This window comes from Mirounga leonina, unplaced genomic scaffold, assembly GCF_011800145.1.
Source record: "Mirounga leonina isolate KUSES-001 unplaced genomic scaffold, KU_Mleo_1.0 Mir_101595, whole genome shotgun sequence".
Taxonomy (NCBI): Eukaryota; Metazoa; Chordata; class Mammalia; order Carnivora; family Phocidae; genus Mirounga; species Mirounga leonina.
Window position 1 is genome coordinate 15,574,902 of NW_023270158.1, and position 72,089 is coordinate 15,646,990.

Below are 72,089 nucleotides of genomic sequence, written 5' to 3' on the forward strand. Positions count from 1 at the left end.
TTGAGACTTAAAACAACCACCATTGATTTAGTTCTCAGTTCTGCGCAAGGCTTCTTCGGGTCTGGGCAAGGCTGGGCTGATCTCAGCCGGGGTTGTTGAAGTGTCTGGTCAGTAGAATCAGATGGCAGCCCCAGGTGGCCTTGGCAACATGTCTAGTGGTTGGTTAGGGCACCGAGTATGAATGGGCTTTTGTCTCTCATCAACAAGCTGCACAATGAGAAGGGCACCAAAGCACAGGCCCCAGTGAACCAGTGGTTTTTAAGCTTCTGCTTGTGGCACAGTTGCTAACATCCCATTGATCAAAGCAAATCACAGGGCCAACCCATATTCAAAAGACAGTATGGGTATGTCTTGATGGAAGAGAATTGTCAGCATTCCAACCAAGGCCAATTGTAGATAATAGTGAAGTTGGACCTTTGCAGAGGGTTGGGGTTGAGGGCGAGAAAGGAGTCTCCAAGGTCCCTTCAAGGGCTCCGCTTGTATGATTATGTAATTCAAAATGTCAATGTGTCATTTAAAAAAAGTCTATAAACTAGCTACCCATGGTTAAAAATACGTAATGGTAGAGAGCTATAAAAAAAAGTCTCCTCCCCTAGCCCCTTCATTGGCACTCCCCAGAGGGAAATACTCTTTTCAGCCTTATGGTTATCTTTTCTGGCAGTACTAAGTTTTTCTTAGGGGTTTTTGCCAATATGCAGTGTGAGCTTTGTTGAACACAAGTTAAAGAAATGTTCTGTATAGAATTATTAATATTTTTGTATCTTTTTGGCATTGAGCTCTAGACAGGTGATCACTACTGTTACTGAACATTTATTATGAGAGCCAGGCATTAGTCATTTAGCACATGAAAACGACCAAGGCTCAATTTCTACCTCCGCTCACTCAGAGTGGAGTGATTTCTATGTCTCTGTGACCAGGAAAAAGAATGAACTCTGGTGGCGCAGACAGGAAATTACTATTCAATACTGTCAGTGCCTTCTTCCTGTTTTACCCAAAGATAAAAAGTAGGAATTTGAGGACGTGTTCTCTTGAGGCAAGTTTCACTTCTCCACAGTAATTCCCATAAACCACTCTCCAGTCTGCGCTCCGAGGTAATCCATTTGAACCCCTCTCTCGATCTGTTTGCCTCCTTAAAATTCATGAGGAAATGACATTGTTGTATTGACAAAGCTTTTATCCCAGGTACAAGACAATCAAATCAAGAAAAACTGGTTCTTGCCAGTCCTCTTACACAGGCCCCCTCCACACACTAGGGCTGAGGCGTCAGCGCTGTGTGCGGAATTCACTCACCCAACCCAAATTGGGAAGTACTTCCCACAGAACTGGGTGAAACTGGAGTGACCTGGGAGAAAAGTCCCTCCATACAAGAATAGTACCTTGTCAAATAATTAACTACTCTGTCTTTATACTTTTAAATTCTAAAGTCATTTTTGCATGCAACACCTCACATTAGAAGGTAATTTCCCAGGGGAAGTTTTAAGGTGTGTACTCCAAACTTGGCAGGTTGAACTTAGTCAAGTAATGCCTTCGTTAACAACTCGGGCCTTAGCTAGCCTGCCAATAAGAATGAGGAGGGTGGGAAGAGAACAGTGGGATGTTTTCCAAAGTTGTCTCATTTTTAAAGTCATCTGAGATGGGGCGCCTGGGTGGCTCAGTCGGTTAAGCATCTGACTCTTGATTTGGGCTCAGGTTATGATCTCAGGGTCTGGAGATGGAGTCCACATAGGGCTCCATGCTCAGCAGGGAGTCTGCTTGAGAATCCCTCTCTCTCCCTCCGCCTGTCATCCTGCTTGCACGCGCTCTTTCTCTCAAATAAATAAATCTAAAAAAAAAAAAAAAAAAAGCGTCAACTGAGGTTCTTACAAAACAGGCAGATTTCCCAGCCACTTCCCCCAGAGATACGGTTCATGAAATTTAGAAAGGGACCTGGGACTGCTGCATTTAACACCAGTCTCAGATGAATTTTATATCTGGACAAGTTGGGAAAAGACTAGGGCAATAGTTTTCAACTATTTTCTGATTTAATTTATCTAGGGGTGGGGCCAGGCACTGGTGTATCTGAAAAGTTTCTCAGGTGATTCTAGTATACAGCTATTCCAGTGTTCAGAAATGATAGTCCAAAGCAGTAGTTGTCAAATGTTTTGGTGTCAGCATTCCTTTGTACACCTAAAAAGGAGTGAGGATACCAAAGAGCTTTCGTTTAGGTGGTTTATATTGATATTTCTCGCAATAGAAATTAAAACTAAGGAAAATTCTTAGTATGTATTCATTTAAGAATGATGATTATGAAAAAGAATCATAATAGACTCATTAAGTAGTAATACAATATAAATAACATGATTTTAAAGAAAAATTTATTTTCCAAAACCATTGAGAGGAGTAGAATCATTTTCTATTTTTGTCCATCTCCTTAATGTTGGCTTATAGAGGACAGCTAGATTCTGGATTTAATCGGACTATGTTGTTTTGTTTAAAGACTTCAAATTGAAGTATATGAAGGAAATCCAGCCTCTTGGAAATAAGCAGTTGAAAAAGGAAAGAGTATTTTAATAGGCTTTTCAGATAATTGCGGAGATCCTTCTTAGACAAACACCATAATTCATTAAGTGCTAACTTTGTAAAGGTTTTTTGTTATGTGAAGTCTGAAAGTGTATCAGTGAACTTTTCATGCCCTGTTCCATTAAAATCCATTAGTGTATCTTATACTTTGAATATATCTTTTACTCAGGCATGATTTTGTAATATGCGTTGGTCATTTGAAAAACTACTGTGAGTTTTGTGGTTCTTCCTAATGCTTGCACATTTCATATTGTATAATGTCAAAAAATCACATTTATTAATATCACAGTCTCAACAGAAAGACCTTAAGTATTGAGAAGCTGGCTAGATGATAATGGTGGATCAAATTTTCTAAAATTTTAATTTCCATTTGAAAACTTGAATTTTTATCATAGGCAACATATACGATCAGTTGTTTTCCTCGAAGTGACAGACTCTATTCATTTTCCAGAAAATGTCTGCCAAAATTCCAAGTCTGAATAGCCATAGTTTGTCCATTGTTCTTTCACGTAAAAATGGTGTTTCATGAGAAAAGCTGCTAGTTCAGCTTGCAACTCACTCACGGACTTTTCCTGAAAGCATCAATTCTCCTTCAGTACGCAGCAAAGGTGCTTTATGTGTGCTTCATGTTTCATTCCAGGTAATTTTTTTAAATCTACTCAAGCGTCAAGACTTAATAAAATTAATCTTTTGTGCAGCTTCATCAAGGACGTTCTTGAATTCAACAGCTTTTTTTTTTTTTAACTGTCATCGTGTGGTGGGGAAGAATAAAATGACTACTAATAGAGAGCGGGGTGCCCCTGCCTCGATTTGTACTAAGGAGCCAGAATTCTTTTTATTGCTATTGCATATTCAGTGCAAATGTCAATTCAGTGAAAAAGGCAGATAGCCTCTTAGTAGTATTATAAAAAATGGTTTCGACCTCCTGGTCTCCCTGGAAGGGTCTTGGGGACTGTACTTTGAGAACTGCTGACCTAGAAGACCAGAGAGCAGTGTTAATAGGGGATTTGGGTAGGGCAGGTTGAGCATTCATTTACATTTATATTTCTGAGACTAGAATATCTACCACACATAGTTATTTCATTATTTTATTTAAGCCTCACAGTAACATTCACACAGTAGATAGCATTATTCCCATTTCACAAATAAGGAAATTGAAGCTCAGAATGGTTCAGCAATTTTCTGGATGAAACAAGGACCAGGAATTTAGATGAAAATCTAGATCTTGGTGATTTTAAGCTTGTTCTCTTGCCCTTCCTTCTATTGAACTATTCTGGGCTTGAATGGCAGGTATAAGACTTAATGAACACTTACTAGGCTCTAAAAACTATTCTCAGAAAAAAATATAAGTAAAAACCATTCTCAAAATTTGAAATGTATTAGCTTATTTCATCCTCCCAACAGGGTCCAGATTAGCCTTATTTTAAATGTGAGGAAACAGAGGCCCAGGGAAGTTCCTTAGGTTTTCCAGAGACACAGAGCTAATAACTACGGAGCTAGGATTTTAACCCAAGAAGACTGACTTCCAGAACCATTTTGCTGGGGCACCTGAGTGGCTCAGTCAGTTAAGCATCCGACTCTTGGTTTTGGCTCAGGTCATGATCTCAGGGTGGTGAAACTGAGGCCCGAGTTGGGCTCTGTGCTCGAGCTCAACAAGGTGTCTGCTTGAAGATTCCCTCCCTCTGCCCCTCACCCCACTCTCTCTCTCTCTCTCTCTCTCTCTAAATCTTTAAAAAAAAAAAAAACATTTTGCTAAAATATCCCCTAATTAAAAACACTGAGAAACCTAAAATTATATATATGAAACAAATTAAATCATGAAACAAATATTTTGCCTCTTGACATATAAAATAGCATATGATCAACAAATCTTGGTGTATATGTTTCATTTCCTCAAGGCGAGGCAAAAGCATGTGTAGAAAAACCTTCAGTGTATGGAAATTTAGGCAAGAAGTTAATTCACATAAATCACTTTGAGTCCTAAAAGGAGCATAGTTCAGTTTACATTTCAGCTTTTCAAGATCAGGATGTGGTGACCCAGGGTGCAGATGGGAAAATTATGTGGTCTATGTCATACTGAGCATATGACAGACACCCGTTGAAGAGCGCACCTGTTCCTGGAGAAGACCAGGGCACTGGAACCCTCATGGGTATAACAAGAGAACCATTTCCTTTACCATTTACCACCTCAAGAATTAGTCCTCTTGGGGTTTATTTCCTTTTTCTAAAAATAACGGCAGCAGTATTGTTACTCAATCCACTAAAATGGCTTTCTGTGTTAACTTCCAAGACAAGAGCTCTTTTTCTGAAGTGGGATTCCACTTCTCCAGCCAATGGGAGACCCCTCACCTAGAAAGAAAGGTTATTTACTTTTATCTATGAAAAAGCATAAAAATGCAGACAGGCTGCCCCCCACTTGCTCCTCCTGTCCCTGTGTGCTCAAGAAAATGCCTCCCTCGGGAACAGGTCTTCTACCAACCTTGCCTTCCCACATCAGAGCAGGGCAGGGCAGAGGGTCTCTATAGAGCAGGAAGGGCCTGTGGGGGCAGGAAAGCCTCCTGGAGTGGGCGCCATCTACCTGCCAGAAAGCAAGGAAGAGAAAATCTTGTTCAGTAACTAAGAACCAACTTTTCCACTGATGCTCTTCCTCTCCTCCTACTTGCCCTCCTCCCCATGAGGTTTCAGTCTCTGCTTATCACCCACAGGAATTGCCCAGTAATAGGGAGGAGAAAGGAAGAGATGACCGACCTGTCTTCTGTACACGAACTTTTCTTCCCCCAGGCTCATCCCTTCCCTCCTGCCCACTGCGGCCCCTCAGCTCCAAACCTGATGCAGGCTTCTCCTTCCTAAAGCTTTCCCACTTCCCATTAGGGTCTTTATTCCCCAACCCTAGAATTCCCGTCCCTGCCCAGAGGGACTCCACCTGAAGCTGGGAACCTGAAGGATCTACTCTCCCATTTAGAGCTGCCTCGAGGGGTCAGAAAGCTCTTTATCCTACAAGTATTGCTACACCTAGTGGTTCTGATCTGTATTTTCTTCACATCGCCTCCACTTCCATTCTGCAGAAATGAGCTGTTTTGGCTGAGGTCAAAGAGGTTGCTGCCTGTGTTCTCCTTTAGGATTTTGATGGACTCCTGTCTCACATTGAGGTCTTTCAACCATTTGGAGTCTATTTTTGTGTGTGGTGTAAGGAAATGGTACAGTTTGATTCTTCTGCATGTGGCTATCCAATTTTCCCAACACCATTTGTTGAAGAGACTGTCTTTGTTCCATTGGACATTCTTTCCTGCTTTGTCGAAGATTAGTTGACCATAGAGTTGAGGGTCCATTTCTGGGCTCTCTATTCTGTTCCATTGATCTATGTGTCTGTTTTTGTGCCAGTACCATGCTGTCTTGATGATGACAGCTTTGTAATAGAGCTGGAAGTCCGGAATTGTGGTGCCGCCAGCTTTGCTTTTCTTTTTCAATATTCCTCTGGCTATGCGGGGTCTTTTCTGGTTCCATACAAATTTTAGGATTATTTGTTCCATTTCTTTGAAAAAAGTGGATGGTATTTTGATGGGGATTGCATTGAATGTGTAGATTGCTCTAGGTAGCATTGACATCTTCACAATATTTGTTCTTCCAATCCATGAGCATGGAACGTTTTTCCATTTCTTTGTGTCTTCCTCTATTTCTTTCATGAGTATTTTATAGTTTTCTGAGTACAGATCCTTTGTCTCTTTGGTTAGATTTATTCCTAGGTATCTTATGGTTTTGGGTGCAATTGTAAATGGGATCGACTCCTTAATTTCTCTTTCTTCTGTCTTGTTGGTGGTGTATAGGAATGCCACTGACTTCTGTGCATTGATTTTATATCCTGCCACTTTACTGAATTCCTGTATGAGTTCTAGCAGTTTTGGGGTGGAGTCTTTGGGGTTTTCCACATAAAGTATCATATCATCTGCAAAGAGTGAGAGTTTGACTTCTTCTTTGCCAATTTGGATGCCTTTGATTTCTTTTTGTTGTCTGATTGCTGTGGCTAGGACTTCCAATACTATGTTGAATAGCAGGGGTGATAGTGGACATCCCTGCCGCGTTCCTGACCTTAGGGGGAAAGCTCTCAGTTTTTCCCCATTGAGAATGATATTCGCTGTAGGTTTTTCATAGATGGCTTTTATGATATTGAGGTATGTACCCTCTATGCCTATACTCTGAAGAGTTTTGATCAAGAAAGGATGCTGTACTTTGTCAAAAGCTTTTTCTGCATCTATTGAGAGGATCATATGATTCTTGTTCTTTCTTTTGTTAATGTATTGTATCACATTGATTGATTTGCGGATGTTGAACCAACCTTGCAGCCCAGGGATAAATCCCACTTGGTCATGGTGAATAATCCTTTTAATGTACTGTTGGATCCTATTGGCTAGTATTTTGGTGAGAATTTTTGCATCCATGTTCCGAAGCAACTTCTTCCTAGAAACATCGCCAAAGGCAAGGGAAGCAAGGGCAAAAATGAACTATTGGGACTTCATCAAGATAAAAAGCTTTTGCAAAGCAAAGGAAACAGTCAACAAAACCAAAAGACAACCGACAGAATGGGAGAAGATATTTGCAAATGACATATCAGATAAAGGGCTAGTATCCAAAATCTATAAAGAACTCATCAAACTCAACACCCAAAGAACAAAGAATCCAATCAAGAAATGGGCAGAAGACATGAACAGACATTTTTCCAAAGAAGACATCCAAATGGCCAACAGACACATGAAAAAGTGCTCAATATCGCTCAGCATCAGGGAAATCCAAATCAAAACCTCAATGAGATACCACCTCACACCAGTCAGAATGGCTAAAATTAACAAGTCAGGAAACGACAGATGTTGGCGGGGATGCGGAGAAAGGGGAACCCTCCTACACTGTTGGTGGGAATGCAAGCTGGTGCAGCCACTCTGGAAAACTGTATGGAGGTTCCTCAAAAAGTTGAAAATAGAGCTACCATATGATCCAGCAATTGCACTACTGGGTATTTACCCCAAAGATACAAAAGTAGGGATCCGAAGGGGTACGTGCACCCCGATGTTTATAGCAGCAATGTCCACAATAGCCAAACTTTGGAAAGAGCCGAGATGTCCATCGACAGATGAATGGATAAAGAAGAGGTGGTATATATATACAATGGAATATTATGCAGCCATCAAAAGGAATGAGATCTTGCCATTTGCAACGACGTGGATGGAACTGGAGGGTATTATGTTGAGTGAAATAAGTCAAACAGAGAAAGACATGTATCATATGATCTCACTGATATGAGGAATTCTTAATCGCAGGAAACAAACTGAGTGTTGTTGGAGTGGGGGGGGGGGTGGGAGGGATGGGGTGACTGGGTGATAGACACTGGGGAGGGTATGTGCTCTGGTAAGCGTTGTGAATTGTGCAAGACTGTTGAATCTCAGATCTGTACCTCTGAAACAAATAATGCAATATATGTTAAGAAAAAAAAAAAAGAAGAAGAAGAAGAAGGTAGCGGGAGGGGAAGAATGAAGCGGGGGAAATCGGAGGGGTAGACGAACCATGAAAGACGATAGACTCTGAAAAACAAACTGAGGGTTCTAGAGGGAAGGGGGGTGGGAGGATGGGTTAGCCTGGTGGTGGGTATTGAGGAGGGCACATTCTGCATGGAGCACAGGGTGTTGTGCACAAACAATGAATCATGGAACACTTCATCTAAAACTAATGATGTAATGTATGGGGATTAACATAAGAATAAAAAAAAAAAGAAAAAAAAAAAGAAATGAGCTGTTTTTCCTAGCCTGGGAACCTAACCACATTTCTATCTTCTCATTTATTTTTTCTCATTAATTCTATTCAGTATCTTTTTTAAAGGGCTATCCTGGGGCATATGCAGAAATCCTTGCCCCAACCCAAGAATTTTAACACAAGGTATAGCCTAGGCCCCTTAGAGGGTTGGCAGAAGACTTGCTCCCTTAGATAACATGGAGCAGGCATTAATTCTCCCAGTCTTCTCACCTCTCGGCAAAGAACAGAATCTGTGAAAAGTGGGAGGTGTAGCCCTGTGCTACGAAGCGTACTGAGTAAGGGTCCTGGATCCCTGGGAGAACAGGAAAAGAGTCTCAGGAGAGGGGAGGTTGATTGCCTCCTGGCTTGTGTTCCAGCATGATAAAGAAGGCAGCTCAAGCAGGGCCTCACAAAACAGGCACAGACTGACCTTGAGAGTCCCCTCACATCAGGGCGGCCCTGTTTTGGAAGACAGGATAGCAAGAGGCAGGAGAACCAACTTAGGACAGCAACTGGAATAGACGGGCCATGAGGATGCATTATGAAGCCTAAATTGGGGGTTGCAGCTATGTAGGAATTTGCCCTTTCCATAGCCATAGAAGAACAAAACCACCAATTCCTCAGGATTTCAGTAGTTCTTGCTCATTCTTCTCCCGAAATTTCTCTTTCCCTTCCTATCTCTAGTACCACACCCATTCTCCCCAGCCTCCTCTCTTCCCAGCTAGAAAGGGGCAGCTCCTTCCCCACCATTTCCCAGCCTCTGGTCAGGTCTTACCACCCACTCCGTAGTTCTCATTCTTTCACCATTCTCTGTGCCTCTTGGTATTAGCAGTTCTCAGTATCATTCAACAGGCATTAGCTTCTCTTAAGTTTTTTTTTTTAATTTTTTATTTATTTATTGAGAGAGAGCGCACGTGTGCAGGGGAAAGAGCAGAGGGAGAGAGACAAGCAGACCACATTGAACACAGAGCCTGATGCGGGGCTTGATCTCACAATCCTGAGATCATGGCCTGAGCCGAAATCAAGAGTCAGAGGTTTAACCGACTGAGCCACCCAGGCATCCCTCTCTTAATTTGTTTAATTGTCTTAATTAGTCTTACTCGAAAAGAGATATCCTCAACTTTATTAGTTCTTGCCACCTAGCCAAAACATTGAAAATTTCAGTGAATTGAAATGAAATAGACTTCCAAGATCTGGTGTAAGTTACACAACGAGCAAGATGTTGTGTAAGGTTTGAGGTGTGCTACCATTTGTCGGGAAAAAATAAGTATATTTCTAAATACATAAATTATTTCTGGGAGGGTATGGAAAAAGCTATATGCCCTTTGGTGACTTTTGAAACTTGGATTATGTGTTTCTGTTACCTTTTCTACAGAAGAGAGTAAATCTTTAATAAAGTCATAGTGTGTGAGGCAAGTTGTTTTCCACTCATTTATGTTATAAGCAAGATTATTAAGAAAAAGTTTTATCTGCGTAAGGGTAACTATCAAAAAATTAAGAGTGATTATCTTGAAAAGACGTTCTTCCCCTCGCTTTTTGCTTATTTGCAGTTTCTACGATTTAATTCTTGAAAAATAATAAAGTGGAAAATAAAATGAGCTTGCATGGGGGCAGGGGGTAAATGGGAAATCTTTGTACCTTCTGCTTAATTTTGCCATAAACCTACAGCTGCTCTAAAAAACAAACTCCTAAAAAAATGATTGGAATATTGCCATACATAAAAAAAAGCAATTATAGAAATTCAAGACATGGGTAAAAAGGCAGGAAAAGAGACCAGAAATGTATCAGACACATTTCCATATGTATCTTTCTAATAGCTGCCTAAGGCTTGAACTATTTTCTATTATTTATCCCTTTCATATTACAAATCATGTGCCTCATTTCTTTCTATAAATATACACCCACAAGGCACAGCTTTGTGTCTATCCGGACATCCTCAAACCTCTGAGATCCAAGACCTGAAAACCCCCTCAGGATACTCTCATTTCAGGACCCCCTAGGACGTCCCTAGTACCTGGTGTACACATACCTTCAGCTAACTGCCTAGATTGAGACAAGTTCTGGTTTTGAGAACTTGAGAACCTTTGAATGTACCTTCATCAAAGCACCTTCTCCAAGAAGTCAAGGATTCCAGCACACCCCCTTAGTCTGAAATTACATGTCACCCCCCGAACCAGGACAACACTTAGCATTTGCATGTGCCCTCACCCTTGGCATTGCCATGTAACTCTTATCTTCTACATCATTCATTCTTTATTCAGTCATTGCCATCTTAGGTTTTTTTGGTTGTTGTTTTTTTTTTACCTAACCTTTGTGGCAGAGGTTGGGAGAGAGCTCCTACCATCAAGCAACTGTTTGTGTTTGACTTCCCAGTTAGAGACTTGCCAAGGTTGAGTCATAAATAGTTTCGAGTCAGAATACCATAAATACTTGAATAGAGAGATTATTTAAAAGGTGCTACTGGAGTAATTAGTTATGGCCAAAAGCCTTGAGGAAAATTTCACAGGTGAATAAACATGGGAGCTGAGTCAGGAAGAATAAAGAAGCAATCTCCAAGTAGAAATTGGTAAAAGAATATTCCAAGGGGAAAGAGCAGCATGGGTAAAATTAAGGAGATAAACTGCTGCACAATGAGGGAATAGCCAATAATTGACTGGATTTAGAGCACAAAGCCCTGGAGGTGGGGGGATAAGGTGGGGGTGAATGGAAAGGAAACAGAAGGGGAACGGTCCTGAAAGTAGGGTAGGTACCCTCACTGGGAAGGACCTAGCAAGCCTGTGGAACCATAACTCCAGCCTTCACTTGAGTTGGGGTCAGGCTTACCTGATAAACTGGTAGGACCAGGGGGACTCTTTGTACAAGGATACCATCAGGGAATGAAAAGGACAGCCTGATTTTGTCCCCGCTGTAGGTTTCTTGCCCCTGGACTCATGATTACCATTGAGGATATGGCCTATAGACAGAAGCTGAGGCACTGGTTTTGAAAGGAAATGTTGGCACAGAAGCTCAAGCAGGTCTGGGTCAATGTCCAGGAGATAAACGTTGACTGGGAGAGAGTGGACATTTTCCCCACTTCTGCACGTAAAAATCACCTGGCTTTGGTACTTCAAGGATTACAGAGAATGCGATGGTATGTTGATACCTTGAGGGTTTACAGCATGAAGCAAGTTCACTTGATGCAAACAGCAGTATTATCATGGAGTGGGGACCTCCCCATATGTGGTAGGGTCTAGGTACCAACCTGCAGTGTTTTTGTGGGCAACAGATACCCACAAGAGTACTAAAGAGGAAGACCTTGAGATGACAGGTGATAAACTTATGCAAGGTCCCGGTCAAGACTCAAAAAAATGAAGAGCTGGGTGTACGTTTACGATTGTGGAAGGGATGCTAGAAGCCTTCGCTCAGCAGGAGAGGCAAAGCCAGTACCATCTGAGGTAATGAGGTGATGCCTAGCGGAGCAGATAGAAACCATCATAGCTGAAGTCACGTGCACAACAGGTGGACCACTACCAGTAAGCGGTGACATCCAAGACCACTCTGCCTCCAGCACAGCCTGCTGAGGGAGGAACAACTGCCCACTGGCACACATAATCATGAGAAATCACAAATAAGAGTTCGTTGGTGGGCGCCTGGGTGGCTCAGTCGTTAAGCATCTGCCTTCAGCTCAGGTCATGATCCCAGGGTCCTGGGATCGAGTCCCACATCGGGCTCCCTGCTCGGCGGGAAGCCTGCTTCTCCCTCTCCCACTCCCCCTGCTTGTGTTCCTGCTCTCGCTGTGTCTCTCTTTGTCAAATAAATAAATAAAATCTTTAAAAAAAAAAAAAAAAAAGAGTTCGTTGGTTTAGACCACGAAGTGTTGCAATGGTTTGTTACATAATAAAAACGAATTGATACAGCCCCAAGATGAGAATTAGTGAGAACAGCTGCTTAAGTACGGCTGACAGTTTGATCCAGGTCCCCAAATGCAGGGAGCATAAACCTGAATGAGAAGGCTACTTTGGGAGCGTGTAGAGGATTTGTAGTGTGTCAACTTAGGTAAGCTGAAACTACATTTCCCAGAACTTCTTTCCCTGCAGAGTTCCCATGTGGCTGGAATCATGAGACATTCTGTGCATTGTTCATCACAAGATGGAAGGAGAATCGCAGTCATTTTCTCTTGAATTCAGAAGGTTGGAGTGGGGCGTGAGGTGCTCGTGCCGCTCACACATGCGTCACCGATCTGCTGGATGGCCCACTTGGCCTGTGGCAACAGCAGGCTCTGTAGCCCTTCCAGCCTCTGTCACCTCCTCCCCCAGCTTCTCGGACTCCCAGGCCAACTGTGTGCTTGACTCTGTGCAAAAGGCACCAGCTTCTCCTTCGGAACAGCCGCATCATCAAGGTTGGAGGCTTCAGGCTATGAGAGACTAACGAGAATTCCGGTCTACCTTCCCAGGTTCCAGCTCACTCATGTTTGTTTCCTTCCCAACTTACTGCCTGAGTCTTCAGGCTCCTGCATCAACAGCCTTGGAAACGACAGACTTATGTAGATCTTTGAACTAGCTCCCACAGTTGGATAAGGTCAAATCCCTGTAATAAATACATAATACATACAGTATCGTGTATAACATACAGATTATATATATAATATTATATGTAATACCAAATTGTGTGTGTGTGTGCATGTGTAAAAAAATCTGGTAGTTCTGCTTCTCAGACTGACCAACTCAGAGAGTCTAAAAACCCTGGCTAGCCAAGATGAATAGAAGGAATTTCTAATGGCCTCCTTCCGCAACAGGCTGAAAATACTATAGCCCTTGGCTGGAAAAAACTGAGATAACCATCAGTGAATCAGAAGACAGGAAATGCTGAAGACAGAAGCAATGGTGGTGCTCTACCATCTGGGTCTCACTACTAGGGACCCTTCAGCCTGGGAGCGCCCAGCCTTGAGGGAACATTGAAGAGAGGATGATATTCTAGAACACGGAAGACTTTGTTCACAGTCAGGAAGGTTGCATCTAGATACCAGATGAAACAATCAACATGAAGTCCTTGTAAAATGTGGGGAGAGAAGATACTCAACTTCACTGTAATCAAAGAAATGTAAATTGGAACTGGAAAATGATTCCATTCTCCCTTAGATAAATGCTCAGAGATACCTATAAAAAATTTAATTACACAAACCCTCTGACAAGGTAGTTTTAGTCTTAGTTATTTATCAGAGATATCTTCACATGTCTGGGAAATGACATGTGTATAGGAATATCCATTGTAGCGTTTTTTTATACTAGCAAAAGATTGGAAATTACCCAAGTGTGTCCCAATGAGGAATTGGATAAATTATGGTTCATTTATAATTTATCCAATTTTCAGTGTGTAGGTGTATCCAAAAAATTGCAGCACTGTTTATAATAGCAAGAAATTGGAAATTACCCAAGTGTCTTCCAGTAAGGAATAGGATAAATTATGGTTCATCTACATAATGGTGTGTAATACATTTACTTAGAAGAATGAAACCATTGTATGTCTATTGATATAAAACAATCTTCAAGATATATTGTTAAATGAAAAACAGGACTTGAATAATGTGTGTGCAGTATACCCCCTCCCTCTCTGTTTTTTTTAATTCCAATATAGTTTTTTTTTAGATTTTTATTTATTTATTTATTTGAGAGAGAGAGAGAGAGAGTAAGGGAGAGGGACAGAGGGAGAAGCAGGCTTCTTGCTGAGCAGGGAGCCCAACGCGGGGCTCAATCCCAGGACCCTGTGATCATGACCTGAGCTGAAGGCAGACATTTAACCGACTGAGCACCCAGGCGCCCCTAATTCCGATATAGTTAACATAAACTATCTTAGTTTCAGGTGTACAATATAGTGATTCATCAATTCTATCCATTACTCAGTGCTCATCTTAATAAGTGTGCCCCTTAATCCCTTTCGCCTATTTAACCCATCCCCTCATCCCCCTCATCTCCCTCCTCTGTGGTAACCATCAGTTCTCTATATTAAGAGTCTGTTTCTTATCGGAGGGGGAGATGAACCATGAGAGACGATGGACTCTGAAAAACAAACTGAGGGTTCTGGAGGGGAGGGGGGTGGGAGGATGGGTTAGCCTGGTGATGGGTATTAAAGAGGGCACATTCTGCATGGAGCACTGGGTGTTATGCACAAACAATGAATCATGGAACACTACATCAAAAACTAATGATGTAATGTATGGTGATTAACATAACAATTAAAAATTTCCAAAAAAAAGTCTGTTTCTTGATTTATTTGTCAGTCTGTCTGTCTCTCCTTTTTTCCTTTGCTCATTTGTTTTGTTTCTTAAATTCTACATGTGAGTGAAATCATGATACTTGTTTCTCTGACTTATTTCACTTAGCATTATACTCTCTAGCTCCATCCATGTCATTGCAAATGGCAAGATGTCATTCTTTTGTGTGGCTGAATAATATTCCATTGTATATGTATACCACATCTTCTTTTTCCTCATCAGTCGATGGACATTTGAGTTGCTTCCATAATTTGGCTGTTGTAAATAATGCTGCTATAAACATCAGGGTGCACGTATCCCTTTGGATTAGTACTTTTGTGTACTTTAGGAAAATACCCAGCTGTGCAATTGCTGGATTGTAGGATCGTTCTACTTTTACCTTTTTGAAGAGCCTACATACTGTTTTCCAGAGTGGCTGCACCAGTTTGCATTCCCACTAACAGTGCAAGAGGGTTCCCCTCTCTCCACATCCTCGACAACACCTGTTGTTTCTTGTGTTGTTGATTTTAGCCATTCTAACAGGTGTGAGGTGATATGGCATTGTAGTTTTGATTTGCATTTCCCTGATGCTCAGTGATGATGAGCATCTTTTCATGTGTCTGTTGGTCATCTGGATGTCTTGTTTGGGAAAAATGTCTGTTCATGTCTTCTGCCCCTTTTTAATTGGATTATTTGGTTTTGGGGTGTTGAGTTTTTATATATTTGGGATACTAACCCTTTATTAGATATGTCATTTGCAGATATGTTCTTCCATTCTGTAGGTCGCCTTTTAGTTTTGTTGAGTGTTTCCTTCACTGTGCAGAAGCTTTTTATTTTGATGGAGTCCCAAGAGTTTATTTGGCTCTTATTTCCCTTGACTCAAGCGGCATATGTAGAAAAATGATGCTATGGCTGATGTCAGAAACATTACTATCTGTGCTCCCTTCTAGGACTTTTATAGTTTCACATCTCCTAATTAGGTCTTTAATCCACTTTGAGTTTATTTTTGTGTGTGGTGTTGGAAAGTGGTCCAGTTTTCCCAATACCATCTGTTGAAGAGACTTTCTTTTCCCCATCAAATATTCTTTCCTATGTTGTCAAAGATTAATTGACCATATAATTGTGGGTTTATTTCTGGGTTTTCTATTCTGTTCCATGGATCTATGTATCTATTTTTGTGCCAGTACCCTACTGTTTTGATGACGACAGCTTTGTAATATAACTTCAAGTCCAGAATTGTGATGCCTCCAGCTTTGCTTTTCTTTCTCAAAATCGCTTTAGCTATTTGGGGTCCTCTGTGGTTCCACATAAATTTTAGGTTTCCTTGTTCTAGTTCTGTCAAAAATACTGTTGGTATTTTGATAGGGATTGCATTAAATGTGTAGACTGCTTTGGGTAGTATAAACATTTTTTTAATGTTTTTATTGTTATGTTAATCCCCATACATTACATCATTAGTTCTAGATGTAGTGTTCAGTAATTTATCAGTTGTGTATTTATCAGTTTGGTTTAAATGCAAGAACATCTCTGGAAGAATTCACATGAAACTGGTAATTTTTGTTACCTTCAGAGAAGGGAATTGGGTGCCTAGGGAACTTTCCCCCTTTTGTACCATGTGTGTCTGTTATAGCCCCCCCAAAAAATCTTAATTTTCAAAATTGTTGCCAGTTTGTTCAAAATACTGCTTTTCAAGAGGTAGCCTTGACCTTTTTCCAATGGCAAGAATGGCCTGAAGAGCAAAAATGACAATTACACCTAAGATTAAGCAAGGTGAAACCCAGATTTCTCCTACAAAAGAGAGTCTTCTTAAAAGATATTACAGTTTATCCAAAATCTATAAAGAACTTATCAAACTCAACACCCAAAGAACAAATAATCCAATCAGGAAATGGGCAGAAGACATGAACAGACATTTATGCAAAAAAGACATCCAAATGGCAACAGATACATGAAAAAGTGTTCAACATCACTTGGTATCAGGGAAATCCAAATCAAAACCTCAATGAGATACCACCTCACACCAGTCAGAATGGCTAAAATTAACAAGTCAGGAAACTACAGATGTTGGCGAGGATGTGGAGAAAGGGGAACCCTCCTACACTGTTGATGGGAATGCAAGTTGGTGCAGCCACTCTGGAAAACAGTATGGAGGTTCCTCAAAAAGTTGAAAAAAGAGCTACCATACGACCCAGCAATTGCACTACTGGGTATTTATCCCAAAGATACAAATGTAGTGATCCGAAGGGGCACCTTCACCCCAATGTTTATAACAACAGTGTCCACAATAGCCAAACTATGGAAAGAGCCCAAATGTCCATCAATGGATGAATGGATAAAGAAGATATGGTGTATATATACAATGGAATATTATGCAGCCATCAAAAAATTAAACCTTGCCATTTGTGATGACGTGGATGGAACTAGAGGGTATTATGCTAAGCTAAATAAGTCAATCAGAGAAAGACAAGTATCATATGATCTCACTGATATGTGGAATTTGAGAAACAAGGCAGAGGATCATAGGGGAAGAGAAGAAAAAATGAAACAAGATGAAACTAGAGAGGGAGACAAACCATAAGAGACTTAATCTCAGGAAACAAACTGAGGGTTGCTGGAGTGGAGGAGGGTGGGAGGGATGAGGTGGCTGGGTGATGGACATTGGAGAGGGTATGTACTATGGTGGGCGCTGTGTATTGTGTAAGACTGATGAATCACAGACCTGTACCCCTGAAACAAATAATATGTTATACGTTAATAAAAAAAAAGGTATTACAGTAATCCAAAACATGTACAGGCAAGAAAAAACACATAGATAGACCCAAGAGGGATGGCAAAGAGTGATATATTCCAGGGAATAAGAGATTTCGTGTGGTGAAGGCATAATCAATTTGGGGGGGCTGCATATCGAGGAAGACTTAGTAGAAATAATGAAGACATTTATGTGGCAGAAACCAATAGGGCAACAGAAGGATGCTTGGAGATGGTTTGTGTTAGGGAGTTTTGGAGTCTTGATAGAGATAATCAAAACCCTGTAATAAAAGGAGTTTGGGGATGCAAAAAAGACAAGTAAAACTCCAAATATGTTTTTAAATATTTATTTATTTATTTTAGAGAGAGAGAGAGATAGGGAAGGAGGGAGAGGGAGAGAAGCAGACTCCCCACTGAGCATGGAGCCCAGTGTGGGTCTGGATTCCACAACCCTGAGATCATGACCTGAGCCGAAATCAAGAGGCAGATGCTCAACTGACTGAGCCACACAGGTGCCCCAGCAACACTCCAAATATTGATAATTATGTATGTGGAATACATCATATAAGAGAAGAATTTTTTTTTTGTTTTTTAAAGTGGTTGTTTATAACAAAGGGAAGTCATAGGAACAGTCCTGAAACATAGGCTCCAATTCAGGTCAAGGACAAGGGATGCTTCTCTAGCTAGTGAAATTCGGATGATAAGATCCAGGTAGAGGTGAAGAAGGCATGCATCTTGGTATACAATTTTGACAAGACCTCCAAACACCTTAAAATCCTGATGGTGGGCATTTGGACATGAGCACCTAGTATACCAATTCCCCATCCTATTAGATCCAATAACAAGACAAAATACCCCAGTTATGAATGGAATTTTGCAAACATACATTTCCAATTTTTATTGCAGCCCTTAAAAGTAGAGTGATTGCTCTTTACAAGCTGCCAAATCTGTTCTTTATAGCTGCTTAATAAGTTGTTTTACCTGACAGTTGACAAATAACTTGTTTTCAATGTCAAAAATAGTGGTCTTACATTTATTAAGTACTTTATAATTTTTAAGAGCATTTTCTTTTTTTTGAGAGAGAGACTGTGCATGTGCACAGGGGGAGGAGCAGAGAGAGAGGGGGAGAGAGAGAATCTTAAGCAGACTTTATGTTCAGTGTGGAGCCCAGTGCAGGGCTCTATCTCACAATCCTGAGATTATGAACTGAGCCGAAATCAAAAGTTGGTTGCTTAACCACCTGAGTCCTTAAGAGGATTTTCATAAATGCCTTTATTTGTTTTCCAAACAATAAAACTGTTTTGTTCTCAGAGCACTTCTGTGATAAATGTGGGGTATTACCACCTAATTATTACCTATCTGCACCTAATTTTGGAGATGAAAAACAGCTTGCTCAAAAGTCACACTATTGGCTCAGAGCTGGTTTCTACAAAATTCAGTGGTCTTTAAATTTGCCATCACCTTGGAAAAACAGGCTATACTAAACTGAAATAAATTAGAAACTGAATTAGTTGTTGTATAAGTCAGGTTTCTTCAGAGAAACAGAATATATAGACATAGATACATAAATAGATCTTTCTTTCAGAGAGAGAGATTTCAAGTAATTTCCTCATATGGTTGCAGGAGCTAGAAAGTCCTAAATCTGCAGGGCAGGCTGACAAGCTGGAAATCCCACCAAGAAATTAATGTCTTAAGTTGGAAGGCCAACTGGAGGCAAAATTCCTTCCTTCAAGGTGGTCTTTTCTCTTAAGGCCTTCAATTGATTGGATGAGGCCCACCTACATTATGGAGAATAATCTACTTTACTCAAAGTCTAGTTTTTTAAATATCAATCTCATCTAAAAAATACCTTCAGCAACATCTATGCTGGTATTTGGTCAAACAGTTGGATACCATTGCCTAGTCAAATGGACACATAAAATTAACCATTGTGTGTTGGGATTTGGAATGGCTGTGTGTAACTCTTATCCTAAATTAATGGCTTAAGCAAGTTAGTGTTCTTTTTTTTTTTAAGATTTATTTATTTGTTTGTTTATTTATTTGAGAGAGAGAGCACACTCATGAGTGGGGGTAGGGGCAGAGGGAGAGTGAGAAGCAGATTCCCCACTGAGTGGGGAGCCCAACGTGGGCCTTGATCCCAGGACCCCAAGATCATGACTCGAACTAAAGTCAGACACTTAACCGACTGAGCCACCCAGGCAACCCCAAGCAAGTTAGCTTTCAAGTCAGTAGTCAAAAGCAGCCGTCCAGAGCTGATATAGTGACTCAACAATCATTAAGTGTTCAGACCCATTCCAGTTTGTTGCTCCATTATCCTCAACACATAGCTTCTGCCTCATGTTCCAAGATGACTGCTTTAGCCTCAACTCTCACATTCTCATTCAAGTTTACAGGAAGAGGGGAAAGAGAAGAGCATCTACCTCCCTTTAAAGATACTTCCTGGGAGTTTCCCATGTCTTACACACATGATCTAGAATTTAGTTATATAGCCACACTTAGTTACAATGGAGGCTGAGAACTACTGTCTTTATTTTGGTGTCTATTGACCTGGCTAAAATTCCAGGAATCTGAACTTGGGAATTCAGGGAAGAAGAAAGAATGGATAGATATTGGAAAGAGGTCTACCATGTACAGATCACTGCACTGAATAACTGAAGGGATGCTATTTCTTCCATGGTCTACACCATAAATTATTCAGAGCTGCTCATATGTGAATGTAAATTAGTGAATGACACATAAAAATATGCTTAGTCTATATATTGTTGAAAAGACTAAACAGATCCAGGGGCACTAATCACCTCACAGTCTATACCATGGATCTTTCTTAATTCTTAATGTACTGAACATGATGGTAAGTGATGACTACATGAAACTAGACATTCCATATGCAGCTGGTTGCACTGCACAGCTAAAGGGGGCATTCACATTCTACTCTTTTCCACAGATTTTTCTGCACTTGATTTTAGCCAAAAGGCCGAGAAGCAATCCAGGGATCTTTCTGGACTCTTTATATGTTCACTGTGGAGGTAAAAGATGGCCACGTAACAGAAGACTTATTCCACGTTCAGTTGTGAGTACTGCACACTCAGATGTTGCCATTCAAACACAATCTATGCCAGCTTTATTTCTGGATTCCTAACATGCTCAAAATAGAGGTAAGTACTGATAATTGCACTGCACAACTCAATTGGTGTCATTTTTTTATATACCATGTAACTTTCTTGACTCCTCATATGGTGTAGTTAGTGACAGTCTCGTAAAAATAAATGTGGACATACTCCACAGTTTAAGGGATTCTATTCATATTATAGTCTATCTCATGAATCTTTCTGGATTTGTCATATATTCGATGTGAAAGTATGTGTTGGCCACATGAAATTAGACTGTGCTATGTGTTTTAAGTACACTGCAAGACAGAAGTGGTGATAATCATATCCCGGTCTATGCCATGGATCTTTCTAATCTCTTCATATGCTCAGTGTGGCGGTAAATAATGGTCATGTGAAAATAAATTTATCCTTGTACATTTGGGTACACTCTACAACTGAAGAGGTGCTAGTCACTATCCGGTAAATTCTGTGGTTATGTCTGGCTTTGTCATATGTTAACGTGGAGATAAGTGATGGTCATATCAGTTTATACTTATTTCACTTACAGTTGGATATACTGTGCTATTCAAGAGCTGAAAGCCACATTCTAGTCTATGCCATAGATCTTAGAAAGATACTTCTTATGGTCAGTGTGGAGGTTAATGATGGCCTTATAAAATTAGATTTACTGCATATACAGTTGTGTGTACTGCACAATTTAAAGGCTGCCAATCACATGATGAGTTCTGGACCCATATACTTGTGGGGATAAATGCCACATTCAAGTAAATATATTCTGTGTAAATTTTGGTGCACTAAAAAATTTAAGGATGTCAATCACATCCTAGTTTGTGACATAGATCTTTCTGGGCTCCTCATATGCTCAATGAGGAAGTAAGTGATTTTGACAGTAAAGAAGGATTATGCAAAATGGAAATCTAAATCACAGCGAGATGGCATCTCACACCTGGCTATTATCAAAAGGATGAAAAAACAAATATTGACAAGGATGTAAAAAAAAGGGAACCCTTGTACACAGTTGGTTGGAATGTAAATTGGTACAGCCACTATGGAAAACAGTATGGAGGTTCCTCGGAAAATTAAAAATAGAACTACCATATGATCCAGCAATTACACTTCTGGGTATTTGTCTGGGAGGAAAAAAAAAAAAAAAAACGGATGCCTCGGTGGCACAGTTGATTAAGCATCCAACTCTTGATTTCTGCTCAGGTTGTGATCTCAGGATTGTGAGATCGAGCCCCACATCAGGCTCTGTGCTCAGTGTGGAGTCTGCTTAAGACTCTCTCTCCCTCTCCCTCTGCCCCTTCCCCCTAAAATAAGTAAATCTTTTTTTTAAAAAGTGCTACTTTAGGGGTACCTGGGTGGCTCAGTCAGTTAAGCGTCTGCCTTTGGATCAGGTCATGATCCCAGGGTCCTGGGATCGAGCCCTGTGCTGGGCTCCCTGCTCAGCAGGGAGTCTGCTTCTCCCTCTACCCTTCCCCCTGCTTGTGCTCTCTCTCTCTCTCTCATACTCTCTCTCACAAAAATAAATAAAATCTTTTTTTTAAAAAGTGCTAATTTGAAAAGATAGATGCACCCTCATATTCATTGTAGCATTATTTACAATAGCCAAGACATAGAAACAACCTAAATGTCCATCACTGGATGACTCAGATAAAGAAAATGTGGTATTAGGAAAAAGTCTCTTCAACAAATGGTGTTGGAAAAACTGGACAGCAACATGCAAAAGAATGAAACTGAACCACTTTCTTACACCGTGCACAAAAATAAATTCAAGATGGATTAAAGACCTAAATGTGAGACCTAAAGCTGTAAAAATCCTAGAAGAGAGTAATTTCTCTGACATTGGCTGTAGCAACTTGTTTTCTAGATAGGTCCCCTGAGGCAAGGAAAACAAAAGCCAAAATAAACTATTGGGACTACATAAAAATAAAAAGCTTTTGCATGGCAAAGGAAACAACCAACAAAATTAAACAGCAACCTACTGAATGGGAGAAGAAAATTGCAAATGATATATCCAATAAAGGTTTAGTATTCAAAATATATAATGAACTTGTAAAACTGAGCCCCCAAAAAACAAATAATCCAATTTAAAATGGGCAGAAGACGTGAATAGATATTTCTCGAAAGAAGACATCCAGATGGCCAACAGACACATGAAAAGATGCTCAACATCACTCATCATCAGGGAAAGACAAATTAAAACTACAATGACTATCACCTCATACCTGTCACAATGGCTAAAATCAACAACCCAAGAAACATCAGGTGTTAGCGAGGATGTGAAAAAGGGGGAACCCTCTTGCACTCTCAGTGGGAATGCAAACTGGTGCAACCATTCTGGAAAACAGTATGGAGCTTCCTCAAGACGTTAAAAATAGAACTACCCTCCAATCCAGCAATTGTACTGCTGGGTATTTACCCAAAGAATACAAAAATACTAATCCAAAGGGATACGTGCACCATGATGTTTATAGCAGCATTATTTACAATAACCAAGATATGGAAGCAGCCCAAGTGTCCACTGATTGATGAATGGATTAAGGAGATGTGTGTGTGTGTATGCACACACACACAATGGAATATTACTCAGCCATAAAAACAAAATATTGCCATTTGCAATAACATAGATGAAGCTAGAGAGTATTATGCTAAGCAGAATGTCAGAGAAAGACAAATACCATACAATTTCACTCATGTGGAATTTAAGAAACAAAACAGGAGGGAAAGATGGCAGAGGAGTAGGGGACCCTATTTCAACTGGTCCCCGGAATTGAGCTGGATATCTACCAGACCACTCTGAGCACCCACAAAACCAGCCTGAGATGTAAGAAGATCTGGATCTCTACAAACAGAATATCGCAGGCAGTTGGTTTTGAGGTACGAACCGGGGAGCCGTGATTCCTCGGGCAGATATGGAGGATAAACGGCGGCGGGAGGGTGCCTGGACGTGGGGATCCGACACCGCCGGTGAGTGACAGCCTCCCGCCCGGGGGACAGGGCACAGACTCGCAGACCGGTAGCGGCTGGGAAAGGACTTTAGGGCAGCCCCCGGGGTGGAAAACCAGAGCGGCGGAGTCGAGCACCATGAAGTCAGAGCGGCTGGCAGTTTTAGAAGCACAAAGGGCAGAGACGTGCCCCGACCTGGAGGCAGGACTGGGAGCGCTGCGGAGGGGCGCACAACCCAGGCCACTGCAGTTTATAGCAGCCCCGACAGAAACGGAGACAGTGTGGCCTGGAGAGCTCACTGAAGAACAGACTGCGGTCTCTCTGCTCCGAGGCAGAGGGTTGGAAATGGTCTCTTCTGCTCTGACTCGTGGAAGAGATGCAGAAAGCCACCAGGGAAAGGTGCCAGAGAACAAAAGCCCCAAAGACTGATTCCCACTGAGCCCATCCCCCGCCACAGGGGCGCAGGGCAACTCCGCCCAAACAGGGTTGCCTGAGTAACAGCACGGCAGGCCCCTCCCGCAGAAGACAGGCTGGGAAAACAAGAGGCCAGCAACCCTAAGGTCCCAAGAAAACAGGTGCATCTTGCTTGGGTTCTGGTCAATAATTTCGACTCTATATATTCCCTCAAACACCCATCAACAGAATGACTAGGAGGAACCCCCAAAACAGAAAAGACTCAGAGATTATGACTTATGCTGCAGATTTACAAATGGATGCGGATATAACCAAGATGTCGGAGATGGAATTCAGGCTAGCAATTGTGAAGACAATGGCTAGAATGGAGAAATCAATTAATGGCAACATAGAGTCTCTAAGGACAGAAATAAAAGGTGAATTGGCAGAACTTAAAAATGCTATCAATGAGATCCAATCCAATCTAGATAATCTAACAGCTAGGGTAACTGAGGCAGAAGAGAGAATAAGTGACCTGGAAGACAGTATAATAGATAAAAAGGGAAAAGAGGAGGCCAGGGAAAAACAACTCAGAATCCATGAAAATAGAATCAGAGAAATAAGTGACACCATGAAGCATTCCAATGTCAGAATAATTGGAATCCCGGAGGGAGTGGAGAGAGAGAGAGGACTAGAAGATGTATTTGAGCAAATCGTAGCTGAGAACTTCCCTGATCTGGGGAATGAAACAAACATTCATGTCCTAGAGGCAGAGAGGACCCCTCCTAAGATCAAGGAAAACAGGCCAACACCCCAGCATGTAATAGTAAAAATTGCAAATCTTAGAACCAAGGAAACCATCTTAAGGGCAGTTAGGGGGAAGAGATTCCTTACGTACAGAGGGAGGAACATCAGAATAACGTCAGACCTATCCACAGAGACCTGGCAAGCCAGAAAGGCGTGGCAAGACATATTCAGGGTACTAAATGAGAAGAACATGCAGCCAAGAATACTTTATCCATCAAGGCTTTCATTTAGAATGGATGGAGAGATGCAGAGCTTCCACACCCGGCAGAAACTGAAAGAATATGTGACCACTAAGCTGGCCCTGCAAGAAATATTAAGGGGGGTTCTATAAAAGGAGAAAGACCCCAAGAGTGATCTACAACAGAAATTTACAGGGACAATCTATAAAAACAATGTCTTCACAGGCAACATGATGACAATAAATTCCTATCTTTCAATAATCACTCTCAACGTGAATGGCCTAAACGCTCCCATAAAACAGCACAGGGTTGCAGATTGGATAAAAAGACAGGACCCGGGGCGCCTGGGTGGCTCAGATGGTTAAGCGTCCGCCTTCGGCTCAGGTCCTGATCCCAGGGTCCTGGGATCGAGCCCCGCATCGGGCTCCCTGCTCAGCGGGAAGCCTGCTTCTCCCTCTCCCACTCCCCCTGCTTGTGTTCCCTCTCTCGCTGTGTCTCTCTCTGTTAAATAAATGAATAAAATCTAAAAAAAAAAAAAAAAAAGACAGGACCCATCCATATGCTGTCTACAAGAGACTCATTTTGAACCTAAAGATACATCCAGACTGAAAGTGAAGGGATGGAGATCCATCTTCCATGCCAGCGGACCTCAAAAGAAAGCTGGGGTAGCAATTCTTATATCAGACAAATTAGATTTTAAACTAAAGTCTGTAATAAGAGACACAGAAGGACACTATATCATTCTTAAAGGGTCTATTCAACAAGAAGATCTAACAATTGTAAATATCTATGCCCCCAACGTTGGAGCAGCCATCTATATAAGCCAACTGTTAACCAAAATAAAGAGTCATATTGATAACAATATGTTAATTGTAGGAGACCTCAATACTCCACTCTCAGCAATGGACGGATCATCTAAGCAGAAAATCAACAAGGAAACAAGAGCTTTGAATGATACATTGGACCAGATGGACCTCATAGATATTTATAGAACATTCCACCCTAAAACAACAGAATATTCATTCTTCTCGAGCGCACATGGAACTTTCTCCAGAATAGACCATATACTGGGTCACAAATCAGGTCTCAACCGATACCAAAAGATTGAGATTATTCCCTGCATATTCTCAGACCACAATTCTTTAAAACTGGAACTCAATCACAAGAAAAAAATTTGGCAGAGGGCGCCTGGGTGGCTCAGTTGGGTGGGCGGCTGCCTTCGGCTCAGGTCATGATCCTGGAGTCCCTGGATCGAGTCCCGCATCGGGCTCCCTGCTCGGCAGGGAGCCTGCTTCTCCCTCTGACCCTCCCCCCTCTCATGTGCTCTCTCTGTCTCAAATAAATAAATAAAATCTTTAAAAAAAAAAATTTGGCAGAAATTCAAACACTTGGAAGCTAAAGACCACTCTGCTCAAGAATGTTTGGGTCAACCAAGAAATCAAAGAAGAACTTAAACAATTCATGGAAATCAATGAGAACAAAAACACATCAGTCCAAAACCTATGGGATACTGCAAAGGCGGTCCTAAGGGGGAAATACATAGCCATCCAAGCCTCACTCAAAAAAATAGAAAAATCCTGAATTCACCAACTAACTCTACACCTTAAAGAACTAGAGAAAAAGCAACAAACGACGCCTAAGCCACACATTAGAAGAGAAATAATTAAAATTAGAGCAGAAATCAATGAATTAGAAACCAGAAACACAGATCAGATCAACGAAACTAGAAGTTGGTTCTTTGAAAGAATTAATAAGATCGATAAACCACTGGCCAGACTTATCCAAAAGAAAAGAGAAAGGACCCAAATTAATAAAATTATGAATGGGGCGCCTGGGTGGCTCAGTTGGTTAAGCAACTGCCTTCGGCTCAGGTCATGATCCTGGAGTCCCGGGATCGAGTCCCGCATCGGGCTCCCTGCTCGGCAGGGAGTCTGCTTCTCCCTCTGATCCTTCCCCTCTCATGCTCTCTGTCTCCCATTCTCTCTCTCAGATAAATAAATTAAAAAAATCTTTAAGAAAATAAAATAAAATTATGAATGAAAGGGGAGAGATCACGACTAACACCAAGGAAATAGAAACAATTATTAGAAATTATTATCAACAACTATATGCCAATAAACTGAGCAATCTGGATGAAATGGAGGCCTTCCTGGAAACCTATAAGCTGCCAAGACTGAAACAGGAAGAAATTGACAACCTGAATAGGCCAATAACCAATAACGAGATTGAAGCAGTGATCAAAAACCTCCCAAAAAACAAGAGTCCAGGGCCTGATGGATTCCCTGGGCAATTCTACCAAACATTCAAAGAAGAAATAGTACCTATTCTCTGAAGCTGTTTCAAAAAATAGAAACAGAAGGAAAACTTCCAAACTCATTCTATGAGGCCAGCATTACCTTAATCCCCAAACCAGGCAAAGACCCCATCAAAAAGGAGAATTTCAGACCAATATCCCTGAGGAATATGGATTCCAAAATTCTCAACAAAATCCTAGCTAATAGGATCCAACAATACATTAAAAGGATCATCCACCACGACCAAGTGGGATTTATCCCTGGGATGCAAGGGTGGTTCAACATTCGCAAATCAATCAGTGTGATAGAACACATTAATAAGAGGAGGGAGAAGAACCATATGGTCCTCTCAATTGATGCAGAAAAATCATTCGACAAAATACAACATCCTTTCCTGATTAAAACTCTCCAGAGTATAGGGATAGAGGGAACATTCCTCAAGTTCATAAAATCCATCTATGAAAAACCCACAGCGAATATCATCCTCAATGGGGAAAAGCTGAGAGCCTTTCCCTCAAGATCAGGAACATGTCAAGGATGCCCACTCTCACCACGATTGTTCAACATAGTACTAGAAGTCCTAGCAACAGCACTCAGACAACAAAAAGAAATAAAATGTATTCAAATTGGCAAAGAAGAAGTCAAACTCTCTCTTTTTGCAGACGACATGATACTTTATGTGGAAAACCCAAAAGACTCCACCCCCAAATTACTAGAACTCATCCAGCAATTCAGTAATGTGGCAGGATACAAAATCAATGCACAGAAATCAGTTTCATTCTTATACACTAACAATGCAACTGTAGAAAGAGAAATTAGAGAAACGATTCCATTTACAATAGCACCAAAAACCATAAGATACCTCAGAATAAACCTAACCAAAGAGGTCAAGGATCTATACTCTAGGAACTACAAAACACTCATGAAAGAAATTGAAGAAGACACAAAAAGATGGGAAAATATTCCATGTTCATGGATCAGAAGAATAAACATTGTTAAAATGCCTATGCTACCCAGAGCAATCTATACCTTCAATGCCATCCCGATCAAAACTCCAATGACATTTTTCAAAGTGCTGGAACAAACAATCCTAAAATTTGTATGGAATCAGAAAAGATCCCGAATCGCCAAGGAAATGTTGAAAAAGAAAAACAAAGCTGCGGGCATCACGTTGCCCGATTTCAAGCTATCTTACAAAGCTGTGATCACCAAGACAGCATGGTACTGGCACAAAAACAGACATATAGACCAATGGAACAGAGTAGAGAACCCAGATATGGACCCTCAGCTCTATGGTCAAATAATCTTTGACAAAGCAGGAAAAAACATGCAATGGAAAAAAGACAGTCTCTTCAATAAATGGTGCTGGGAAAATTGGAAGAAGATGTGGTCCATATGTACAATGGAATATTACTCAGCCATCAGAGAAGATGAATACCCACCATTTGCATTGACATGGATGGAACTGGAGGAGATTATGCTAAGTGAAGTAAGTCAAGCAGAGAAAGTCAATTATCATATGGTTTCACTTATTTGTGGAACATAAGGAATAACATGGAGGACATTAGGAGAAGGAAGGGAAAAATGGGGGGGGGAATTGGAGGGAGAGATGAACCATGAGAGACTATGGACTCTGAGAAACAGTGTTTTAGAGGGGAAGGGGGAGGGGGGATTGGTTAGCCTCATGATGGGTATTAAGGAGGGCACGTATTGCACGGAGCACTGGGTGTTATACGAAAACAATGGATCGTGGATCACCACATCAAAAACCAATGATGTATTGTATGGTGACATACAGTAATAAACATAATAAAATTAAAAAAAAAAAAGAAAATGAAGGATGAAATCTACGCACATCCAAATCTAAAAAAAAAAAAAAAAAGAAACAAAACAAATGAGTAAAGGGGAAAAAAAGAGGCAAACCAAGAAACAGATTCTTAACTATAGAGAACAAACTGATGGTTACCAGAGGGGAGGGTTAAACAGGTGATGGAGATTAAGGAGTGTGCTTGTTTTGTTGAGCACTAGGTGATGTATGGAAGTGTTGAATCACTATATTGTACACCTGAAACTAATATAACACAGTGTGTTAACTGGAATTAAAAACTTTTAAAAAAGAAAATATGGTATCTACATGTTTGTGTGTGTATGTGTGTGTGGGTACATATATAATATGTATTATATATTATGTGTCTTGTATATATATATTATATATAATATAGATATATATGTATTTCCATATAATACATATAATATGCATCATATATATAATCTTTGCATATAGTATACATATAATATATTGTGAATACAATGTATATATGGCCCAATATTATTCAACCATAAAAAAGAATGAAATCTTGCCATTTATGACAGTGTGGCTGGACCCTGAGGACATTTTGCTAAGTGGAATAAGTCAGGCCAAAGAGGTTAAATACCATATGATCTCATTTATATGTTGAATCTTTAAAAAAAATGAGCTCATGGGTATAGAAAACAGACTGGTAGTTGCCTGAGGTGGAGAGTAGTGGTGTGTGAAGTGGGTAAAGGATGTCAAAAGGTACAAATTTCCAGTTATAAAATATGTCATGAGGATATTGTGTACAGTGTGGTGACTATAAATACTATATTGCATGTTTGAAAGCAGTTAGGAGAGGGACGCCTGGGTAGCTCAGTCCGTTAAGCCTCTGCCTTCAGCTCAGGTCATGATCTCAGGGTCCTGTCTGGCTCCCTGCTCAGCGGGGAGTCTGCCTCTCCCTCTCTCTCTGCCTCCCCCCACACACGCTCGTGCTCGCTCTCAAATAAACAAATAATCTTTAAAAAATAAAAAAGAAAGTAGCTAGGAGAGTAAATCTTGAAAGTTCTCATCATGAGGAAAAAAAAAAACTTACATGAACTCGATCAAAGGTGCCCGGGTGGCTCAGTCGTTAAGCGTCTGCCTTCGGCTCAGGTCATGATCCCAGGGTCCTGGGATCGAGCCCCACATTGGGCTCCCTGCTCAGCAGGAAGCCTGCTTCTCCCTCTCCCTCTCCCTGCTGCTTTCCCTGCTTGTGCTCTCTCTCTGTGTGTCAAATAAATAAATAAAATCTTAAAAAAATAAAACACAAAACCCTTGCACCTATGTATGGTGATGGATAGTAACTGGATTTATTGTGAACATTTTGCATTATATACAAATATCAAATTGTTACATTCTACACTGGAAACTAATGTTATATCAATTTTTTAAAAAAGGACTGTTCCATGAAAAATTGTGTGCACTATACACTCCAAGGCTGCCATCCCTATCAGTCTATATCATGGATCTTTCCTGTTTATATTCCCAATGTAGGGAAAATGATGGTCTCATCAAACTAGATTTATCCCATGAGTGGTTCTTTGTCCAGCATGTTCAAGCATTGCCACTCATACAACAGTCTGGTGCCATGGATATTTCTGGACTTCTGATATGATCAATGTGGAGATAACCAAGGGCATCATAAAAATGAAATATTCCTTGAACTTTGGGTACACTGCACAACTCACAGGGTGCCATTCATATACTATTATTCTATATATATTATATACAATGTGTATTTCTGAGGTTCATATAGGGGTAAGAGATTACCAAATGAAAGTAGATATATTCAATACACAAACGCATGCAGTGCACAAATGAATGGATTTCATTGACTCTGTGGTCTAGTCCATGGTGTTTTCTAGACTCCTCTATTCTTAAAGTTGTAATAAGTAATGCCCACACGAAAGTAGACTTATTCCACACGCAGTTCAGTGCAATGCACAACTGAAGGAGTGCAATTCACTGTCTTACCTACTCCATGCATATTCGTGGACTCCTTGCTTCTTACCATGGAGGTATGTAATGGCCACAATAAATTAAACCTATTCCATTTGCTGTTAATTGCACTCCAAACTCATTTAGTGCCATTCACATCACAGTCTGCACCAGGGACCTTTCTATCCATGCTCATGTACAGGGAAATTTTGGGCACATACAAGTAGACTGAGTATGGTTGTAGGCACTGTGTACTTAAGATAAGTCATTCACATCCTAGTCTTCACCATGGAGTTTTTGGATCCCTGATGTGGTCAGTGTGGAAGGAGTGATGGTTACATGAATGTCAAATGGTTCCATGTGCAGCTGTGTGCTCTGCACACTCAAGCGTGCCGTTTACATCTTACTTTGTGACATGGATTTTTCTGGATTCTCCCAGGGAAGCAAGTGATGGCACATGAAAGTCAGTTTATTCCATTTATATTGTGTATGCAGGAGAAGCAGGTGGCCAGGCAAAGACTTAGAAGCAAAGAAACTGAGCAGGATCATCCTCAGAGGGTCAAGGTCACCAAACTCCAATAGCCTACTTCCATTTGTTATTTTCCCAGGAAAACCAGAATTTTTTTGTCTTTTTAAAAGATCTACATTCCCTTGAAAACATTCTCACTATTTTGCTCTTAATCTGACACAAAAATATAATTCCTTAAGCATTTGCCATGTTTTGGACACACTACGAAGCCCTTTACATATTTTATTTCATTTATTCATTTCCATGTCCTCATGAATTAGATACTAGTCATATCCCTTTTTTTTTTTTAAGATTTTATTTATTTATTTGACAGAGAGAGAGAGAGACAGCTAGAGAGGGAACACAAGCAGGGGGAGTGGGAGAGGGAGAAGCGGGCTTCCCGCGGAGCAGGGAGCCCGATGCGGGGCTCGATCCCAGGACCCTGGGATCATGACCTGAGCCAAAGGCAGACACTGAACGACTGAGCCACCCAGGCACCCCCATATCCCATTTTTAAAAATGAGGAAACTGAGCTTTCTTCTCACCCTCTCCACCCTCTTCCCAGCACTGCTCTGGCTGCACCACGTTTGCTCAGAGCTCCCGGCTCCTGCTAAGCTAGCACCACCATCCTTTTTCTCCAGCCACCATCATGATCAACTCCCAGGACCTCATCTGCTAGGATGAGATGTTGTCCACCATCTACAAGATCTGGGAGATGGTACAGAGGCTGTGCCTGGAGGTGGAGGAGAGGACGGTCAAGAGGACGGAGGGTAACACTGATCACCCGCTCACTGTGGGAAATGCCTCCACCTCCGAGGGTGAAGGTACAGAAAGCACAGTCATGCCTGGTGTTGCTACTGTCCTGAAACATCACTGGCAGAAACCAGCTGCACCGAAGAAGCCTACGAGAAGTACGTCAGAGATTACATGAAATCGATCAAAGGCAAACTTGAAGAACAGAGGCCAGAAAAAGGAAAACCTTTTATGACGGGCTGCAGAACAAATCAAGCACATCCTCGCTAACTGCAAAAACTACCCGTTCTCCGTTGATGAAAACACGAACCGAGGTGGCATGGTTGCTCTGCTGGACTATTCTGGGGATGGTGTGACCCCATATAGGATTTCCTTTAAGGATGGTGTAGAAATGGAAACATGTTAATGAACTTGGCTATGACTTTGGATGTATCACCTGTTGCCATAAGAAGCTGCAGCTCTTCAGCCACACGACATCAGGACTTAGATGAATGGGACTGATACCACCTTGGGCTCTTCATTTATTTCGACCTTGACTTATTTGGAGTGAAGCCATTTATTAAAAAAAGAAAAAAAAGTAAAAAATAAACATGTCAGGTAGGTTGTCTACAAATAAAATTCATATAAGCTAGAAGAATGAGGTGGTGCCTGGGTGGTTCAGTCAGTTGAGTGGCTAACTCTTGATTTCGGCTCAGGTCATGATCTTGGGGTCGTGGGGTCGAGCCCCACATCAGGCTCTGCGCTTAGTGGGGAGTCTGCCGGAGATTCTCTCTCTTCCCCTCCACCTCCCCCCGCTCTCTCTCTCAAATGGGTAAATAAATCTTCAGGGAAAAAAAATAAACAAATGAGGAAACTGAAGCACTTAATACAGCTGTTAAGTAATAAAGCCAAGATTCAAATTTAGGTCAATCTGAAACCAGAGCTCAAAGTATGCAATCTTGTTAATATCTCTTTAAACTATGTTGTCATTCTACTAATGGTCTTTTGAACAGAGAAATTTAGCGCTTCATAAATATTGCATTTTGGAAAAATGGAAAGTTCATTGAAGGAAAATGTGAGCCAGGAGATCTCAGACTGTCATATGTATAAAGTGCTGGATTAATTAATGTGTTCCAGTGGCTGAGATTTCATTGTATTCAAAGGAGATTAAATTTAAGATTTAAAAAATTATGATGGTAGCCTACCCTTGGGTCTTTGCCTAATAAAACAGTCAAGTATGACTGAAGCAAAAAGGGTTTATCCACCCCTCTCAGAGGGAGCTCAGTTCACATTGTGAAAAGTGAGTTACTGCAGAGATAAAAAGAATGTGTCTAGATGAAGCCATTCCAGCAGTGTCTTCTTCCTGCTGGGCTTGAGCCTTCACACAGATCCTGAGACCGTATCTCAAGACCTTCCTAAAAGCACCAGTATATGCGTTAATAAATACATCATTGAAAAGTGAAATTAAACTAAAGCCCCTAGGAAAAGAAAATGAATACTCTAGGAGAGTGACTCTAGCTAAATTGGCCAACATAATTAAGTGCTAGCTTTCAGATCACTCCAGTCTGTCAGTCAATGCAGTATTGAACAGCTAACAAATTAGGGAGACACGGTCGTCACCCACAAACTTCTGTTTATAAACACCAGATGTTTCTGGAACCACTACTTTTGCTGGGGAGGTTTAATTTTGCCTTGCAGTTCAGTAAGATTGGAGTAGTTGGAATATATTCTCAAAGCTGAAGTATTCCTGAGCTTATGGAACAACCAGTAACAAGTATACTTATCTTAAAAGTTGAGCTTCTGTGATGAGCAATTCTATGAATATTGAATGCCTTTTAACCTATATGATACCACCCTTGACTGATTTTTTTTTTTTTTGGAGGGCCTAGGTTCAGTCTAAAGGATTTCAGTGTGAAGTACACCAATAGAAAGTTTTTTTTAATCTTAATTTAGTTTCACTGTGTTTCCACACTCCTGTGTATGTATGTGTGTGGATACACACCAACAATATCTTCTCTTAAAATAAATATACCAACAGGGGCACCTGGGTGGCTCAGTCGGTTAAGCGGCTGCCTTCGGCTCAGGTCATGATCCCAGGGTCCTGGGATCGAGCCCCGCATCGGGCTCTCTGTTCAGCAGGGGGCCCGCTTGTCCCTCTCTCTCTGCCTCTGCTTGTGTTCCTGCTCTCGCTGTCTCTCTCTCTGTCGAATAAATAAATAAAATCTTAAAAAAAAAAAAAATTAGAAGCCAAACTTTGGTTACCTGGGGTGCTCCCTTAAAAAATAAATAAATAAATAAATAAATAAATAAATAAATAAATAAATAAATAAACCAACAGAAGGAGACTTATTTCTACCTTCCTTAGATGTGTAATTTATTTTTTAAATAGAAGTGTTAGCAACACCATCAAAGTCTAACTTCCTCAAACCTGAAGATGCCTCCTGAGCCTTGGATTTTTATTTCCACTTACTCTGTTCCTGAGTCTCATCTGTGACTTAATATGGAAACATACACCTTGTTTGGCTTGCAGACTAAGAGACAGTTTTTGCCATGATTGCTTGAGCATTTATGTTAATGCATCATTTGGATTTCTGTTGCTAGAAAAGATGGAGTAACAGGGCCTGGATTTACAGGAACAAAGTTATGAAACAACAGTTTTCAAAACATTGGACATTAGACAATGAAGGACAGTAATCCCTGAAAAACAGGAAACATGCTAGGTAAGCCCTATGATTGCCCCAGAAAATTGAATCCGATAATATATAAAAAGGATAATACATCATGATCAAGTTGGGTTCACCCAGGAATACAAGGCTGGGTTTTTTTTTATTTTTTTAAATATTTTATTTATTTATTTGACACAGAGAGATTGAGCACAAGCAGCTGGAATAGCAGTCAGAGGGAGAAGCAGGCTCCCCGCTGAGCAGAGAGCCCGATATGGGGCTCCATCCCAGGACCTTGGGATTATGACCTGAGCCAAAGGCAGATGCTTAACCAACTGAGCCACCCAGGCACCCCTACAAGGCTGGTTTAACATTAAAAAGTAATCAGTAAAGGGCTGTCTGGGTGGCTCAGTTGGTTAAGCATCTGCCTTCGGCTCGAGTCATGATCCCAGGGTCCTGGGATGGAGCCCCGCATCAGACTCCCTGCTCGGCGGGGAACCTGCTTCTCCCTCCTCCCGGTCTTGTGCGTGTGCGCACTCTCTCTCCCCCTGTCTCAAATAAATAAAATCTTTAAAAAAAAAGATAAAGAATATTTCACTCCCAAAAGCTTCTTCACATCCCTTTGTAATCTTTCCCTCCTGCACTCTTCATCCCCTTGGCCCAGGCAACCCCTGGTGTATTTTTTGTTGCTGGTGATTAGTTTGCATATTTCAGAGTTTTATATAAGTGGAATCATGCAGTGCATACTCATTTCTGTTTGACTTTTTAATACAGCAAAAGTATTTTGAAATTCATCTTTGTTGCTGTATGTACCACTAGCCCATTCCTTTTTATTGTTTTTTTTTTTAAAGATTTTTTTGGGAGGGCACCTGGGTGGCTCAGTCGTTAAGTGTCTGCCTTCAGCTCAGGTCATGGTCCCAGGGTCCTGGGATCAAGCCCCGCATCAGGCTCCCTGCTCCACGGGAAGCCTGCTTCCCCCTCTCCCACTCCCCCTGCTTGTGTTCCCTCTCTTGCTGTGTCTCGAAAATAAAAATATAAAGGATTTTTTTTTTTAATTTTATTATGTTACGTTAGTCACCATACATTACATCATTAGTTTTTGATGTAGTGTTCCATGATTCATTGTTTGCGTATAACACCCAGTGCTCCATGCAGTACGTGCCCTCCTTAATACCCACCACCAGGCTAACCCATCCCCCCACCCCCCTCCCCTCTAGAACCCTCAGTTTGTTTCTCAGAATCCATAGTCTCTCATGGTTTGTCTCCCCTTCTGATTCCCCCCCTTCGTTTTTCCCTTCCTACTATTATCTCTCTTTTTTTTTTTAAACATATAATGTATTATTTGTTTCAGAGATACAGGTCTGTGATTCAACAGTCTTACACAATTCACAGCGCTCACCATAGCACATACCCTCCCCAATGACTATCACCCAGCCACCCCATCCCTCCCATCCCCACCACTCCAGCAACCCTAAGTTTATTTCCTGAGATTAAGAGTCTCTTATGGTTGGTCTCCCTCTCTGGTTTCATCTTGTTTCATTTTTTCCTTCCTTCCCCTATGATCCTCTGCCTTGTTTCTCAAATTCCACATATCAGTGAGATCATATGATACTTGTCTTTCTCTGATTGACTTATTTTGCTTAGCATAATACCCTCTAGTTCCATCCACGTCGTTGCAAATGGCAAGATTTGGGGGTTTTTTGATGCCTGCATAATATTCTATTGTGTATATATACCACATCTTCTTTATCCATTCATCTGTTGATGGATTTCTTGGCTCTTTCCATAGTTTGGCTATTGTGGACATTGCTGCTATAAACATTGGGGTACAAGTACCCCTTTGGATCACTACATTTGTATCTTTTTTTTTTTTTAAAGATTTTATTTATGTATTTAATTGACAGAGAGAGAACACCAACAGGGGGAGTCGGAGAGGGAGAAGGAGGCTTCCCGCCAAGCAGGGAGCCAGATGCGGCGCTCGATCCCAGGACCCTGGGATCATGACCTGAGCCGAAGGCAGTCGCTTAACCAACTGAGCCACCCAGGCGCCCCTACATTTGTATCTTTGGGGTAAATACCCAGTAGGGCAATTGCTGGGTCATAGGGTAGCTCTATTTTCACTTTTTTTTTTTTTTAAGATTTTTTATTTATTTATTTGACAGAGAAAGAGAGACAGCAAGAGAGGGAACACAAGCAGGGGGAGTGGGAGAGGGAGAAGCAGGCTTCCTGCCAAGCAGGGAGCCCGATGCGGGGTCCTGGGATCGCCAGGACCCTGGGATCATGACCTGAGCCAAAGGCAGACGCTTAACGACTGAGCCACCCAGGCACCCCTATTTTCAACTTTTTGAGGCACCTCCATACTGTTTTCCGGAGTGGCTGCACCAGCTTGCATTCCCACCAACAGTGTAGGAGGGTTCCCCTTTCTCCAAGTCCTCGCCAACATCTGTCATTTCCTGACTTGTTAATTTTAGCCATTCTGACTGGTGTGAGGTGGCATCTCATTGAGGTTTTGATTTGGAGTTCCCTGATGCCAAGTGATGTTGAACACTTTTTCATGTGTCTGTTGGCCATTTGGATGTCTTCTTTGGAAAAATGTCTGTTCATGTCTTCTGCCCATTTCTTGATTGGATTATTTGTTCTTTGGGTGTTGAGTTTGATAAGTTCTTTATAGATTTTGGATACTAGCCCTTTATGTGATATGTCGTTTGCAAATATCTTCTCCCATTTCTGTCAGTTGCCTTTTGGTTTTGTTGACTGTTTCCTTTGCTGTGCAGAAGCTTTTTATCTTGATGAAGTCCCAATAGTTCATTTTTGCCCTTGCTTCCCTTGCCTTTGGCGATGTGTCTAGGAAGAAGTTGCTGCGGCTGAGGTTGAAGAGGTTGCTGCCTGTGTTCTCCTCTAGGATTTTGATGGACTCCTGTCTCACATTTTAGTCTTTAATCCATTTTGAGTCTATTTTTGTGTGTGGTGTAAGGAAATGGTCCAGTTTCATTCTTCTGCATGTGGCTGTCCAATTTCCCAACACCATTTGTTGAAGAGACTATCTTTTTTCTGTTGGACATTTTTTTCCTGCTTTGTCGAAGATTAGTTGACCGTAGAATTGAGGGTCCATTTCTGGGCTCTCTATTCTGTTCCATTGATCTATGTGTCTGCTTTTGTGCCAGTACCATACTGTGTTGATGATGACAGCTTTGTAATAGAGCTTGGAGTCCGGCATTGTGATGCCACCAGCTTTGGTTTTCTTTTTCAACATTCCTCTGGCTATTCGGAGTCTTTCCTGGTTCCATACAAATTTTAGGATTATTTTTCCATTTCTTTGAAAAAAGTTGATGGTATTTTGATAGGGATTGCACTGAGTGTGTAGATTGCTCTAGGTAGCCTAGACATTTTCACAATATTTGTTCTTCCAATCCATGAGCATGGAATGTTTTTCCATTTCTTTGTGTCTTCCTCGATTTCTTTCGTGAGTATTCTATAGTTTTCTGAGTACAGATTCTTTGCCTCTTTGGTCAGATTTATTCCTAGGTATCTTATGGTTTTGGGCGTAATTGTAAATGGGATCGACTCCTTAATTTCTCTTTCTTCTGTCTTCTTGTTGGTGCATAGAAATGCAACCCAAAAGACTCGACCCCAAAACTGCTAGAACTCATACACGAATTCAGTAAAGTGGTAAGATATAAAATCAATGATTTTAAATTCTTTAGAAGCTCAGGGTGGCCTGGGTGGTTCAGTCAATTAAGTGTCTGATTCTTTTTTTTTTTTTTTAAGATTTTTTTTATTTATTTATTTTGAGAAAGAGAATGAGAAACAGAGAGCATGAGAGGGAGGAGGGTCAGAGGGAGAAGCAGACTCCCTGCTGAGCAGGGAGCCCGATGCGGGACTCGATCCCGGGACTCCAGGATCATGATCTGAGCCGAAGGCAGTCACTTAACCAACTGAGCCACCCAGGCGCCCAAGTGTCTGATTCTTGATTTCAGCTCAGGTCGTGATCTCAGGGTCATGAGATTGAGCCCTGTAATGGGCTCCAGGCTGGGCGTGGAGCTTCCTTTAAGATTCTCTCTCTTCCGGGGCACCTGGGTGGCTCAGGTCATGATCCCAGGGTCCTGGGATCGAGCCCCGCATCGGGCTCCTAGCTCCACGGGAAGCCTGCTTCTCCCTCTCCCACTCCCCCTGCTTGTGTTCCCTCTCTCGCTGTGTCTCTCTCTGTCAAATAAATAAATTAAAAAAAAAAAAGATTCTCTCTCTTCCTCTCCCTTTGCCCCTCCCCCCAGCCATAGAAAAGAATGAAATCTTGCCATTTGCAACGATGAGTATGGAGCTAGAGAATATCATGCTAAGCAAAATAAGTCAAAGAAAGACAAATACCATGTGATTTCACTCACATGTGGAATTTAAGAAACAAAACAAATGAGTGAAGGGAAAAAGAGAGAGAAAAGCAAACCAAGAAACAGACTCTTAACTATAGAGAACAAACTGAGGGTTACCAGAGGGGAAGGTTAAACAGGTGATGGGGATTAAGGAGTGTGCTTGTTTTGTTGTGCACAGGGTGATGTATGGAAGCATTGAATCGCTATATTGTACGCCTGAAACTAATATAACACTGTGTGTTAACTGGAATTTAAATAAAAACTTTTTTAAAAGGTGAAGAGAATGCTACAGAAGATAGGAAGAGAAGAAACAGGGGCATTTGAAACCCCTAGACTCAACATAGAGTGCCCAAGGAAGATACCCCTCCCTGAAGGCTGAAATCCAGATCTTTTTGAGAAGTCAGGGTCATGACTAAGTGGATGAAAGAGAAGTCATTGTGGTGTCAAGCCAGTAGAAATTGCCAGAAACCCACTGGTAACTTGCAAGAGAAAATCTATCCTCTAGGATTCCTGGGAAGCCGTTCACAGGGGGGTGTCTCACAAGAGGCACCCTGCTATAAAACCACTCCCGATGGGTGCCAGGGGCAACTTCTGGACAATAGATGCTGACAGCTTCTGTGCACTGTGGGACCTGTGTACTGGTGAAGCCCACCATCTAAATGGTCCTGCAGAGAAAGCCCATCAGAGCATGATGGGAAACCCTTTCCTCCTGCAGTGTCTCCTCAAACCCCTTACAAAGCTTAACACTGCAGCCAGCAGAGGACAGTTTCAAGGGTCCTGACCCATTTTCCCACCTGCAGGTGAAAAGGGTAAATTTGGACCTGAACATCAAGGAAGCAATAACTGGCACAGGAAGTGAGAAAGGAGGAGAGGAGGCAGTGCACAAAGTGATGAAGACCTGGGAGATGACCATATAGCTCACCTCCCACATGCCTGCAAGGTTCTGAGGAACAAAGGAGCTGAGTGTTGGTCCTTCTCATTCCTCCAGCCATAGGATTTTGGATCAGTTACTATCTCTCTGCAGATAAAAGCAGGGTTTTTTTTTAATTTATTTATTAGAGAGAGAGAGAGAGAGAGCGCACACACGAGCACGCAAGCAGGGGGAGGGACAAAGGTAGGAGCTGAGGTAGGAGCTTCATGCCAGAACTCAATCCCAGGACTCTGGGATCATGACCTGAGCCAAAGGCAGATGCTCAACTGACTGAGCCACCCAGGTGTCCCTAAATACAGTTTAATACTTGCTCTGGGTCCCACCTGTATTCCCTTCAGAAAACTATGGTGGGGCATCTGGGTGGCGCAGTCGGTTAAACATCCAACTCTTGGTTTCACTCAAGTTGTGATCTCGGGACCATGAGATCGAGCCCTGCCTTGGGCTCTATGCTCAGTGCAGAGTTAGCTTGAGAGTCTCTCTCTTCCTCTCCCTCTGCCCCTCCTGCTCATGTGTGCGTGCTCTCTTTCTCTCTCTAAAATAAATAAACCTTAAGGAAGAAAGGAAGGAAGAATGAAAGGGAGGGGGAAGGAAGAAAGGGAGGAAAAAAGAAAGGGAGGGAAGGTGGGAGGACTGAAGGAAGAAAGGAAACTATGGTATCTCAGGTAGGAAGGAGTATCCCCATCCTCCACGGTCTTCACCTCACTGGCTGTATTTACAAGGTGGCTGATGAGGGCCAACAAGGGTTTACCTGAAAGGGACGGCTTGAGCAGACTAACAGTATAGTCATTTACCCAACTTACCCCTCCCCAGCAGGCAACCAAAAAGAAGAGGAAGGGCAATGTAAGAAACATTCATTAAGCGTTCCTTACCCAGTGAGCACTTGTGTACACACTATACATGTATGTATACATTTTATACATGTACATTTTACAGAAGAGGCATCTGAAAATTAGTAACTTGTCCACATGGTAGGGCTGTGATTTCAGCTCCTCGCTTCTAATTCTGGTTCCAGAGTTCAGTTCACTAATCCACGTGGAATACTGGCTCTCCACAGGTATCACCAAGATAACTTGTTGATAAGACAAAGCTGGGTTTACCCTTACTGCAGTAAAAGAGAGCAACCTTGACAGAACTTTGGGTAGGGAGGTGAAGCCAGGATGTTAGGAGATATTCTAGTCTGGCTTAAGGAAGGCCTTTCGTGAGGAAGTCTTGGTTAGGATTAGGTAAGGATGGCGATGTCATAATTTAGGATTGGTGACCACAACGAGGTGAGGATTTTTAAGGCAAGGAATTCAGAGTCCGGCAGGGAGTGATGTGTCTTTCAGGAAGTTCTTGGAGTGAGCAATAAAGTTATTTGCAACTGTTATCTTCTTGGGCAAGAATCTGCTGAGACAGCAAGTTAAGGTGAAGACAGCAAAGTATGAAGTAATAAAGTCACATTACTGAGTGTAGACAGTAAGCTCTTTGGGTGTATATGGTTTAGGTTGTCATCCATAAAGGTTTTTCTTTTCTCCTTCTTGATGGTTACATTCAAGCATGATGTATGACAAATTATTCTGTTAATGGAATGATCATTAACCAATTTCAATATTAAGGCCGCTCAGCATAATAACTAACTCTTGTGTAGTCCTTTCTATGTGCTCTTTGTATCCTAGCTCATTAAACCATTGTACCTCTGTGGATAGGTGCTATTTTCGTCTACATTTTATGGATGGCGAAGTGATGCACAGAGAGGTTAAGTAACTTACTCCTGTTCACAGTGCATTAGGCAATTGAGCTGGGATTTGAACCCAGGCAGTCTAACTCCTTTTTAGGACCTAATTACTAGTATACTAGTATACTAATTAGTCCATGTTAGGGTTTTACAGTTACTGTTCCTTCAAATCATCTGCAATTCATATCATTCAGATCAGAGGTGATTCAGATTAATCTATTGCCCAAGGTTATCCAGTTAATAAGTTATGGCCTTCAAACTAAATTTGCAGACTTCCTCACCTGAGTAATTCTTTTCCCCATCCCCCACTCGGTCTTCTATAACTACCTCTTGATTTCCAAGGAATAATTAACAAATCCATGGGGTGCCTGGGTGGCTCAATTGATTGAGTGTCAAGTCATGATCTCAGGGTCCTAGGATCTAGCCCTGTGTTGGGCTCCCTGCTCAGCGGGGAGTCCGCTTTTCCCTCTCCCTCTGCCTCTGCCCACAACTTGTGTTCGCTCTCTCTCTCTCTCTCTCAAATAAATAAATAAAATCTTTTTTTTTAAAGATTTTATTTATTTATTTGAGAGAGAGAGAGAGCACATGAGAGGGGGGAGGGTCGGGAGGGTCAGAGGGAGAAGCAGACTCCCTGCTGAGCAGGGAGCCCGATGTGGGACTCGATCCAGGGACTCCAGGATCATGACCTGAGCCGAAGGCAGTCGTTTAAGCAACTGAGCCACCCAGGCGCCCAATAAATAAAATCTTTTAAAAAAATCCATTAGTATTGTCCAACAAAGACAAAATACACCAAAAAATCTAGTTCTGTATTAAGTTAGGGGTCTCTGCAGGTTAGAGCAGGGACTGAATTCTAATTGCTTCTGTACAATAGAATAAGAAAAAAAAGTTTCATGTTCTAGCTTTGGAGTAGCTTCATAAATGACTTTCATTAAAAAAAGTGACTGAAAGTAATAATCTTTGACTTAGAACAAATATTTAACTTTTATAATAGAAATGTAAACAGAGCAATGATTTGCGATTTCTCAACATGTTCCTTCTTGTTGAAGGACATTTAACTAGTTTTGACCTATAGTCAGGATAAGCTTAGTGCACCCTCAAAATTTCCAACAGTAAGGACCCACAGACAAGAAAGATAAGCCTTGACTTAAACCTTATTTGGCAAAGAGAAAACAAAGCGTGGCACCATTAAATTTCGAATGCTAAAGATTTTTTTTTTTTTTTGCTCTTAACTCAGGAAATCTTTAGAGAAGTCATTAGGGTTGACCTTCTTTTATTCTTTAACAGAATAAAACTATTCTCTCTTTTAGTTGATGTGCCTTTTGTTCTGGACTCCAAAGTTGATGGACAAGTTGATATACAGTCACTATGAGTGTGGGGTGAGGGGGGGTGGGGAACAAGAGGTGTGTAACTTACAATTGCCAATAAAGATATAACCTTTCTTTGTTGTGCATTTCACAAGCAGATTACATAACCTTTTGGGGATATGTCATCAGCACCAGCAACATATTTTTTTAAGTTTTTATTTTTTTTTAAGATTGATTTATTTATCTGAGAGAGAGAGAATGAGAAAGAAAGCACAAGCCAGGAGGAGAGGCAGAGGGAGAAGCAGGCTCCCTGCTGAGCGGAGAGCCCAACGCAGGGCTTGATCCCAGGACCCTGGGATCATGACCTGAGCTGAAAGGCAGACGCTTAACTGACTGAGCCACCCAGGCGCCCCTAGTTTTTATTTTAACTCCAGTTAGTTAACATACAAAAATATGGAGCAGTTTGTGAATTTGCCTGTCATCCTTACACAGGGGCCATTCTAATCTCTGTAGCGTTCCCATTTTAGTCTATGTGCTGCTGAAGAAAGTACAACATATTTAAATAATATATGCTAACTGCCCAAGGATACATGGCTTTTTACTAAGTGTAGTTTGACTTGGGCTTTGTTGCTCCCCTTCTTTCCATATGATGGATAGAGAGGGAGGAAATGGGAGAGCGAGGCAGTGGTGACAGGAATGTTCTAGTAGGCCCGCGTGGAGAACAGCACGCATGTGCTCCCTGTTCATTGTCCCAACCCAGTACACACACCCACATTACATAAAAAGCCCCATGCAGATGAAAGGAGCTCTTTATGTTGCCTTAAAAAATGACATAGGAATTGTGTGTTTCTCAGTTGCCTTTCCCCAGATTTACGTGCCCAAAGCCATGCAAAATTTCCAGGCCTTAGCCCACTCCAAACCCTCTTCATCCCCTGCTCTCCTGACATCATTTCCTTGTGAATCTACTACTGTGGAGGCTGTCACCTGGTTTCTAATGTTTTTCACCTTTAAGCCAAATCAAAAAGAACATTACACTGGAGAAACACCCCACATCAGTCAGCAAGTGAATATTTGCTAAGAGACTGTGATGAGCCCACACCTTTACCTGAGACCACATAGATCAAATACAGGAAGTGCCCTCCCAAACAGGAGACTCTAATCCTGTTCTTTGCCAAAGAGGGAATCTCCTCTTTGGGACAGCCACCCCATCCTGGAAGCTTTGCCCATCCCTCTGAAAGGCAACTGATCAGCATTTTGTCTCCACTTTAAAGAGTATAACTTTTGGAACTGGGAGTCCAAAGATAAGTACTTAAGTTCTGGCTTATTTCCCTCCTAACCCATACCACTTCTCTAAGCAGATCCACTCTTGTTCATGATTAATCTCTCCCATCTTGATTCACATTAGCTCCATTTCAGATGGTGATTTTTTTTCTGACCTCCTTTTCAAATTCCAAGTTGAATATTACTAATGCCACGAAATTAGAAGGGATGATTAACTTTAGGGGGGAAATTATATAATTGTTCACAAAAAATGTGCACTTGAGACCTTAGAAAAGAATGGATATTCCTCAGTGGTATGGTTTTGTTTCATTGTACAGGTAGTTTCTCTTATTATCTTCAAATTAACTTTTACTCCTTAATTTTGCATGGGATTTCTATTTGAAGTCAAATTGTATTCTCTGTCTCTTTTCCTACCTAAACCTCCAGAGTAGATTTTGTATATGCATGTCTGTGTGTATATCACACATATACACCTCAAAAAAGTGTTCCTCACTCACACCATTTATCAGTGAAGAGTGATGAGAAGTATTTCAGCAGGGGTGCTCGTGAGGGGTAGAACTTTCTCAGGAAGCGTGCTGGGGATGGAGTACTGCGGTGACCTATTTTCACTCTAGGGATGTGGTTGTGTTGGTGGATGAAGAACTCCACACAAGAGCAGAAGCCCTGATGCAGACATAGGGCTGGTAAATACACCTGAAAAATTTTAAATGGGGGAGGGGAAGTAAAGGGTTTGAACAATTGGGAGTCCTCTTTGCTTCCACGTTCAACAACGTAGGTACAAAACTAGCTTAACAAGTTTTCCTTCAGGCTATACTAGACATACGGTCAGACTGAGATTATAAAGCCACATTCATCCTCTCCAGATAAATTACTAGCATTCCAGCCCCTGTGGCTCATGTTGGGACCATCCTTGCGTAGTCCCGGAAGTGGCCGGTGTCCTGACATTCTATGGTAGGCAGAATAATGGTTGTCCCCAAATGTCCGTGTCCTGACCTCTGGAGTCTTCACCTATGTATCCTTACATGGCAAAAGGGAATTGAGCTTGGGGGTTGAATTAAGATTGCTCATCAGTTGACACCATGATAGGGAAATTTTCCTGGATTATTCGGTGGGCCCAGTGTAATCACAAGGGTCATTAAAAATGGAAAAAAAGAGTGTCAGAATGATGTCATATGAGAAAGATGGGACTGGCATTGCTCACTTTGAAAATGGCCTGAGTCCAGGAATGCAAGCAGCCCCGGGAAGCTGGAAAGAGCAAGAACACAGGTTCTCCCCTAGAGCGCGCAAGTACCTTATTACTGTAAGGTAATAAATGCGAGTTGCTTTAAGCCACCAAGTTTGTGGTAATTTGTTACAGCAGCAGTCCTTAGGGAAGTAAAACAGGCCCCACATGGCTCCTTGGCAACATTTGTCCTTTAATTTTTTTACCTTATTAATTTTTTACCTTATTAATTTTTTTACTTAAAAAAGAGGTTTTCTGTCCTTCTTCACCAATCCTGCCCATCTAAGGTTATAATGTAATATGTATTCTTCCCCAGGTTTTTTTTTTTTTTTTTCAATGAAAAATTTCACTTTGCAACTTGCCTCTTTCCCTTAAAATTCATGGATGTTTTTCCAGGTCAGTTCAGATGTAACTCAATATAAAAGTTAAATGTTTATTCTTTTTATCAAAGCAATTAAAGAAAATATACAGAAAAGGACTAAGTTGAGACAAGAAACATAAAAAAAAATATTAACCCATGACTCTACAATCTGTGTAAAGTCTGCTGATAATTTTAAAATATCATTAATGTAAATATCTAGGTAGAAAATCCATACTGTACAGGTTAGTACAAGATACTAAGTAAAAGCTTTCCTCTTTTCCTTCTTCATATTCCTCTCTCCAAAGGTAACTACTCTTCAGGGTTTCTTGTGTTTTCTTTTAGAATTTATGTATGTGTGTGTGTGTTTGTATATGTGTGCGTGTGTGTTTCTGTATGTCTCTCCCACACATATCGGAGACCATTCATGATTGTGTATCTTGCTTTTTTCCTCTTAGTTTATGTTATAGATCTTTCCCAGTGTGACATACGCAATTTCATTTTTAGTGGTCGTATAATATTCCATCTGAAGGCTATTCCCAACTTATTGGACCAGTTTCTAATTAACGAATGCGTTCATGATTTCTTTTTTCCCTCTATAATAATGTAATGAACATCCTTTTGAATACACTTTGAAGAACTTTTGCAAGCATACATCTAGGGTATGTTTCTAGCAGTGGTATTTCTGGATGAAAAGTGCATTTAAAAGATTGTTGTCTATTGCCAAACTGCCTTCCAGAAATCACTGCATCTACTGACACTCTCTCCATCACAATATGGCAATGCCCATTTCCCCAACTCTCACCATCATTAGATACCAGAATATATTTTTAATTTATTACTAACCTTATAAGTGATACACAGCATTTCATTATTTTGATCTTCATTTCTTTAATTATGAACAGGATTGAGGTAATAATACTTCTTATATTGAGTTGCTCTGTTTGATGATTCACATGTTCATTGGGAGGAATGACAAATCTGTTTATAACAAAATAAGTACTGTTTGTATATAATCTAAAAATTAACTTGCAACTGACAAGTTCTGTGACTTTGAGCAAATCTCCCTGGGCCTCAATGTCCTCATTCTCATAATTAGGCTGTACTAGATGATCTCTAAGAATACATCTAACTCCAAGTCTACAGGTTGAGTTGATACAAGAAAAAAGGATCAGGGGCACCTGGCTGGCTCAGTAGTAGAGCATGCAGCTCTTCATCTCAGGGTTGTGAGTTTGAGCCTCATGTTGGGTGTAGAGATTACTTAAAAAATAATAATAAAATTTTTAAAAAAGAAAAAAGGACCAAAGGTATCACAATTACAAACAGTAAATGTCTAAGTCCATTTGGGCTGCTATAACGAAATACCATAGACATAGTTTATTCAAAAAAAATTTATTTCTCACACTTCTGAAGGCTGGGAAGTTCAAGATCAAGGCACCAAGATTCATTGTCTGGTAAGAGACTGCTTCCTGGTTCATATGTCTTCTCACTAACACCTCACATGGCAGGAGGGACAAGGGAGCTCTCTGGGCACTTCTATAAGGGCCCTAGTCCCATTTATGAGGGCTCTGTCCTCATGACCTAATCACCTCCCAAAGGTCCCACCCCCAAACACCATCACATTGGGGATTAGATTTCAATATATGAATTTGGGGGGGACAGAAACATTCAGTTATAGCAATAAATAAGCCACAATGTATAGATGTTTAAAAATTTGAGAATAATAATGCACAGCCCCAGGGAGAGTCTTATTTATCCCTGACTTTTTAAATGTATTTTCATATTTTTATGTTTTAACTTTACAGCTAAATGGTATAGAGCCAAACCAAAATGTTTAAATGAGGGGAGAAACCCTCGTTTAAAAATTATTTCTTCTTTAGCAACAGGGTCCTTTCCAACTCTGTGGCTTATACTATGAATTTTTTTAAATTTTTTTTATTATGTTCAATTAGCCAACATATAGTACATCATTAGTTTTTGATGTAGTATTCAATGATTCGTTAGTTTTATAAGGCTGGTACCAACATTGTTCAATTGTATCAACTGTTTGTTTTACATAACATTATTTTATGTATTTACTTCCACATATTTATATAGTTGTAACATGTCATTTCTTTTGGGAATATTAATTCATTGCCCAAACATATCGTGATTTGCCTAGCAATTTCTCCACGGTGGTTTTTCAGATGCTTTCCAATTTCAACTAGAATTCTATTAGCCAAGTATAAAAATAGCTTTTTTTCACACAACTCTGTCAACAATTGATTTATTTTTACTAATTAAATACAGTTAAGATGACACCGCATAGTTGCTCTAATTCACACAATTTGAAATTCTTCTGGAAGCTTAACTTTTGAATAACATTTGATATATTTCTTCTTACATAACCGTGCATTCATATTCTCAGACCATGCTTCCATTAGAAAATAGTTACTCCCTTTATAAACCGGTATCTCTCTTGCTTACATATTTTGGGGCTAAAATTTCTGTTCCTACACATCAGTTACAAGTATCTTTCTCACTCAGTTGTTTTTCATTTTATTATTCTTCATTGTGGGAAAACATTTCACTTCTTATTAGGTCTATTTCACCACAGTTATTTTTATTACTTTAATTCTAAAAAATTACCTCCCTTCTACAACTGACTTAAGATCTGTGATTCCACTTTCTTCTAGCTTTGTCTGTGGATGGCTTTTTAGTATTTAACTCTTTAATTTGAAATTTCTAGGATGTGATACAAGTTATTTCTGTAAATTTATTTTTCTCTGTTTTCATATTTTTCTGTAACACATTTATTAGTGATTCATTTTTATTACTTTGTGTCACTTGACATGCCATATATTGACATCTTAAAAATGTTGTTAGTCTACTCTTTAATGCTATTCTACTTTATCATTCTATTTTCTCAGGATAGTACCAGAAATTTATGACAATCGTTTAATGTTTGGCAGAGTAAATCCTACACTGTTCTCTTTTCTTCTAAAAATATTGCTTGGTTGCATGTTTTTCCATAAAAAGTTTACAGATAGTCAAGTTCTCTTAAGCACTCTGTTGGAATTTTAATCAGTAATGAATTAAATCTCAAAATTAACTTGTGAGATACCTTTTTTATTATATTATCTTCCCAAACAAGAGCATATATATTTCTTCTTGTGCTCAGGATTCTTGTTTCTGCTGTTAAAGTTGTCCATTCCTCTTTTATAAGTTACAGATGTCCCTCATCAGATTAGTAGCAAACAGTTAACGTTTTTATTATCCCCAACATTTCTGAAGCATGGATCATGCTGACTTTGTTTTCACCACCCAGTCACTTAACATTTTGTTCTTTACACAGCAGTTTCCCATCCATCATCTCATTTGAGATTCACACCAACCCTGTGAGACAGGTCAAGTTCCAGACTTGTGACTCCAGAGATGAACACATGTAAGAAATTAGCCCAAAGCCAATAACTGCTGAAAATAAGTCTCAAGCTCCAGTCTAGAACCCTCTCCATTTCCATTTTGGATTGAGTAAGAAAACACTGAAGGGGCACCTGGGTGGCTCAGTCAGTTAAGCATCTGCCTTCGGCTCAGGTCATGATCTCAGGGTCCCAGGATTGAGGCCCTGGTGGGACCCCTGCTCAGCGGGGAGTCTGCTTCTCCCTCTGCCCCCTCCCACCCCTGCTTATGTTCTCTCAAATAACTAAATAAAATCTTTAAAAAAGAAGAAAAAAGAACACAGTGAAATGCCACATGTTTTCTTTGTTATTATTATTCCTTACTGTCATTTCCCTTAGATCAGTAAAAACTCATGAAGGCTCACAGGGTGCAGGAAAAAGCACAAAAATCCTGGCATCCATTTATTACTGTTGTGCTGATAAGCAAGGCTTAAAATCCTTGAGCTTTGTTTTCTTATCTGTGCAGTCGGAATACCACCTGCCATGTCCATTTTGCGAGGTTTTAAAGATAAAATGGCAGCATGTATATGAAAATCCCAAAGAAATGTTCCCAAGGCAAAAATCACCAAATTTCCCTTAGTCAGAATTTTTACATAGAAAGTGAGGAGTGACCTCCAAGTTTTCTTCCTATGCAAATATTCCATCATTCAAGGCTGTGAATTAGGGGAGCAATTTACATTTAATTTAAGGTACAATATTCTTGCTTGATAATTGCAGTTTCCATCTTTTACTGATGATGGCAGTGCTTGTCTCTGTAGACACCAAAACTTTTGGAGTTACAACAATCTTGTTAGATTTCACAAAACCTTTATTAGGTCGGCTACATAATGTATAAGGCACGTGTGTATTTTGTAAGTAGAAATGAAGTGAAACTTTGTTTTATGTTAGAATATAGTAATAGCCTCTTTTTTTTTTTTAAGGGGCACCATTAGGATGGCCCTGGCCCTGAAGTTAGAGTTCCTGTCAGGTGATTTGGGCAACTCTGAGCCAATTCTGTACACTAGAATGTTACGACATTCTCGTTGGCTGCCATCACTGCATCCACGTCAGTTCTTTAAGTAGGTTAGAGGTCATGCTGCGCATAGACACCCCCTTTTTTATTGCCTATGTGAATGGCAGTGTGAACCTTTATTTCTTTTTGAGGATTTTATTTATTTTTAGACAGAGAGAGCGTGGGTGAGGGAAGGGGCAGAGGGAGAGAATATCTAAGCAGACTCCCTGTTGAGCACGGAGTCCGTCGGGCAGGCTCTATCCCCCCACCCATGAGATCAGGACCTGAGCCAAAACCAAGAGTCGGGTGCTCAACCAACCGTCTGAGCCACCCAGAGGCTCCAGCAGTGTGAACCTTTAAAAGTACAGTCCATGGAAAGGATTAAGATACTCTGGTCTATCTGCTAGACACTGGATTTTGTATACTTTCATAAGCAGAGGTAGTCTTGGGGAAAATTTGTGAAGGTTATGTCATTTATCCTCCAGCTCCTATCTTTTCTTCCAGATCCTCTCCTTGACCTTTTGCCCATTTTCCTTCTATCAGGAGGAGCCAGATCTGAGAGGCAAAATGTAGAGGAAAGAGCACAGCTCTGGCATCAAAAAACCTCTGTTGTCGTCCTTACTCTGCTACTTTTAATTTGATTTTAATTTGATTGACCCCAGATTGACCTGGTTTCCTCACTTATAAATGGGGATGAATGATCGCTTATTGAAGGTTGCCAGAAAATAAAACAAATAGGGAAGTATTTACGTAATTTATACATTTAGGTTATTAATGTACCAAGATGTGAACATAAATATTTTATGTATTGCTCCTTACAAGCAATTTGTGAATAACCCCAGGGTCTTTGCACATGCTGCTGGCCGTGCTGGAATGACTTCTGCCTTTTACCCTCAGGATTCAGGTTCCAGAAGGCTGGTTCAAATTCCCCTCTTAGAGGCTCCAGTAGCACTTATGCTTACTTCTGTTTGGTCTTTATCACATGTTGCAGTTCCCGTTTCCCAGTCTGCATCTCCCTCTAGACAAACTAAAGTCTTTTGAGAGCAGACACTTTGAGGACATGCATTTTCATAGGTCCAGATAAAATACAGGACATCCAATAGATACTGATCACACAGGGAAGAGGAGAAATTAAGAATGGATAGGACAAATATAGGTAAAATGACAATACAAGACAGACTATGAGATGCACTCTGGGAGGTAAAGTAGGAACGGGTCATATTTGCTTGAGGAATCCACTTCATGGAAGAAGTGGAACTGGAGATAGGCTTTGAAGGATGAGAATAATTTGACAGGCAAACACTGAAAAGACAGCGTCCTAGATGGTGGGAGCAGCCCAGTCAAAGGCACAGAATCAGGGAAGGAACAGGCCGTCTTTGGGGGGAATGGAAAGCCGGCTCATTGGCAGGAGTAGAGTACAGATGGGGAAGTTGGGGGTGGGGTGTGGCTGGAAAGGTAAACAAGAGCTTACTCTGAATTCCGAGATGAGGAAGTTGAAAGAGTTCCCACCACTGCTGGGCCCTTGTCCATGCCTTCCCCTAAGTGCTCAGAACAAGCTCCTCCCCCTTTTCCCCTAACACTTCCAGTCAGGCCCCAGCCTCCTTTCTTTTCTTTTTTTTTTTTTTAAAGATTTTATTGATTTATTTGACAGAGAGAGACACAGCGAGAGAGGGAACACAAGCAGGGAGAGTGGGAGAGGGAGAAGGAGAAGCAGGCTTCCCGCCGAACAGGGAGCCTGATGCCGGGCTCGATCCCAGGACCCTGGGATCATGACCTGAGCCGAAGGCAGACGCTTAACGACTGAGCCCCCCAGGCCCCCCCCCCCCCCCCCGCCAGCCTCCTTTCTGCCATTAGTAACTAGCTCACATCAGGAGCCTCTTCTGGGACTATCAGAGTAAACCCCTGCCAGTGATTTACTCTCATTGCCTTTTCCTCCTACCATCTGTTTGGCATCAAAAAAAACCAAAAAACCCTCTGTTGTCATCCTTACTTCCTGGGTCTTCTGACTTTGTCACCCTGATTTAAACAATCAGAATCTACGGACATCAGGCTGCTCTGAATTTTACTTTTGTTAATGGTGACATAATTTCGACGTGATCCATATGTGACAAATAAACTGCTAAGGTGAAACATGATAAATCGCCAACTGAGTCACTTGGACAAGTGGTATGGTGGGTTGGGTGCAGCAAGCAGTGGGTTTGCAAGACAAAAAAGCCATGCAAGCTAGCAGGATCGGTCCATGGGTTTTTTTCTTTCTTGCCATGCCCTGAGGACCATCAATAACCTTGCATCTCTGACCCTAGCCAAGCCTGACCAAAGCAGACCTTCTGGGGCCTCGGGCCTGAAGTAGTCTTGTCCTATTCGTCTTGGGCCAATGCTTGCTGTCGTACTAACACCTTGCCCCTGACCTCTTCAATGTTGGCCAGATGTATGACTGTATATCTGTGTTGCTTTCTCGATGTGCACAGCAGTTTGCTCATTCCAGGGAGTACAGCTCTTCCCTGAACAACCTGGCTGGCCCTCTCCACTGTAGGGCCATAACATGGCCTAGAGATTGCAACTGTGTCACCATATCAGATGTTCTGGAATAATAGTTTTGATCCAGAGCCAGCCACTATCTGCCATCTCTCTTTAAACTGCCCTTCTGACTGCTGACAATCTTATAGCCATTCCTATAGATGCCTATAGATAAGTTAGTTCCTCTGGCCCTTGGACTCCTCTCTTCCAGCTCATCACCATTCGTCACCACCACGACCATCTTTGCTGGGCCAAAGATGAGCATGTCAAAGACATGAAAAGGGAAAAGCATACTAGGTTGCAGTGCTGGCCCCAATTTTTCACCCCTACCAGCAGGCAGACAGTTGCTATGGTCTCATACTGGGTGAAGTAATTTCCCTGCCACTTTGACTTTGGGCTTGGCCGTGTAACTTGCTTTGGTGAATGGTATCTGGATGGAAGTGCCACTGTGACAATTTTGAACCTAGGCCTTAATGGGCCTTGCATGTTTCCATTTGTTCTCTTGCACTTATGCCATCTCCATAAGATGAACATGCCTAAGAACAAGCTATCTTGACCAAGGGAAAAAAAGAACACACATGGAACAGAACCACCCTATCCAGTACATGACATGCAGTGAGAAAAAGGGCCACCCTAGCTGCCACATCCTGAAGCTGTGACATCCAGCTGAGCCCGGCCTTGATCAGTAGAACCTCAGGCAAATAGCAGATGCACAAAGACTTCTTGTCTACCCTATCTGTCCCGTGTCACCACTGCTGACCAGATCAGGGTGACCACTTGATTAAAGGGAAGCAAAAGGTACATGAGATGAGCCAATCAAAGCATCTTTTCGAGGGTTTGTATATGGAAACAAATTGTAATCGGTAAGGGACAGAGTCAGGTAGCCTCGGAGTCTGAGGTATCATTTAGAGTCCCGGGCAACTTGATAAATAGATAGGGAAAGCCAGTCTTGAGAGTGAAGTGAGAAAGCCAGGCACATGTGCAAAGAGTTTCGGAGAAGAGTCCCAGAAAGACAAAAACAAAAAGATGCTTAGAGTAAACTCGGTTCCCAGAGGCCTCCAGCACCAACAGACATGAAGCCTCATTGAGCTGCAGGTCTTGTGTCTAAGTTGTCCGTCGTGTCATCAAAACCATCTGTCATCTCCCACTCAGTGTGTGCACGTGCGCACACGCACATAGGCACACATAGCATTTTATTTTTAGCTAGCTCAAGTGGATTTTGTTCCTTGTAACTAAAGAACTGGACTAAGATATTTTCCATAGAGGAAGAAGAGGAAAGAAGAGCAGCCAATTGTGTGGTCGGCTTCCCCGCACGTGATAGAAAACCACACCGACCGTAGGTGGGACCGTGTATCACATAGCCCTTTCGGCGTAAGAAACCACCTTGAAGTTGAAGGACATTGAACAACAAAATACGTTGCTGACAATTTTGTGGAATGTGATGGCTGGGATATTTGGGACATTAATGATGGCTCTTCTGGTCTTGTCTGGGTGGGATGATGCTGGATGTTCTGGGATGGCCTCACATGTCTAGTGATTGTTAAGCTGTTTTTTCTAGAGGGCCTAGTGGCAATGACTTGGTCTCTCCGCCATGGGGTCTCTCATCCTCCAACAGGCTAGCCCAGGCTACCCCACATGGTGGTTTGTGGACTACCAAAGAAGAAGCAAAAGAGCAGTAGCCCAAATGAGGAAGCTCATTTTAAGTCTCTCTGCTCGTGTCATGGTTACTAGTGTCCCTTAGCCGAGACAAATCATGGAGTATAAACCCAGAGTGATGGACACTAAGCAAGGGCTTAATGCAGGGTGGAGTGAACACTTTGGAAGCCCTTATTGCAACAACATAGCAAAACTACAATGGACAGGGAGGGAGAAAGGAATACTGCCAGGAAGGGCCTGAGTGCAAGGGCCAAAAGCTGGGGGTGTGGTATTTTTAAGGGAATGAGTCTAGGAAAACCTCCAGTTTGCTTTAACTTGACCTATATACCTTTGGAAGAGTACAAGACTTTAAGCTGAGGACTGTTACTCTACAGTCATGGAAACATTGGTCTAAATAGTTATAAAATATACCATAAGCGTCTATAGTATTTCATCCTCCCTGGAATGCCTAATCTCCATTGCCTCCTTTAGAAAAGAAGTGTTTCAGTAGAATTTTGACAGGGGTAAAATATCAAAAGATTGAAAATAAAGTGTTTCCTGAATACAGTTTACATAATAAGCTCTCTTATACTTGATAGCAGAGAAGACTCCCAAATAATAAACATAATTATTGGGGGGGACTATTCTGTTGCAAACACTTCACTGGGGGTACCACCAAAGGCACCAAACCCTTACTTGAAATGGGGCTTGTCCCTTTAAGTATCATAACCACATAGCTGTGAATCATAAGTTAAAAGTGATCTCTCTGTTCCCTATTCCTGAACACATATGCCAGCCTGGGTGCCCATATCTGCAAGGTTGGCAGACTGGAGACCTCCAAAGGTCACCCAGCAGTATGGACTCTGTCACCTGTGGAATATGCAAGCATCCCAAAGTGTGTAGACATGGGCACTAGATTACAGCAAGTTCTCTTGAATAGGCAGAGGTGTCATATCACCCCATCCAGAAGAAGAGGGCGTCATGAAAGGAGAGCCATACAAATTTATGCTTTCCTCATTGTACAAACGCTAACTTACAAATAGAGGTTATTTCTCCTCCATGTTCCTCCTGCTATGTTGCCTAACTGCAAACTGACAGTTGTGACATCACGATCATTTCCAGGCAGCCAGACACAAGCTACAAAGAGAAAATTTCCATTTGTAGACTGCAGTGTTATTAACCAGCACTTAGGGAGAAGGACGTGAAGGGGAGTGGAGAAGTTAAGGTATACGGTATTTGAAAATGTAAGTACGAAGTATATATGACAAATTTCTGAAGAGCAGGGATTTGTGGACCACCTGTTTTTATATATTTTTTAAGATTTTATTTTTAGGTGATCTCCATACCCAGTGTGGGGCTCAAACTTACAACCCCGAGATCAAGAGTCACATCGTCCACCAACTGAACCAGCCACGCCCCCCCAAGGGACCAACTGTTTTGAAAAGGAGAAAAAAAACCTCTGTTCCCCAGAAGTTAGTGATTTAATGTGTGCCAATATTTTACAAAATTTTAAATGACCTTTTAAAAAATTAAACATGTGAGCTTATTTAAATACAACCAGAAAGAATTCTAATAAAATTTATTTTCTCATAAGCAAGGAAATAGGCCAAAACAAGCCATGTGGTCAAAAGTAAAGAAGGTCTAGATCAGAGAATCGAAATGGCAATGGGAGGGAAGCAGGTAACCTAGGTAATGAATGCTCAGTAATGCACAGTCAGCCAAGGAACATGAGTAGAGGACAGAACCATTCAAATATGTCGAAACTATCTCTACAGGTTTTAAAATAGACTTTATTTTTTAAAGATTTATTTATTTGTTTGAGAGACAGTACGAGCAGGAGAGACAGAGGGAGAGGGAGAGAGAATTCCAAGCAGACTATGTGCTGAGTGCGGAGCCCGATACGGGGCCTGATCTCACAACTCTGAGCTAAAACCAAGAGTCGGTGTTTCAACTAACAGTGCCACCCAGACACCCTAAAATAGACTTTATTTTTTAGAGCAATTTTAGGTTCACAGGAAAATTGAGCAGGAAGAACAGAGATTTCATATATACCCCTGGCCCCCATATCCACAGCCTCCCCCATCATCAATATCCCCCACCAGAGTAGTACATTTGTTATAACTGGTGAAACTACATTAACACATCATCACCCAGAGTCCATAGTTTACATTAGGGTTCACTCTTAGTGTTTCCACTCCATGGGTTTGGAGAAATGTGTAATGACATGTATCCACCATTATGGTACCATACAGAGTAGTTTCATTGCACTAAAAATCCTCTTTACTTTGCCTATTCATCCCTAAGTCTCCCCCACACACCCCCAACAACCCCTGGCAAGCACTGATCTTGCTGTCTCTGTAGTTTTGCCTTTACCAAACTGTCATTTAGTTAGAATCATACTGTAAGCAAACTTTTCAGATTGGCTTCTTTCACTTAGTAATACATATTTAAGTTTCCTCCATGTCTTTTCATGGCTTAATAGCTCATTCCCTTTTGGCAATGAATAATAGTCCATTGTCTGGATGGACTACAATTTATCCATTCACTACTAAAAGACATCTTGGTTGCTTCCAAGTTTGGCAATTATGAATAAAGCTGCTATAGGCATCTGGTGCAGGTTTTATGTGGACCTAAGTTTTCACCTCCTCTGGGTGAATACTAAGGAGCATGATTGCTGGATCATACAATAAGAGTATGTTTAGTTTTGTAAGAAACCCCAAACTGTCTTCCAAAGTGGCTGTACCATTTTGCATTCCCACCAGCAACGAATGAGAATTCCTGGTGCTCCACATCCTTGCCAGCATTTGGTGTTTCTCTATAGTTTTTAACTCCTCATTCTCTAACACAGAGAGATTGATGACAGAAATAAAGACCTAGGTTTCGTGCACAGTGGTGAGGAATGGGGCCTTGGGAGAATGGAGTACAGTAAGTATAGTAGAAAACTCTGAAAAAAGACCACAGGAGCACCTGGCTGGCTGGGTTGGTAGAGCATGCAGCTCTTGATCTCAGGGTCATGAATTCAAGCCCCATGTTGGGTATAGAGCTTACTTTACAAAATAAAATTAAAAAGACTACAGCACTTTTTTTCAGTGATGGCCTAATTATATATATATATATATATATATATATATATATATATATATATATATATATAATGTTTATATGTTTACAGTATCTTTCAGAAAAGAGCACTATTGATTCATTGTAGGTTGACTTATGCTCTGAGGGTTTTTTTTTTTTCATCAATAGCAGTGAATTCATAAGACACACATGTGCACCTCACCACTTGGTGACCAATTTCAAACATTTAAGTGACCTGGGACAAGTAACCCAGATCCTTGCCTTTATTTTCTTCAGTTCTAATACATGGAGTTGAGCTAGACAATTTGAAAAGTTCTTCCCAGTCCTTTAATTTAAGAAATTACATCTGTATGTTTCTTCACAAATAAGAAGTGCCCCCAAAGATATGTGCTTTCTTTTTTTTTTTAAAGATTTTATTTATTTATTTGACAGAGACACAGCGAGAGAGGGAACACAAGCAGGGGGAGTGGGAGAGGGAGAAGCAGGCTTCCTGCAGAGCAGAGAGCCGGATGTGGGGCTTGATCCCAAGATTATGGGATCATGACCTGGGGTCATGACCTTAGTCGAAGGCAGACGCTTAATGACTGAGCCACCCAGGCACCCCAAGATATGTGCTTTCAGTGGAGTGTTTCCAAAGAGAGTTTCCCATTAAAAAGGCAATGAATGTACTTAAATTAAGATCATCGTTCCTCTTTCCTTACATGCCATTCCTGAGTGATAAATGATACATTTTCTTCCAAAATTTTTCCTAATCAGGTTTAACTATGGAGCCTAAACAAGTAAATTATAGTTACCTTTTCTTCTCAAAAGCATACTTTTTTAAAAAAAGAATCAGCAAGGGGTGCCTGGGTGGCTCAGTCGGTTAAGCATCTCACTCTTGATTCCGTCTTGGGTCATGATCTCAGGGTCCTGGGATCGAGTCCCATGTCGGACTCTCTGTTCAGCAGGGAGTTTGTCTCCCTTTCCCTCTGCCCCTCGTGTGGTATCTCTCTCAAATAAATAAATAAATCTTTAAAAATAAAATTAAATTTTAAAAATCTGCAAATGAATGATTATAATCCTATTGAAAGTAGTGAATTCCCTCATTCAACATCTATTTTGTGCCCACTATGTGACTTGTCAGAGAAGGCACTAAATATATTTTCTTTTTTTTTTTTTTAAAGATTTTATTTATTTATTTGACAGAGAGAGACACAGCGAAAGAGGGAACACAAGCAGGGGGAGTGGGAGAGGGAGAAGCAGGCCTCCCACAGAGCGGGGAGCCCGATGCAGGGCTCAATCCCAGGACTCTAGCATCAAAGGCAGACGCTTAACGACTGAGTCACCCAGGTGCCCCAAGAAGGCACTAAATACATTTTCTTTTCTTTGTATGATATGACTGTGTGAATGCAGCCCTTGAAAAGTCAGCGCCCCATGATTACGAATGTAACATGTAATTTATAATCATGAACGTACTTAAACATAATGGTGAACATAATTGTGGGTACTTTTGCTTCAATTTTGTCAGTTTCCCTATTTTTTACATCTCTATATATAGTGGCAAAAGGCAAACTATAAAAAGGAACATACGTCTTTGTCTCTCTTCTGTTAGGCATTGGAGACTTGAAGGTGGGCACATAGAAAGGGAAAGGCAAACAGGCACACAAAAGAGAAAGCATGAAGAAAATAAGAGGAATGTGAGACTGGAAAGCAAAATGGGTGCTGAGGGAAGAAAATAAAAACAGTCAAGTGACAGTGGTCCAACTTATGCATCACCTTGCCCTTTATGGAAACAAGGGCTTTCCCAGCATCCCCCCTGCCTCAGAACCCTATCAGGAACAGGTGTTCAAACTGAAGACCTGTCAACGTACATCAACTGCAAGTTTTCCAAACATGTTTAGAAAATGAGAAAACTTCTGGATATTCCTATTTTGATCTTTCCAAAAGACCCAGTATCTTGGTTAGAACCAAATATGACCAAAAATTAAAATTCTGTGAGGAAGAGAGATCACACCAACATGTACTCGTTGTGTCATTTATCTGTTGCTGCGTGACAACTCCAAAATCAAGTGGCTAAAAAGAATAACCATTTATTATCTGTCATGATTCTGTGTACTAGCTGGGCTCAGCTGGGTGGTTTTTCTGCTCTAGGTGATATTGACTAAGGTCAGTCATTCAACTGGGTCATTCATTCAGTAGCTGCAATCAGCTAGGAGCTCTCCGGGGCTGAAATATCCAAGATGGTTTCATTCACATTTCTGGAAGTTGGTGTTGGTCAGCTAGAGTGCATAGTTCTCCTCCACATGGTTTCTCATCTGCTGGCAGGTTCGATTGGCTTTCTTAAAGTGTGGCAGCTGGTTCCAAGAAGGAAAGGCTCACTTTTGTGCAAACACTTATCAAGTTTCTGCATCATGTTTGCTGATGTCCTGTTGGCTGTACAAGTCACCTGGCTCAAGCCCAGTCTCTTCTGCACCTGTGAAGGAATACAAGTGACTTGTGATGGGTATGGGTGGTTGAGCCTAGACTGGGTAGAGATGGGAACTGTTGCAAGGAGATGGAAATGTGTGTAAGATCATGGATGGGTTTTGTCTGCTTATCAAAGGAAATGTTACTATTTTATCACAATGCTATTAATATGGGCAGCCTTTGATACAATGTACTCCAAAGAACAAGTTTATATTTTGAAATGGTTTTTACAGCTGAGACTCCATGTGTACTGCCCTACTTGTGACAGTTGTATGTGTTTATTTTGTATCTAGCAGCAGAGCCTACAGTAAAACCTTAAAACAATGAAAGAAATGTGGGAGGGTACAGCACAATGACGTTATTACCAGAAGGTACGATTCCATTGATTGACTGATTCATTCATTCACTCATTCAACAGTCCCTTATAGAACATCCAGACCCTAGTGCTAAAACAATGATCAGGACAAAATCCCTGGCATCAAAGAGCCTAGGTCATTTTATTCTGAGGGGTCAGGGTAGGGAGAAGGTGGCAGGAATCTGCATCTCTAACAAGCACCTTACATGACTCGGACAGACTAATGGTTGAGAACCTCTGCCTTAAGCCTTTTTCTACCAATATTCTAAGTGTATTATTTGTTAGCAAAGAACTAAGATTTGGGAGAAAAGGGCACTAACACAAGATAAAAGACAGATTTCTCTTAACACAGTTTTGTCAAAGCCTAGAAAAATGGAGACCCTAGCATACCCATAGTCCTGTGGTTCTCAAAGTGTGGTCTCTATATCGGCAGTATCAGCATTACCTGGGAATTTGTTAGAAATGCAAATTATCAGGGGCGCCTGGGTGGCTCAGTCGTTAAGTGTCTGCCTTTGGCTCAGGTCATGATCTCAGGGTCCTGGGATCGAGCCCCACATCGGGCTTCCTGCTCCGTGGGAAGCCTGCTTCTCCCTCTCCCATTCCCCCTGCTTGTGTTCCCTCTCTCGCTGTGTCTCTCTCTGTCAAATAAATAAATAAAATCTTTAAAAAAAAAAAAAGAAATGCAAATTATCAGACCTCGCCTACTATACCAGAAATTCTGAGGTTGGGGTCCAGCAACCCGCATTTTAACAAGTCCTATGGGTGGTTCTGATATGGGTGGAATTAGCAAATCATTACCATATCCTAATTCTATTACAGTTGCAACATTGCATAGAGTGATACATAGTTTTAGGTAGCTACAATAAGATTATTAACATGCATTTGAGTGGATTTTCTAGTTTGCGTCAGGGGAGAGGAAAACTCCTAATTTGGCTTTCTTAATCAAGTATGTTTAAATTCTGGGGGCGCTTGGGTGGCTCAGTCGTTAAGCTTCTGACTTTGGCTCAGGTCATGATCCCAGGGTCCTGGGATCGAGCCCCGCATCAGGCTCCCTGCTCCGCAGGAAGCCTGCTTCTCCCTCTCCCACGCCCCCTGCTTGTGTTCCCTCTCTTGCTGTGTCTCTCTCTGTCAAATAAATAAAATCTTTTTTTTTTAAAGTATGTTTAAATTCTGAATCTGACTTTAACTCCATTATCTTGGACAAATCACCTCTTATATCTGCCTAAATCATCCCAGACCCATAAAATAAAGGAATGTCTGAGCTATTTATTGCAATCCTTTCCATTACTAACTTTCCCTCTTATGCTTTCCATACCCATGTCAATCCCTATCCAAGTAATAGTTGCTAGAATAGCAAGAAGAGATAAGGAAAGGAGCTTTCCAAATAGACTAGAAAAAATAGGGCAAATATGGGAAGACCAAGAAGCATTACTGGACCTCCCACTCCCACCAAAAAAAAAAAAAAAAAAAGATTCTCAACAGAAATGTCATCTTTCTGCTTATATAAATTAACAACAGGGAACACCAAAGGAGGAATCATTGAAACACCTAGAGACTGTCCAGTGGGAGTTGACTTTGATTTCTTATTCTACCAGTCAGAAATCATCACAATGAACTTGAAAGAACTCAAGCTACTGAAATCATTTGCCTGAAGTGCCTCGGTGTTCACCTCCTGGTTTCTTTGGTGGAAACAGATTTGCCAGTGAGAGCATCTTGCCTTTCATGATTAACCATTCTGCTCGTAGAGCGCATTCACACATCCTCCCATCCACGTCAATGACATTTGCCCTATTTGACAGATGAGCAAAAGGAAGCCAGGGGAGAAAATTAGTTACTCAAGGTCAGGAAGACCAAGTGTTGAATGGCAGGACCAAGATCAGACCAAGATCCTTAGCTTTCCAATCCAGTGTTTCCTCCACTGCTATACTTTCAGACCTGGAATGGGGGGGGGGGGGGGGGGGGCAGACCAGAATCCTACCTTCTTCCTTTTCACTTATTTTCCTGGCTTCCCTTCCCTCAGACTGCTCTAAAATGGCAATAGGCCTGATGTCAGGAGCCGGAAATTCTAGTGCTGGTTCTGCCACAGAAGGCTGGCTGATCTCAGACAAGTCACTTATGCTCTCTGGGCCTCACGTGCCCCATTGTTACTTCCAACTCTGCCTCAGTAATAGTATGGAAAAGGAAATCAGAGTATCTATTGGTTGATTTTTACATTTATATAAATTTGAGTTTTCAGACTGCAGCTAGGGTTTGAAGGGTTGAGAAAGAGCAGGCAGATGGGAGTAATTCCAACTGGGTGAGAGGAAACAGGACTAGGAGGTTCAGAGTACATATTTAAGGTGTGGAGATTAGATAAAGCAAGCGAGACTCTTCTGTTCAAGAGCCTTGCCTTTGCCCTTCCCTGATCTCCAAGAGCGAGCTTAGATGTGTGTGACTCCTGAAACCTTAAATCATCTTTTGGCCTCTCAGTTTTGTTTTGGTGAAAGTAATTGGGATGTGAAATACAGACTGTTGTGGGAACCACAGGATCAATATATTTAAGAATCTCTCACGTACATCTAACCCCACTTATTCTGAAATGTTTGAATTCGGATCCCACTATACTGGTAAGCAAATAATTTGCTGTCCTCTTAGAATCTGAGAGTCAAAAGTGTGTGAGAGTTGGAACATGGTCACTTTTTTTTTGTTTTGTTTAAATGGATCGATGTGGCAGGTCTGGTGGCTTTCTTTTTACTGCCTTCTAGAATCAAGGAAATCCTTATCTATATCATTTAATTAATGCCTTTCATGGTGTTTAGAGGCAAGTTAGCCTACTTCCTTTACATTTGCCAGAATGCCTGTCTGTGTCTTCTTCCAGGAAATTCAGAAATACTGATTCATCTGCCCTTCTCTCCTAAGCAGGCCAGTTTATCAGCAGTTATTAAGTCCAGCATTTCTATAAGCAGGCCTCATGGGGAACACCAGAGTCTGCTATCTACAGAGTATAGGAAAATTTCCTTCCGGAGCAAGTATGGTTAAACTATAAACACAGAGATGGTGTAGAATAAGGACTAGAAGGGAAAAAATAGAAATGATGTCCCAGAACCCTGAGAGATTAGGGAAAAGGATGGAAGGAAATGAGAGATTGACAATAGTAGGGTGCTTTTGAAATGGACAGACAGCATGGTGGTTTACGTAATTAGTGATTTTCAATCAGCATCTTTTAAAAATTGGGGAATTGTGCACAATTTCTAGACACAAGAGACTCCCTTTTGAGGCTCCATTTTTCTGTCCAACTAAGGAACTATCGAACTGGGCCAGAGGCAATAATTCTTTTACAAGCAATTGCTCATAAAATTTCAACAGAACAAGTGGCATTCAGATTATATGAGGCCAGTCAAGCGAATTAATACATACCAGGGACAGCACCAATACAATAATCAATAGTATAGTAATCAGAAGCAGCTCCACCAGTCAGCACCAAATTAGCAGGGTTTTTTTTTTCTTGGTCTAAATCATGTAATTACCGCTTGCTTCTTTCTCATAAAACCCCCTTGCTTTCCCTACATGAACAGGACACTTTTCCCACTCCTCTGGAATCTGTGCACCCGAATTGCAATTCTGAGATCACAAAGGCCTGTCTTCTTTTTCAGTTTTGCCTCCTTTTCTCAGTTGACATAAATGGTGTGAGAATAGCATGGAATCCGAAGTGATGCACCCCTCTGACTCTGGACTCGAACATGGTACCTGCCTGAGCAGGCGGCTCGGGGTTCTGTTGGCGAGTTCTCTTGGTTCTAAACCTCACTGTTTTCATAATTTCGTTTTAAGTAAGCTCTATGCCCAACATGGGGCTCGAACTCACAACCCCAAGATCAAGAGTCACATGCTCTACCGATTGAGTCAGCCGGGAGCGCCACCCCCCGCCAAACTTCCTCTTTTTGGTTGAGGCTCAGGCCCAGGTTTGGGGTGTCTTTCCCGTGTGGGCTTTTGTCTGTCTATGTGTCTGCACTACAGAGTTACTCTCTTCTGTCTGGTGAATACTCAGTGGGGCTTTTGGTTTGGAAAATTGCTGCTCGACAACAGCCCCTGCCTGGCACCACAGCTGGGTGCGTGTTATGGGTCCATTTCTTGTAAGTTTCTGTCTTGTTGGCTCAATCTTACTTGTCATTACAGTGGTCACTCTGGGGATCTTTGGAGATTCCAAAATTAGTTTATTTGCATGCACAACTGGAAAAAGAAAAGAGAACCAAGCAGCTTGAGTAGGAAGCATAGTTCACTTAGTATTTGGAGGCCTCTGAGAAATTAAATCATTCTAAACTTGCTTCCTTACACAAAAATAACTAAACTTTCTAAAGCCGACTCTGACCTCCCTCAGAGATGATCTAAACCAAAAAAATTTATCAGAAACTGCTACAGCTGTTGCTCTTCTCTACCTTCCCCCTCCTGCTCTTCACCTGTATATCCTAGGATTTTCTTAAAGATATATTGCTTTATTTATTTTGAGAGAAAGAGAGAGAGCATGAGTGGGAGAGGCAGAGGGAAAGAATCTCAAGCAGACTCCCCGCTGAGCATGGAGCCTGACACAGGGCTTGATGCAGGGCTCCATCTCAGGACCTCAAGATCATGACCTGAACTGAAACCAAGAGTCAGAGAGTTACCCCACTGTAACACCCAGGCTGTCCTGTATATCCTAGTTTCACAAAACTTCCAGCCTATAATATCAACCTGGAGGTTCCTCTGGACCCTCCAGTCATCCAAACTCCTTCTAAACTTGAACCTAATGAAGGAGGTTCTAAGACTTCATCAGTCATTTATACTCCTTGAACCAAGGCAGGATTGTGAGCTGCTACCAAGGACCTTCCCAGCGCCCTTGAAGACCCTCTAGGGTTCACTAAGGAATTCATTTTAGTTATTCAGACCTGTAAACCTAGTAATTTTGACCTTTATCAACTTATACACATGCTTATAAGTAAGGAGAATATAGAGGGATGAATGGGCAAAGTAGGCTGGACAAAGCCTTTTGATGATTTTTCCAAGTGAAAAGCTATAGGTAAAACAGAAGCTTTTAAGCTAGCTAAAGATTTACATAAAACTATCCCTAAGATTTTTCAAAAGACTATAGATTGGAGAAGCAAATCAACAATGTACTCAATGGCCAAAAGCATCTGGTTTTGATTATTATGATAGGTTAGAGAAAAATTTTTTTATTTTTATTTTTTTAAAGATTTTATTTATTTATTTGACAGAGAGAGACAGAGTGAGAGAAGGAACACAAGCAGGGGGAGAGGGAGAGGGAGAAGCAGGCTTCCTGCCAAGCAGGGAGCCCGATGCGGGGCTCGATCCCAGGACCCTGGGATCATGACCTGAGCCGAAGGCAGATGCTTAACGACTGAGCCACCCAGGTGCCCCAGATTAAAACTTTTAAACAATACTTTGGGGTATTGACAAAATTAATTGTGAAAACCCTTTTTAAAAAAATTTAATTCCACCTTTGTTACCTAAAAGACAAAGTTGGCTCAAACAGCCTAAGAGCACTTTCCCCTCTAAGGACGTGAACAATGGGGGGAGCAAATGCTCATATAACAGAATAGGGCAGCTGGGAGGACAACAGGGGATCTTCCCGTTACTTCTACCCATACCTTAGGGGAAGTGGAGGTTAGTGGGAATGGGGTGAGATGAGGTCTCTCTCTTTTTTTTTTTTTTTTTTTTTTGAGTGAAGTTGACACACAATGTCACTTTAGTTTCAGGCATACAACATAGTGACTCAAGTTTAGAGATGATGCTGTGCTTCCCACACATATAGCCACCACCTGTCACCATGAAAGACTGTATTCCCTTCGCTGTGCCTTTCATTCCCCTGTCTTATTCATTCCATACCTGGAAGCCCGTATCTCCCTGTCCCCTGCACCCTATAGACACGGGAGCAACAGTGGCAGTGTTAAGCCCCACCAACCTTCCTTTCCCCCTTCCTCAGAACACAGAAACCCCGTAAGTGGTGGGAGTGTCTAATACCCCATGGCAGTTTTGAAATTCTTAACTATCCCTTTTCAGCTGGGGCCCTTGCAAGGCACTCATCCATTCCTTCTGGTCCCTTCAGACCCCGTTCACCCGTTAGGCTGCAGTTTTCTTGAGATGTATCAGGCACACATCTCTTGCCCTCAGAAGGGGCAAATGTTTTTGGCAATAGCAGAACAGCACAGAGAAAATTCAACTTAGCTTCTGGATTGTGACACTTCTTTAAGACTGAAGGGGGGGCCGAGGGGGCTCAGAGCAAGTCTCCCCAGGGTGGGCCACTTCAGCATGTGAATTATTTTGAGCTGAAGGCAATTGAGACCCTGTGAGCTCAAGAGAGAGAGCTGTTACCTTCCTGCTCCACTCGTTTTGTCTGCCTTTCTGCGACATGCAGATTGTCAGTTCTTTCCTTTGGCTGTCTTTGGGGGTGACTCGGGCTCTTGGGAAGGTAGTATGTTTGCACGCTCTCTGGGGACGTCTTACACTCAAAGGGTAATTGTTTAATACTGTCAGAAATACTTACTGTTTGTCCCAGCTGAAAACTGGCAAGAATTTTAGAAAAAGTAGCTCTGTAGTCAAAAGTTGGCCAGATTAGAAGCTGATATTCAGCATCTGATAGGAATGTTTTTAAGTCCTCTCCCCTAAGTTAAAATTAGAACTAAATACCCACAGGGAAAGAAGCAAACTGAGGATAACATAGCCAGATGGGTAGATCAACCTATGATATCATTCAAGTTGCAACCCAATTCCTTGAGGGATTAAAAGCTACTGTCTTTATCCTACAAATCTTTGCAAAACTAGAAATAAAGCCCCAGAAACAACTGAAAATCCTTCAACCTCTCCTTTTCACCAGTCCCCAAACATCCACTCTTAATTTTTTTAAATTTTTTAAATTTTATATGTTATGTTAGTCACCATACAATACATCATTAGTTTTTTTTTTTTTTTAAGATTTTTATTTATTTATTTATTTATTTGACAGAGAGAGAGAGCGCACAAGTAGGCGGAGCGGCAGGCAGAGGGATAGGGAGAAGCAGGCTCTCCGCCAAGCAGGGAGCCCGACATGGGGCTTGATCCCAGGACCCTGGGATCATGACCCGAGCCGAAGGCAGACACTTAACCGACTGAGCCACCCAGGCGCCCCACATCATTAGTTTTTGATGTGGTGATCCATGATCCATTGTTTTCGTATAACACCCAGTGCTCCATGCAATACGTGCCCTCCTTAGTACCCATCACCGGGCTACCCAAACATCCACTCTTCATCTCAAAAGTCTTATAATGTCTCTGGGAACTCAGATGTAGATCAGCCTCTATTCCTAAAATTTGGGGGGGAGGGGCAGGGGGGAGTTTTTTAAAATTACAAATGGCTATAGAAGCACCCTGGCCCAAAATCTAACCCACAGCTTCCATAACATTACTTGTCAAGGATAGATACAAATGATAAGTGCCTTCTCCACAAATATTAGTAGAAGAAGTTTTAGTTATCTGAGCAGGAAGTGTTAACTGATTCCATTTGCCAGAAAAACACTATGGTTCCAATTGTTCTTTTATAAACTAGTGAGTTCTGAATTATCCTACTTGTCTCATTGCTAAAAAATTTATTCTATGTTTTTAAAAGATTTTATTTTTAAGTAATCTCTACCCCCAACGTGGAGCTCAAACTCACAGTCCCAAGATCAAGAGTCCCACACTCTTCTGAATGAGCCAGCCAGGTGCCCCTCATGGCTAAAAAAAAAAAAAATTTTAAAACAGTAGCTTTAAGGTTACCATTTATGTCTGTCTTTATGTTCATAGGTGTTATACATGTATGGGATTTACTACCTCTGAATGTTATTGCCAGAATTAATTTTAAAAAGGGCTCTGTTTAATTGGCTTAAAGAAAATTAGTGCTTATATAAATTAAATTCTCAGAGATATAATAGAAATGAACCCAAATATGTTTCAAATTCATGTGATCTAAGATTAATCCTTAATATATAAAAGCTAATTGAAGTTGGTTGGTTTAATTAAAACAGGCATGTTTTTAGAGTTGCTAGCATTAAATATAAAACTTTTATTCTACCTAGGTTTGCTAAAAGTCAAATTAGCTCATGTTATCTCTGGTACAGAATTTGTCAGCAACGAATATAACTTAAAAGTGATGGCTAGCTGTTTAGTGTCTTGTGAAATTTTCATGACTAATCTAAACATAATTATTAAGAACAAGTGAATTAAATAGATGTAAGTAAGATAAAAGTTTGTAAATAAACTTTTCAGCAATATTTATGTCTACTTAAATAGTTTCCCCAAATCCTTTTTGGTAACTTAAAACCTTAGAGTTTTGTTAAGTTAAATTACATGATAGATAGTCTTTAAATATCTAGATCATTTCCAAATCAGATAAAATACTAAAACATTAATTACTAAAACATAAGCTTATTTAATTTTGACTTCCTGTTACAGAGAAACTAAAGATATTTAGGTCTACTGGTAAACATGTTTTGTGCCATTCTGAGAAATTTACTATAAGAAGGCATATGTTTCTAAAACTTATGAAATGTATTCATAAATTTGCCAGTCTAAAGAATGCTAGTAGAGAGGCGCCTGGCTGGCCCAGTCAGTGGAGTGTGCAACTCTTGATCTCAGGGGTTGTGATTTCAAGCCTCATGCTGGGTGCAGAGATTGCTTAAAAATAAGATCTTTAAAAAAAAAAAGAGGGGCACTTGGCTGGATCAGTTGGTAGAGCACTTGACTCTTGATCTCAGGGTCATGAGTTCGAGCCCCACATTGAGGGTAGAGATTGCTTTAGAAAATAAAGAATAAATAAAATCTTAAAAGAAAAAGAATGCTAGTATAACAGTTCACAATTGCTTACTTCTTAGTTTTCATTAGAAATTGAGGTTTCCAGGGGCACCTGGGTGGCTCAGTTAAGTGTCTGACTCCTGATTTCAGCTCAGGTCATGATCTCAGGGTTGTGAGATAGAGTCCTACGTCCAGTTCTGCACTGGGTGTGGAACCTACTTAAGGTTCTCTTTCTTGGGGTGCCTGGGTGGTGCAGTCATTAAGCATCTGCCTTTGGCTCAGGTCGTCATCCCAGAGTCCTGGGATGGAGCCCGCATCGGGCTCCCTGCTCGAAGAGTGCTTCTCCCTCTCCCACTCCCCCTGTTTGTGTTCCCTCTCTCGCTGTCTCTCTTTCTGTCAAATAAATAAATAAAAAAATCTTAAAAAAAAAAAAAAAGGATTCTCTCTCTCCTCTCCCTCTGCCCCCCACCCCCTGCACACCCCTCACTCACACACTCTCTCTAAAAAAAAAAAAAAGAGGGTGCCTGGGTGGCTCAGTCGTTAAGCATCTGCCTTTGGCTCAGGTCATGATCCCAGGGTTCTGGGATCAAGCCCCTCATCGGGCTCCCTGTTCCTTGGGAAGCCTGCTTCTCCCTCTCCCACTCCCCCTGCTTGTGTTCCCTCTCTTGCTGTGTCTCTCTCTGTCAAATAAATAAATAAAATATTTTTTAAAAAGAAGAAAAGAAATTAAGGTTTCCTGGGGTGCCTAGCTGGCTCAGTTGGTAGAGCATGTGACTCTTGATCTTGGGATCATTTGTTTGAGCCCCATGTTGGGTGTAGAGGTCACTTAAAAAAGAAAAATAAGGTTTTTAAAGGTTAGGAATTCTACTAAACATAATTAAGCTACTAGAAATAATAAGGAAACATTTTCGTATGCCAAGAAAGTAGGATGTTAATGTGTTCGGTAAGAAAAGATAAGAGAAATAGAGATGTGTTTCTTGTTGAGGGAAAAGAAAGTTTTGTCCTAAAGCAAGGCCGGTTATTTAAAGAGGGAAAACATAGACAAAATCTGAATGTAAGAATGAATGTTGTAGAAAGTTTGTGAAAGGGAATCTTTGAAAAAAATTTTATGCGTGGTCAGGACTACAATTGGAATGAATGAATCTTTTTCAGGACCCTGAGATAGAGAGTCCGCATGCTCTACTGACTGAGCCAGCCAGGTTCCCCTAGAATAAATGAATTTTAATGTCATAGGTTCACTGGTCAAGATTAGAATTGGTTTCCTCTCGCTGTTAAAACAACAAAGTTTTCTTAGATTATTGGTCCACTCTTAATAAGAAATTATAAACAAAGATTTTTGTCTTTACCATACTCCAGGTAAGAAAACCGAAGTTTTGAGATGTTTTGTCTTTATCAGGTCTTTGATTACTTAAGGAAACTGAATCTCCCCATAATTAAAGAGCTAAGTTTTGCTAACGACTATGTAACCTTCTATATTTGCCTTTAGAATCTTTTGTCACCTTGGATAATAAATGAAGGTATTAAGTTTTGTAATTATCTGTGATCCTATTTAGACATGTGCTTTAAAAACTTCTGATATTTTTAACAAACTTCCCCCGACTCAAATTCTAAATGAAGTCTTTTTGAATAAATTGTCAAATTACCAAAGCACTGTCAGGTTAAGTGACGATAAACCTTCTTAGGTTATATTGTATGGGTGAATTGCTATTAATATAACTGCTCTAGAAATAATAGGAAATTCCTAAAGCTTTAATATGTTCTGGTATAATGTTATCACTTGTAATTCAAATTATTGAAGTGTTGTGTGTCACAGAAATAACCACATTTCTTTGTCAGTTGCATTGTAATGAACTCTCATCGGATCTTGAACCATGGCCATTTTGAGTCTTTTGTCATTTACAGTTCTTGTTTTATACTTGATGCTCTTGCAAATGTGTTTCAGCTTCAAGGAGATTCATGGAAAGGACTTTTGACAAATAGAGGTTTCTGATAACCTTAAGATCAGAAAACTGAACCGAATAAGAATGTTTGTAACTAGTGAGAAACCTGGATTCCAACAACAAGAATTAATAACATGGGCCCGAATAAACTGAGGAAGATGATCATAGTTTTTATGACTCTTGTTTGAAATGTTGCTGGTTTTCTAATGTTTGCTCTTCCAGATTTAAGGAAACTTTCTCTCTTAAGCTATCTATGACTTACAGAAATTTGATAAAATATTCCTTTGTGAATAAATATGAAACATTTGTCTTTTTTTTCCCTACCTGACCCCTCCAGAGTTTAGAAACTCTCGGTGAATATTCCTATTTTCATGGCAATTATAGTTATTTGCAAAATTTATTAAGAATCTGCTCTCCTTGTAACAGAACACCATTGCAAACGTTGGTTATATTACCAAGGCTTCGACTGGAATGTTATATTTGAGAGAGAAGTGCATAGACTAGATATGACCAAATAGCTTTAGGGAACTAAGGTTGACTTCATGGAGCCAATGAAGCCCCTTGGAACAGTAAGCCCGATACCTTGCTTACAGGGTTCCCAGCAGCCTTACCAGATGAGTAAGGAAGGTCACTTCCCTGGCACGGGCAGGAACCTCAGGATATTTGGGGGACCTCAAGAAGGGAGGATTCACCCAAATCCATAACTATTAATTACACAAAATTCTGATGGCAAGTATTTGGGTTGGCTTCTTAGCCTGAGGAAGCTGTTGAAAGTTCAATCTAAAATTCCTTACGAAAAGTTTCAGCAAAGCAGATTTAAAAGAAGCTATAGAATCAATCACTCTTCTTGCTACACTTTTGAAAATAATCAGGCCAAGGTGTTGAAATTGGACTTATTTCACAAACAAATTAGTATTCATTTGGCTATCTTTGGTGGAAATGAGGGTGATTTTAGAGAGTGTTAAAAAACAAAACCTAATTGAATAAATCTAAAGATATAATTGGTTTTATTAGA

General features: G+C 41.0%; 1 long non-coding RNA gene, 1 other non-coding gene and 1 pseudogene across 2 annotated transcripts; 1 reads left to right on the plus strand and 2 right to left on the minus strand.

The window, feature by feature from the left end:
• Nucleotides 1-3,441: 3,441 nt before the first annotated feature.
• On the minus strand, nt 3,442-5,395 carry LOC118006111. Its single transcript, XR_004677977.1, has 3 exons — nt 5,308-5,395; nt 5,039-5,137; nt 3,442-3,533 (listed from the first exon to the last, which is right to left on the minus strand). It is a non-coding gene; the product is annotated as an uncharacterized LOC118006111 (long non-coding RNA).
• Nucleotides 5,396-31,956: 26,561 nt separating this feature from the next.
• On the plus strand, nt 31,957-32,508 carry LOC118006177 (annotated as a pseudogene).
• A 10,976-nt stretch (nt 32,509-43,484) lies between these two features.
• LOC118008060 lies at nt 43,485-43,588 on the minus strand. Its single transcript, XR_004678554.1, has one exon. It is a non-coding gene; the product is annotated as a U6 spliceosomal RNA (small nuclear RNA).
• Nucleotides 43,589-72,089: the final 28,501 nt, after the last annotated feature.